General features: G+C 36.8%; 2 protein-coding genes, 1 long non-coding RNA gene and 1 pseudogene across 5 annotated transcripts; 3 read left to right on the top strand and 1 right to left on the bottom strand.

Moving 5' to 3' along the window:
- Positions 1 to 7777: 7777 nt before the first annotated feature.
- On the bottom strand, positions 7778 to 13306 carry LOC113326959 (annotated as a pseudogene).
- A 31398-nt stretch (positions 13307 to 44704) lies between these two features.
- On the top strand, positions 44705 to 45319 carry LOC113326224. The gene has a single exon (XM_026573989.1). It carries the CDS (start codon positions 44705 to 44707, stop codon positions 45317 to 45319), a length of 615 nt encoding a protein of 204 aa, XP_026429774.1.
- A 907-nt stretch (positions 45320 to 46226) lies between these two features.
- Positions 46227 to 48553, top strand: LOC113326096. Of its 3 annotated transcripts, none has more exons than XR_003348291.1 (5): positions 46227 to 46484; positions 46660 to 46725; positions 46903 to 47019; positions 47098 to 47924; positions 48195 to 48553. It is a non-coding gene; the product is annotated as an uncharacterized LOC113326096 (long non-coding RNA). The 3 variants fall into 3 exon arrangements; XR_003348292.1 differs by having other exon boundaries at positions 47851 to 47924; XR_003348290.1 differs by having other exon boundaries at positions 46903 to 47924.
- Positions 48554 to 49557: 1004 nt separating this feature from the next.
- On the top strand, positions 49558 to 52150 carry LOC113326225. Its single transcript, XM_026573990.1, has 5 exons — positions 49558 to 49881; positions 49972 to 50751; positions 50883 to 51275; positions 51429 to 51647; positions 51704 to 52150. The coding sequence occupies exons 1-5, from the start codon at positions 49558 to 49560 to the stop codon at positions 52148 to 52150; spliced, it is 2163 nt and encodes a 720-aa protein (XP_026429775.1).
- The last annotated feature ends 19939 nt before the right edge of the window (positions 52151 to 72089 follow it).

Below are 72089 nucleotides of genomic sequence, written 5' to 3' on the forward strand. Positions count from 1 at the left end.
AGTGAACTTCTTAAACTCTAAGGCATTATCTGACTGAAATATTTTGATTTTGTGGTCAGTTAGATTTTCAACCTGTTTGTGAAAAATAATGAAAGTTTTAAGAGCATCAGACCTTTGCACAAGTGGGAAAACCCAGGTAAAATGAGAATAGACATCCATTATCAATAGGAAATAACGAAAACCAGATCTTGACAAGTGAGAGAGACCCAAATGTCAGAAACAACCAAGCTTAAGGGCTTGTTATAAACAGTTGAACTAAGAGAAAAAGACAATTTCTTGCTCTTACTGATATGGCAAGAGTGACAAAAATCAAAGTTTTTATTAGCAATAGGAAGAGAAAATTGTTGGCATATTCTGGAGACTGTGCGCAACATGGGATGACCTAGTCTCTGGTGCCATAATGGTAAACTGGAAGCAACATGTGCCTGTGGTTTTATTGAAAAATTCAGCGAACTGACTCCATCTAGAACATACAGACCATTCCTTTGAAGTCCTCTCAGCAGTGGAAGCCCCGTGTGCTTGTCCTTCACAACAAAAAAGGAAGTGTGAAATTCAAAGAAGACTGCATTGTCCTTACAGAATTTAGATACTGACAATAAATTACACTTGATTTCAGGCACATGAAAAACATTATTCAAATAAAAATATCTTGAGTTTTTTTTGAAAGAACTGTTACCAACGTGAGAAATAGTCAATGAATTACCATTACCCACTTGCACTTGTTCAGTGCCATCATACTCATGAGGAATAGTCAGATTCCTCATGTTTGTTGTCAGATGATTAGTAGCTCCTGTGTCTGTAACCCATTGTGTGTCATGGTGGCCACCAGGTAAAGCAATGTAAGCAGCTGGTTGACGCTGCTGATTGGTATTAGGTTTCTCATAACGAAACCAACATTTGTATGCAAGATGATTTCTTTTCTTGCAGATTTGGCACTTTGGTCCTGTGCCGGCATCATTCTGTGGCTGCTGCTGGTTATTGCGCTGTGCATTATTGTTGTTGTTGTTCCTCTTGTATGACAAATTTGGATTGTGCTGATACTGAGATGTTGAACCTGCATATCTTCTTTGGTCCTGCCTATTGCCAGATGTGGCTGAGGTAGACACTGCAACATTGGCTATTGGTGACTGCAGCAAGGCTAGCTGTGATTCTAGCCTCATATCATAAGTTAAAAGATGGGAGTAAAAAATATCAATGTCCATACCCTCTATTGTAGTGAGAGAAGTGACAATCGGATCATAGCTTTGGTTTAAGCCATTGCAGATGGCTTGCTTCTTTTCATCACTAGATACTGTATAACCTGATTCTGCTAACTGAGCAAAGAGAGTTTTAGCTTCAGATAAATAAGATTTCAGAGTCTGATTACCTTTTGAGAGGTTGTGAAGCTTCTTCTTGAGATTCATTTGATGAACAAAGGTTTTGGGTGCATATTCTGATTCAAGCTTGTCCCATATTTCTTTAGCAGTGTCTAGTCTTGCTACCGTGCTCAAGACTTCAGGAGTCAAGGTTGAATTCAGCCATCCGACTATCAGTGAGTCTTGAGATTCATATGCAGCAAAACTAGGATTTATGGTTTCTCCATCTGGAAGTGTTTTTGCTGGTTTTGGTTTAGTTCCATCAATGAAACCAGTGAGATCATGACCCTTAAGAATAGGTTTAAATTGAGCCTTCCACAGCAGATGATTTGTTTCGGTGTGTTTCAAGGTAACCAGATGGTGAATTTGTACTTGTCTAAGGGAGGTTGTAGTGTCTGCCATTGTTGATGGTTCAGAACTGAATTGTTTTGTTTGTGTTTTTTTTTTTGTTTGATAAGCGGAAGGTGGCTTGGATCAAAAGCTGATACCAAGTTAGAACAAGGTTTTTGGTTAATATCTTCCACACCTGAACTGTGGAGACTCATTCATTATTTATACTTGAAGATGTTACAGAGATAGAGTTTAACAACCGATAAAATAGCTAACAAATAGTGGAACGAGTTATATGCATTCAACGAGCTTGGTAGCTAGTCTTGAGGAAGACTGAACTGAAATGAACCGATAGCTGACACTTAGGAAGACTGAGCCATTTACTTAACATCAGTGGTTCGAGTTTGAGTTTCTCGAAATTAGATCCTAGAAAGCTTGTAGTTGTTGAGTTGAGGGTGAAGGTGATGCTGCTGCTGTCGTTTGAGTTCTGGAAAAGCAGAATTCTGGTAAGCAGAGTTAGGATTTCTTTTTTGATTGAAATTTCTTTATGAAATTGTTTGTTTTGATCGATTATAGAGTGGGTTTCTTGTTAATTGATGTGTAGATGAATTTATGAAGTTTAATTTCGATTCCATAGAAAGATAGGGTTTCTGTTCTTCCCTAAATCAACCAGAAGTTAGGGTTCTTGTGAATTAGGGTGATTGAGTCGGTTTCTGCTGATGAAGAAGATGAATTAGATTGAGGTGGTTGAAGTTGGGATTTCAATTCAAGGTTTTGCAGAGAAGAATCAGAAGTTAGGATTTTTATTTTAGAAGATGGTTTTGTGTGGAATTGAGGTGTGAATCGAATTAAGGTTAGAGGATATGAAGATGGGTTGTTGCTGTTCCAATGGGGTTGATGATTGTGGGTTGAATTACAGAGAACTGATTTCAGGGAATGAAATGAGTTAGTGGTGATGTGATTGTTAGTGTTTTGAGATTAGTGGTGTGGTGAACTGAGATGGTGATGCTGGTTGTATTGATTAGGAGTTGTGGTGCTAACTGAAGGCTGAGATGGTACAGATGGATAATTAGAATTTTGCTTAGTTTCAGCTAATGTGATATTGATGTTGATAATAATGATACTAAGATTACAAATGTTAATCAAGGAAGAGCTGGTATGGGTTACAGCTAGATAATGAATGTTAGAAGCTGAATTGGTGGCAGATAAGAGTTGAGCCTAGTTGAATTGTTGGTGATATTACTGAGATGTTGTTGTTGTAACAGACATGAAGATATGAAGAAGTGATTGAAGCTGAAATTTCAGTGTTGCAGTTGAGATGGTGGAATTGAAATAAAGTTGGAGTTAAAATTTGTGTTGTTGTTGATCAGCTGTTGGTAAGCAAAAAGAAGAGGAAGTCAGTGCTGTTGATTATAGGAGATGCAATGGTGATTGAAAGGGAGGTTATAATTGTGGTGTTGTTGAACTGAATTGTAGGTAGTTTCAGTTATAGGATGGATGAATTGGTAGTGCTGTGGGGTTGAGTAGAGACAAGTCAGTTCTGAATATTGTTGTCATAGAACTTGTATAGAAGGATGTTGCAATGGTGGCAGAACTGGAAGTGCAAGAATGTAGAATTGAAGCTAAGTTTTTGCTACAGTTGGAGATGAAATGCATTGTGGTGATGGTGCAAATATGATGATATTTAGGGAACTGTGGTACTGAATAGAAAAAGATGAGTTGTAATGGACTGACAAGAGGTTATGGTAGAAGTTTGATGAATATGAAGAAAGTTATGTCTTAGAGAAGATTGTAATGGTTGGAGTTTGATTCAAGCCTGGGAAATAGGTTGATAGAAATTATATGTTGTTTTTGTGTTTTGATTATGCATTAAAATGTTTGGCTCTATTTTGTTCTTTGTTAGCTGAGCTAAATGTCTGACTTAGATCTTGTTCTGTCTGACTCGGTTTGTCTGACTTAGCCGACTCACTTGAATCAGTTTATATGGCTGAGTTGAACCATTGACACTGGACTTTGACTGATGTGGACTGTTAGTGGATCCTTTGACCGTCAGTGACCGTTAGTTTGACCCAGATGGACCGGGCCTTAAGTTAATGGGATGGTTTAGTGGACTTGGGCTTAGAGTTAGTTTTCCTATTTTGATGAATTAGACCCCTTGGTGTCTGAATTAGCTTTTGGTTCCTTATACAAAGTTGTAGATCTTCTTAAGACTAATCTAATGGATTATAGAACCAACCCAATTCATTTAGTAAACCTTATCTATGCTAAAGATAGAGAATGAAAAGGTGTAAAGTCATAAATGGGCTTAGAACCATAAGTTAGACTTGTATGGGCCTTTTATGAGCCTTTTAGCTAATTCTTACAGTGCTTTTGTGATTAACAGTTAGCCTTCATTAACAACGATCGATCTAAAGGATGAACCAGTGGATTGGGGATCTCAATATAGGAGTGGTTTGCCTTCAGAATCAGGTGGGAACTCTGTAACCTTCTTGTAATCATTAAGCATTCTTTCTATTGCGAGCATGATGAGTCTTTATTACTTTTGGCATGTTTGTGTGTTTTACTATCTATGTAAATGCTTATATGTGCCTTGATGTGCGTGTAATATGCATTGTATGATTTCCCCGCAAGGAGTGTCTGTGATTCCCCACGAATCTTTGCTAAGTTAAGTAGGGCGGCTTCTTCCCCGTTTTAATATTATTTAGTAGGACGGCTTCTTCCCCGTTTCAATATATTAGTATAGCGGACTCTTCCCCGTTTCGATAGTATATAAATAATATATAGTAGGGAAGATTCTTCCCCGTTTTAATAGTATCTAGTAGGGAGGCTTCTTCCCCGTTTCGTAATTATATATAATATTTTACTTTGGGGAAATCACTCTTGTGCATATTATACTTGTTTGTCTAACTTTCTGGTCTTGATGGTAATATTCCGAATCATGGTTTGTATGGGCACTCTGTATGGACGATGTTATTATTATTGATTAGGGTTGCTCTCGCGTCGTCATCTCCAATGAGTTTGGCGAGGTTAGAGTGACGCTTGCTTCATGATGCATAAATAGCTGAATGATTAATTTCTTCTTGTTTCTTTAGATTTATATTCTATTAGAACTATGAAGCATATTAGTGAATACTTGAAAGTTATTTGTTTCCATTAGGCACCCCTTTGGGATGATGTGCTCATTCGTTCCCGCTTCAGTTTTCAGTAATCAGAAGAAAAGGTGCGCTCGAAGATAATCATTTTATGGCTTAATGCTTTTATCGTATTAGAGATGTTGGCTTTTGTATATGTATATTTTGTTAATATGTAAAACAACACATTATTATATTCATATCACTCGAGAAATTTTCATTTATATAATACCAGAGTGTATGGGTTTGCCTTTGGGATTAGCTCATGTAACTATGATTATCAAAATCGGTAATCTTAATTTGATGCTTCGTTTGGCAATTAGGTTATAATCCTATTAGCTAAGCGGGTTTAGTATTTGGGGCGTCACACTCCACCACCCTCACCATGTTGCTTGACGATTGATTGACCCAGTTAAACCCGATGTCAGTTAGATTTATTGCAATATTTTTGACTACTTTTCCCATTTCAAAGGACACTCCTACGAATATCGTGAACCATAATCAAATATTGTAAACCATGAACATGTGGACTTTAATACTGCTATGGATTAATACCTAATGCTTCAACCAAATAGTAGCATAACCTTTCCCAATCAGCAACTGATCGAAAATATCTTTACTAAAAGAAACGCCCATATACGAAAAAATAATCCACCTTGAGATGCTTATGCAGAGAAGACCTGTTAAGGCATTATACGTTTATACCTGTGCGATATTGTCCCATGGATTTCCACGATAATCCATCTTTCTTGAGCTTCTTGAGACCACAAAAAAGAAAGAAAGAAAAAAACGAAGAGAGGACACTAAAGCGGACAACAAATTAATACTTGTGAATCGTAAGTCTCTCACATTGATCGGAAATAATGTTCTAAATTATATATATTCAAGATCTAAATGCGTGCCCGGTCTTTGAAGTGGTTGGCCAAGGATTAGTACCAATTCCATATTATTATTGTTATGAAAAAAGAGTCCATAAATTTGGTAAGTTGTCGGTTTCCATGAAAAAAGAGTCCAAATATGGTAGGTTAACGATTTACTACTTGAATTTGGACTTCTATGAGCGAATAGTACGTTGCCAAGTATCCTCACCAAAACGCTCGTTTCACAAAACTCAAAAAAAGACCTATTTCGGCCAATAGGAAACGAGGATTTCCTCACCGTTTAACGTGGGAGCTTTATTTGTCTAGGCCTTTAAGTCTTTAGATTTAATGGGTCCCCCATACAAGTGTTTTAAAAAATATACACTAATAAGACTTTAAAAACGGGTTTGAGTGGCATATCTTTACCAGTGATTTTCTCCAACCAATCCACTTAGTATCCATTTTGACCCACTCATTCAATCCAATGAGTGTGTATAAGTAGGCATTCTGACTTCATAGTAGCACCTAATTTGAGCAAATCCAGTGATACTCATTCATATTAAATGACGTCACTCACTCCTAATTTGAGCAAATCCAGCAAGCATTCTCACTCCATAGTAGCACCTTATTAAAGCAAGGGCTACGGAGCAAGGTTTCTCATTCAATATGAATGAGTTTCACTAGATTTGATCAAATTAGGTGATGCTATTGACATGCACTCATTCATCGGAAATCACTCAACATACTCATTCAAATGAATGAGTGGTCGATAATCTTCACTAAGAGGATGATCTTCTGCCTCCTGAGAAAAACTTGAGCTAGGAGACTAATCTTTTGCCTCCTGGAGAAAAACTTGTCCTAAGAGGCTGATATTCTGCCTCCTGGAGATAAAAAACAATATATATATATATATATATATATATATATATTAAAATAACTGAAAAATGAGTATTATATCATGAAAAAAGAGTCCTAACATGGTAGGTTAATGATTTGCTAATTGAATTTGGACTTCTATGAGCGAATACTACGTTGCCAAGTGTCCTCGCCAAAACGTTTGTTTCACAAAACTCAAAAAAGACCTATTTCGGCCAATAGGAAGCGAGGATTTCCTCACCGTTTAACGTGGGAGCTTTATTTTTCTAGGCCTTCAAGTCTTTAGATTTAATGGGTCCCCCGTACAAGTGTTTTAAAAAATATACACTAATAAGACTTTAAAAACGGGTTTGAGTGGCATATCTTTACCAGTGATTTTCTCCGACCAAGCCGCTTAGTATCCATTTTGACCCACTCATTCAATACAATGAGTGTGTATAAGTAGGCATTCTGACTTCATAGTAGCACCTAATTTGAGCAAATCCAGTGATACTCATTCATATTGAATGACAACACTCACTCCTAATTTGAGCAAATCCAGCAAGGATTCTCACTCCATAGTAGCACCTTATTAAAGCAAGGGCTACGGAGCAAGGGTTCTCATTCAATATGAATGAGTTTCACTAGATTTTATCAAATTAGGTGATGCTATTGACATGCACTCATTCATCGGAAATCACTCAACATACTCATTCAATTGAATGAGTGGTCGATAGTGTTCACTAAGAGGCTGATCTTCTGCCTCCTGAGAAAAACTTGACCTAGGAGAAAAACCTTTTGCCTCCTGGAGAAAAACTTGTCCTAAGAGGCTGATATTCTGCCTCCTGGAGATAAAAAAATAATATATATATTAAAATAACTAAAATCAGGATAGGGAGACACATAATCAGCCGCTTGAGTGACTTTTTCTACCTGAAGCGGCTGATGATCAATCTTTATCTTACATACCAAACTAAAGTACTTTTTATTTTAAGGAATTTTCTCTCCAAGCCGGCTAATCATGTGCCTCTTACTGTATATTTTCTATTTTAGCCTATCCCATGGTTGAAAACACACTCTTTCACTCAGTTTCTCACTCAATTTTGCAGTGAATGAGTGTTTTGAACCCTCATTCCATAGCCCTTGCTTTGCTCTAACAATTTGTATTTCAGCAACCTTTTTTTTCTTGTTTTGTTTTCTTTTTATTTGACAACCAAAGATTACAAGGGGCCAAAAAAAACGGCCAGCTAAAAGAAAAAGGGAACCAAATAGAAAAAAAAAAGAAGCTAATTACAAAATCTAAACTGAACCATTATTGAAACAAAACACCACTTCCCATATTGATTTCACTGTACCAGTACAATGACCTGCCCCTTGTATTGCAAAAGAGTAAGCAGCAAAATTGATCTGTCTGAAACAATGCTCAAACTGGATATTAATCATCTGTCCTTCAACTTAGTTCCATCAAGCAAGTAAGTCCTAATATTATAACCCATTCCACAGGTTTCTGCTCCTACCTCGCGTGCACTTTACAATAACAAATATATAAGGCAACAAAGACTGTTACATAGTCCTCATTCGGAGGACACAAATTTCATGCATATGGGAGGCTTTATCTTAGCCAAACCAAGAATTGATGCAGGTAGAATTCACAGCCCTTCTCCGCACATTAAACCAGAAGCAACCGCATATATCATTAAAGAAGCTTTCTTGCTGTCAAGTTTGTGCCACACAAACACAATAAGGCTCCCAATAGACATATCAATTGCAAAACTTGCACCAACAAGAAATGGGACTGCCATAGCCATAGGAAGTGGAACCCACTTCCCAATCTTCGATGGGGAAAGATCTCTGACCGAGTTAGCTAGAAAGGCAAATGCAAAGAACCCATAACAGAGCTGCAAACAATGGTTTGGCAATGCAGAGAAACCTTCCACCCCGAGAATTGCCATATTACGATATATTAAAGCATATGGAGCTTTATATTCCCCTTCAGGGTTGCCAATGTCAAAGGCTTTATAAAAAAGAAAGAATGCCAGAGGACCTATAACACAACCCATTGCAGTTCCAACAGCCTGGCTTACAACCATGGAACGAGGGGAAGTAAGTGTGAGGTGACCAGCTTTAAAATCGTGCATAAGATCGGCAGAGATATAAACGATTTGTTTAACAAGACCACAACCTATCATCCCTGCAACTATACCGCTGTCTTTCCCACCTATTGCTGCTAGCGCAAACAGACCCACTTTCCCATAGTTATATGCCATGTTCATGTCAGTGAGACCGGCACCATATGCATTAGAAAATCCTAAAAATGGAGCAAGGATGTAGGCAGCCAACACGCAATACCATTTCAGCTGAGGAAACATGAATGGGATCGCGATGATGGAAACAATGGAGAAGATGACGTATCCTACACAAGCAATCCATATAGGAATACTCTCTCTTACAAAGAGCTCATTACGCTGAAGATCTTCAATGGATTGAATTGATCCATCTGCAACCAAAGGGAAAAAATACAATATATGAGTTTATTTCTCCATGTTGCATATTTCCATGACTCAGAAAGTTATATACGTAAATGAAATCTAGAATAAACTGGCGCAAACCAATTGAAAAACTCTAAGAAGTAAGAACCTACTTGAACAGAAGACAAACATGAAGCGTCTGAATTAACACCAAGAGTGTTTGTATTGTGATGTCCAAATATCCATGTAGGTTTTATCTTTCAAGCATTTAACAATTATAGTTCCGTCAAATAAGTTTGCAGGGGCAGTAAGTTGTTCAAAGGTGAGTCTAAGGTAGGAGACATATGGTCTCTACTCTACTGTGTGTAGATGTGAGTGTGATGCACGAATTATATAGTATTACACTGGTCAGATTAATAACGGAAGGTTCAGAAGTATAAGCAGCGTACAGGTGGTTTTGAACACTAACACTAAATATTTATGGGTTTCTCTCTTACCTTCATTGGAGACTTTAATTGTGCTTTTGATACTTCTACTCGAAAGATACATTACTTTGAGAAAATTGTAAAGCCCATCACCAAGAATGAGCGCAATCGAAATAAAAACCTACACACAGATATATCGAGATTTAATAAATCGTATATACAAAAAGTAGCTGCCATTTTACGCAATCTCATGTCAAATATGTAAGTATAAAACATATATTTAAGTAATGAAACCTTGTAACCATTCAAACTCTTCATACTGCCTTCTGATATGGTTGCCGGATACCATTCTCCTTTTAGGCCGCGTATCAATGGCCACATCACTCCCCATGAGAGAACCGCTCCCAAAAGAGTAGACAAATTTACAAGATGTGAACAAATCATCCCTGCTCCAATATACGTCATGCTGAAATCGAAGAAAAAACTGCAAAAGCAAAAAAATCCACAAAAATATCAAACAAAAGTGAAAATATGATTTTAATAATGGGAGCAGATTAGAAGATGGAATACGCACGACTGCTTCCAAGCTTGCAACCCGAAAGTAGGAAACTGCATGAATCCACAATGGTCTCCACCAGTGTAGAACCATTGGAAGATACCCCACAGCAAACTAAAAGAGAAGAATTTCGCGAAACCTCGAACTTGCTCCCTAGAAAACCATAAAGACACTTTATAATCCACGCAAAAAATCAAGATTTGTATTCAATGAAGAGAGGTTAAGGAATCAGTAAATAGTACTTGGCCATCTTATCTGCTTTAGGTGTATGGAACCCATTAATGAGAACTGCAGTTGCAATGCCACTCGGATAAGCTAACTTGTAGTCTATTATCATGATCTTCAAAAACCAAAAAAAAAAAAGAAAAAAAAAAGGCAATTCGTCAATGAAAAGACGTATCATATAGATATGCCCAAATAGTTGTCAAGATTTTCACATCATAGATCAGAGATAACTACACTATACCAATCACTATTTACCAATTACGATTGAATATATAGGCTTTCTAGAACAAATGACTCTCTCGTTGATGCTCTATTTAATTTTCAATATGAAACAGAATTTCGCAAAATTAAGAGAAAGGAAAAAACACCCTCTATTATACGAGTAACAATTTGGAGACTAGGCATCTCCCCTTAATGTAAACATTGACAACATGAAGTCTAGAAGCGAAATCAAAAACACACCTACATCTAAAGCAATATACTATTAACATTCCTTTCTAAGAGGAATCAATGAAAAGAGACCAACGAAACCTGTAACAAAAAGAAAACCAGTCATCCATCCAATTCCTGGTTCCTTATGACTCCCTGGAGTGTTCCCTGGAGTATCAACCCCTGCTAGCTCATACGTTTTCTTATTCAATCCCAATAGAAAAGACCCAAATCCACCTGCAATTCACCAAAATATGTCAACACGCGGAATCGAGATGTCAAGAGAGAGAGAGAAGGGGAAGGGGACTTTACCTGCAATAGAAACACTGTAACAAGCAACAGCACAAGTTTGAATTACTGTATTCTCTTGCTTAGTAAAAGGAGCAGAATTGAAACCGAGTTTTCCGAGCATTTTAGTCCACCCCTTGATGAAAATGAAAGATAGAAGAGCAGCAGAAACATTAAGAGTGGAGTAAGTCCTGTTGTGAGATTGAGCTTCTGTACTATGATACTGTAAATTATACCAATAACGAGACTTGCAACTAATCCTCTGAATGTGAGTTGGCTCCTCCATGGCGGAATTTTCCTTTAAAAACTCCTCTTCTTGTGGCTTTCTGTCTGAATCTTCAAACTCTTCTTTTTCAGTTTGTTTCCTTTCTCTAATCTCCTCCATTACTAACAATGACTTCAAATTCAAAACTACTTGCTATCTTTCTTTGTCTTCAAAATGTACTTACTGAATCAATAAGCTCTGGTTAAACCTGTTTCCACATTTTTCTTTGGACTTCTCTCCTATTCTGGAATTCAATGTTGTAACTAGAACACCTAGGAAAACCAACATTTAAATAGAGAACAAATATATACATATACAACTTGCATCATAAACCAAGCAATAATGTGAGCTCTATTCTATAATAAGATTCTAATCACAAGTAGTATCCAGCTATGAATTATTATGACTAAAACCTTGACATTTACACAAACTTCTTAGGTTCTACCCAGAAGACGAGTTGAAGAGTACAAATTTAAGAGAGAAACAGAGGTATTTCTCTCCAATCCTTAATTAGATCTGACTTTTGACCATATTAAAATTAATATTTAAAGCAAGTGTGTACACTGGGTGGGGTCATCAGGTCATGTTCATACTATTTAAAAATCAACTTGGTCAGATAGAGTAACATGGAGCTAAACTCCATTGACAAAACAATTACTGGAAGTCCGGAACATGCCTTGAAAAATAAATTAAATTAAGCAACACAACTTGTAAACAATTTTAAGTCCAAGTTGAAGTAAACTAGCATGTTAGACACAACTGGTAAACTAAAATGATACCCATAAAATACGTCATGGAGGCTATTTTTTTTTTCCAATCATTTTATCCATCCCACGGTTAAACCAACAGTCAAGCTCAATTTCCTCTTTTGAAAACAATCTCTGATTTACTTTCATTTACAAATTTACAAAAGTCATCAGATGGTGATTGGCGTAAAGTCATTTTTGTTTAGATATAATTCTCTTCCTACTCTTACAATGTAAAGATGGAATCAACATTCAAGAATGAATGACAATGGTCCAAATTGATTGCAATATAATAGACTTACCACATCCAATGGTACACAGTATGCACAACAAACAAGATTCAACATCATACCTGCCACCCGATTTGCAATTCCCTCATGGGTGGCTTCATTCGTGTGAAGATCTTCAGTGTATTTAACTATCATGCATATCTTCTGATACTTCAAGAGATGCCAAAGCCAAAGCTCTACCAGGCAAAGGCGCAATAGAGGAAGTACCAAATCCTCTAAAAACTCCAGGTATACCATCACTTCCCGGCATTTTCCTCAATACTGCCATTCCATGGTTTTGACAGAGGCCAGATCCAGCGACTTGCAGTCTAGTCTTTACAAATTTCATCGTCTGGAGTAAGCCACATTGAGCAGTAAAGAAAACAGCTCCCATGAGATGAAACTTGGTGTTATCCAACCTTACATAGAGATACACCAAAAACTAGGATTAGTTCGAGCTTTATCTTACAAGCACACAATATTTTTGCTAATCTTATTACATCATACAATGCAGATTCTTGGGATTTTATCATGTACCAGCACATATTTCAGGCCCAGGTTAGATAGATGGAACAGCAGGTGGCACGTAATGTCCAATGTGTGTTGCAATAACGATTTAAACTAAACCAGATCTCAATTGTTCAATTATGCAGGAGATAATACTCTTCAAGCCCCTTGACAAGATTTGCTTCATGCACAAATGAGTTAATACTGAATTAATTGCAATATGTTAAAGACAAATCAATCCAGATTGTGATCACACTAGAAGAACATTTTCAACCGAAACAAAAAGACATCCAATCTTAGAAGAAGAATAATCTAAACCATAGACCCCAAAAACCAACCTATCCCCCCTTTCTCCGAACACCAATATCAAGGATCAAACTTAGTTCAATCTTCAATGCCGGTCCATTTCTACCCAGATTCAAATATTTTAACTAAACCTTAAACCCATAAATGAAAATGTAATAAACTCATCATCTTTCGGAGGAACTTCTTGAATATTGTAAATTAGAAATCTGAACAACATGAAACATACAATAATCAACATTAAGACCAACCCTTTGAGAAATTACATCTCTAGAGCAAAACCCATGTCTTAGAATTCAAAAATGACCATTAGAAAATTATCAAAAAGAAAAAAAAAATCAAGAGAGAAATATGAAATGCTTCACTGAATAAAAGCTCAGTTTACCTATTCCAGAAAATGTTTGTCTCGGATGAACCCAGATTTACAATTTGTGTTGTTTGTGGTCCCAACTCCATGTTTCCCCACCAGTTTGTGTTGTCGGAAGAGCTTCTGTTAATTGTCGTCTGAAGGTTAAAAATAAATCGTGGAATAAAAATAAATATTTTTTCAACTTTCAAGATCTTATAGTTTAGTCTTAGTATAGTTGACTGGACGCTCATGGGCCTAATGGTATATGGTTCAGAGCAAGTACTATGGTGATTGGTGACCGGGCTAAATTGGAAATTAAACAAATACTTCCGATTTTCAGGATTTGAGTTGAGTTGACAGTTTTCACGCATAAACAGCATATTAAATTATTAATTCATATTTATTATCCAAAAAAAAAGATATTAGTTCGATTTTCATTATCAATTTAAAATATACCCCTAAAGGAAAACTAAGAGGAATTTTAAATTTTGTAATAAGTTTGCTAAAAGAAAAAAGTGTGCGCTATAAATAGTTGTTATACGGGCGCATTTAGTATCATCATCTAAAAGGAAAAAAATCTAAAAATTGATGGTGGATCCAAATAGAATTACTTTACGGATACTTAATATTATTAATTTTTTTTTAATAAGTGATGAACACGCAAGTGTGACGCATTTTCATCCATAAATACGTTAGTTGGGACTCATTTTATCGCTAATAAACTTGTATGTAAGTGTTTTTGGGCAATAAACATATTTGGAAAATTCAGCTCGAAAGTTGATAAAGGCATCCGGGGGACACCTACTATTCGCGCTCCCATTTTGGATAAGGGGCACCTCAATTGCTAAGGGGCACCCACCTGCTATTCACACCCCAGGGCACCGCATCTGATAAAAGGCGCCCACGTTTTGGTTAGGGGCACTTCATTTTCAACATTTCAAAATGGACTTTTGGCGGGAAATCTCACAGGCTACTGGCAGAATTAGGGTTCATCTTTTGAACGTGATTTCATGAGATTCAATTGCTAATTTTTGTTGGATCGGCTCAATTCAGCTAGACAGAGATGTTATGGGAATTGGAATCAGTTAAAATTGGCTGGATAATTCATTCGGAGCAAGACAGGGAGTATGATATTCACGGGATTTTTCAACACAAATTTCTGCATGATTTGGTTGGATTTGTTACCTGTTTTGGATTGATACCACCCTGTTACGACTAAACAGGGATGGTAAGTCTTTTGTTTTCGAAAGAAAGGAAGAGAAAGGTACGTGGAAGAGCAAAACAGGGTGGATGTATATTCGGACTTTCCTCGTACTATCACGGGTTGGTTGAGATATTTTAGAAGATTTTGTGTGTTGCTGCATGTTTAGATGAGATTGGAGTGTGCCAACCAGATTCATTCGTGTGAAGAATACAAGAATGGAAATAAAATCTCGTAATCTGGCAGCGTAGTAAAGACAGAATATATGAAGTTATTACAGGGATTTTCTCGAGTAGTGGAGTATAAATAGAGTACTGAGAAGCATAGAAGGGGATATAGAGTGACTGGGGAGTAAATAGAGATCAACAGCGTGATAAATCACGAGTTGCAGAGAGAAGTTTTTGCTGCTGCAGAACTGAAGAACACGAAGAACATAAGACGCTTGTGGACAGTCGTTCATGCTACAGTGTGAACGACAAATACTTGAAGGTCGCGGAAGCTAGTGTCAGCGACAGTTGAGTTTTATCGTTCCGTAACAGTGTCCATTGTAACAAATATAAGTGTGACGAATCTCTGTTTTCATATATTTTCATCCTTCTAAGCACCTTTTGAGAAATGAAATCATACTTTGAGCGTGTTTCCAACGTGATGAGATAAACCCCAACACTTGGACGACGGGGGAAGACGAATTTCATACATGGGTAAAATTATTTAATTCTTTTGAAGACTTTTGCATTAATTAATTTTAATTGAAATATGATTTGAATAATTGGTTGTCATTTAATTTGATGAGGTATGCTTAGCTTAAATGTTTTGATACATCATGCTTAGGATTTACAACTAATCTTTTGAGAATCTACCTTGGAAAAATCCGAGTCCATTTTAATTTTATTTATTGAGCTTTAATTGTTGAGAATAAATAAATTGAACCCTATGTTATGAATTCGACAAAACCCTAGTCCCGGTAACTCTCTTCGTCATGTGACAATATTTTGTATATATTTTATTTATTTCTAGTATTTTCGTTATTTAAATCTGAAATCAATCTCATAAGTCCGAGTGAACGACAACCTATTTACCACTATCAAATCATATTTGCCAATACAACGAATATCCAACTGAACAATATGGACATTTCTCTTTCTATGACCATAGTGTGAATAGTGGTTGGGAACGCCAACCTTTTGAAGGTTATGGGTCAATACCATGGTGAGCCCAATTACTATCCACACGCTCATCGGTCATACGAGCAAGAAGATTATAATACTAGTTCTTCGTCTTTAGAGGATACAATGAATTTTTTTAAAAGTAGTCCTTTTTATGATCCATCTTTTCCTACTCCTTCTTTAGAAGAGTCCCTCGGGAATTTAGCTGAATCGACATATAAGTTAGCTGAGGTGAATAACGTAGTTATGGACGAAAGGATTACAAAAATGAATGAATCTACTTTAGAAGATATCCTCAATAGATTAACTCAAAACTTAGATCCAATACTAAGAAAGCTTTCTTTGGAAGAGACCCTTCAGAGGATAGTTGAGTCGACACGTAGACTTGAGTTAGAGATGAACGAAAGCATTTCTCGAAATAACTTGAATTGTCAATATAGTGTATCCAATAATACCCTTGAGAATGAAGATAATTATTCACACAATCAAGATAACCAGGTTAGAATTGGTAACACTACTTGTTTAGATGAGGTTCGATCATTTTCATGTTATTATAATGATGATTATGATGACGATGTAGTATCTATTTTTTGCGAAACCAATAATGGTTTAGAGGAACGGGTTTATTCTGAGTCTAGTGATTTAGAAACAATAGTCTTAGACAAAGAAAGTGAACTCGTAGAGATGAGTGAGGATGAACCTGACTTAGAAGAATCAATTGAGCATTTCCAGGAATCTGATGACCTAGAAATTAGGGAAGTTGTGACTAGTCTTTCTAGAGACACTGAAAACTCTATGTTTTGGGGTAATTATCATTTTCCATGTGCTTTAACTCTTAGAAAGGTCCCTCACTTGGGACTTCACATATGTGCCTCAACTATTTTACATGATTATCTTCATATACGTTTTCCTAAGCCTGGTAATGTCCATAAGGAAGTTCAGTTGTTAGAAACCCATCCTCTAGTTGATGTGGTTGACCCGGGCTATGATACCGAGATTGATTTTGTTTTCCCACCAAATATTTTTCTTCTAAATGTGGGAACGTATGAGTTTAAAGTGTGTCTGTTATTAAGTTCTGAGACTAAACCTAATTACTTTAGGAGATTAGGGTCGAAACATTTGTTTAAGGAAGACCACCACTCTCATTGTGGTCAGTTGTGTAAGTCAAATTTGATTGACTTTAAGGATCCGCAATTATTTAGGTTATTATTATGTGCTTCTAAGTTTTTACTTGAGTTTTTCCAGACTCTAATACCTGAATCGGATCTTAGCTACGAGGAAATGCAGTCAATGAAAATATTTTATCTAGACCCAGTTATAGAACCTGAACCTGAACCACAGCTAGATGTAGTTGTCTTAAACAGGAAACTAGACAAGGGTGTGCTTTATTTGTTAATTTTCTTGGCATATTGCAGATTCCTTTTACTTGTGATATATTTGGTTTTGGTGATCCGCAGTTATTTCGGCTATTACTTTATTGATTATGCGAGGTGACTAATCCTTTCCTAGTCTGGATGAAGACTTCAAACTTAGCACTTGATGGGAGGTAACCCATGTTTTTGGTACTATGGTAATATCCTTCCCCACTTCCTTTAAATAGTAACAATTTCTCCTTGTTCATGTTTTTAATTTCATCTTTAGAACATTGAGGACAATGTCAGATTTAAGTGTGGGGTAGTGGTTATTAACTTTTTATTTTTCTTTTTCAGGAATTTTCTTGCATATTATGACCAGCAAAAAGAAAAAAAAGAAAAAAAAAGTTGTTATGACCAGTTGTTGAGCGGGTCTATTCGTTTGTTTGCTTATCCTTTTATTATGACCAGCTGTGAAGCGGGTCTATTTTTATATATTTTCTTATCATGATCAGCTGTTGAGCGGTTCTAACAAAAAATTTGATTGTTAGGGTTATGACCAGCTGTGTAGTGGGTCTTTTCTTTTTTATTGCATGTTATGACCAGCTGTGTAGCGGGTTAGAAAAAAAAACAATTGATATGACTAGCTGTGTAGCAGGTCTCTCTCTCTCTCTCTTATTATATGACCAGCTGTGTAGCGGGTCAATTTTCTGTTTTGCTCTAGGATTAGCAAAATGTAAGTGTGGGGCAATTTGATGAGCACGCAAGTGTGACGCATTTTCGCCCATAAATACATTAGCTGAGACTCATTTGATCAATAATAAACTTGTTTGTAGGTGTTTTTGGACAATAAACATATTTGGAAAAATCAGCTCGAAAAGTTGATAAAGGCACCCTAGAGGGCACCTACTATTCACACCATTTTGGATAAGGGGCACCTCAATTTCTAAGGGACACCCACCTACTATTCACACCTAGGGCACCACATCTGCTAAAGGCGCCCACGTATTGGTTACGGGCACTTCATCTTCAGACTTTTGACGGGAAATCTCACAAGTGACTGGCAGAATTAGGGTTCACCTTTTGAACGTGATTTCATGAGATTCAATTGCTGATTTTTGTTGGGTCGTCTCAATTCAGCTAGACAGAGATGTTATGGGATTTGGAATCAGTTAAAATTGGTTGGGTAATTCATTCGGAGCAAGACAGGGGAATATGATATTCACGGGATTTTTCAACATGGATTTCTACATGATTTGGTTGGATTTGTTACCTGTTTTGGATTGATACCACCCTGTTACGACTAAACAGGGATGGTAAGTCTTTTGTTTTCGAAAAAAAAGAAGAGAAAGGTACGTGGAAGAGCAAAACAGGGTGTAGGTATATCCGTACTTTCCTCATACTATCACAGGTTGGTTGAGATATTTTAGAAGATTTTGTTTATTGCGTCATGTTTAGATGAGATTGGAGTGTGCCAACCAGATACATTCGTGTGACGAATACAAGAACAGAAATAAAATCTCGTAATCTGGCAGCGTAGTAAAGACAGAATATATGAAGTTATTACAGGGATTTTCTCGAGCAGTGGAGTATAAATAGAGTACCGAGAAGCATAGAAGGGGATAAGGAGTGATTGGGGAGTAAACAGAGATCAACAGCGTGAGAAATCACGAGTTGCAGAGAGAAGTTTCTGCTGCTGCAGAACTGAAGAACACGAAGAACATAAGACGCCTGTGGACAGTCGTTCATGCTACAGTGTGAACGAAAAATACTTGAAGGTCGCAGAAGCTACAGTGTCAGCAACAATTGAGTTTTATCGTTCCCATTATAACAAATATAAGTGCGACGAATCTCTATTTTCATATATTTTCATCCTTGTGAGCACCTTTTGGGCAATGAAATCATACTTTGAGCGTGTTTCCAACATGATGAGATAAACCCCAACACTGGGACGACGGAGGAAGACGAATTTCATACATGGGTAAAATTATTTAATTCTTTTTAAGACTTTTGCATTAATTTTAATTGAAATATGATTTGAATTAATTGGTTGTCATTTAATTTTATGAGGTATGCTTAGCTTAAATGTTTTGATACATCATGCTTAGGATTTACAACTAATCTTTTGAGAATCTACCTTGGCAAAATCAGAGTCCATTTTAATTTTAGTTATTGGGCTTTAATTGTTGAGAATAAATTTAAATAAATTGAACCCTACGTTATGAATTCGACGAAACCCTAGTCCCAGTAACTCTCTTCGTCCTGTGACAATATTTTGTATATATTTTATTTATTTCTAGTATTTTCGTTATTTAAATCCGAAATCAATCTCACAAGTCCGAGTGAACGACAACCTATTTACCACTATCTAAAATTTGATCAATAAGCTCGGATACTTAACATTAAAAATTCAAAAATATGTTGATACAACTAAAAAAGCAGTGATGGGTACAGTAAAAAACAAGAAGCAAACTTACATTTGATGACATGAAGTTATTGTGAATGGTGGTGATCGACTAGTTCATTGTTGCCAAAACATAACTTTTTTCATTTAAATTTGAATTTGAGAAGAAAGTGGAGTCACCCTATCCTCTGTTGGGGTCTCTTTAGAACTTGTTATGAGAGAGCCTTTAGTAATTTCTGAGATGCGTTTATAACTTTTCTTGGGTAACTTTTACACTTTTTTGGGGTGCTTTTAATAATTTTCTATGGGGGTTATTTCTCCAAAAATACTTACAAATACACAAAATAGCAAAATAAGTACGAAAATAGATACTAACTGTAGTTACATAAAATCAATGAGAGGCTAAAGTGAGATTTTAGGGTTTCTGAAAGTGAGTTACGGGAAGTTGAGCACTAATGGTCTTCGCTTAAACCACGCACAATGACCGTTGAAAGGTTTCTTCAATCGCATGAGAGGGTAGGGCTGGTCTTAGGGAGGGAAGCATATGTAGAGATAGAACAGAGAATTCTGGTGTTTGAAGAATAATTGGTCTGAGAATTTTATGAGAAAGGTCTTTGTTAGGTTGGAGAAATAGAGGACCTATTTATAGATGAATTCTCTAATTGTAGGTCGGTGAAGATAGGGATTGCTTTCCATGCAGATCACTTCTCCCGTCTCTTCAGATTTAGTTAGAGATAAACTAGACTGGGTTTATCACATTATCCCACCATCTTTACTCTCTTCTACAGTGAGAAATATGACGGGAATTTCTTACACGTGTCATAGACTTCCAAACGAAAACCCTAATTGTTACCCCCAATTTGTGTGAAGCTGAGTCATCCTTTGTGATGATATGTTAAGAGAGAAATATTCTTGTTAGAGCATAGCTCGGTTTAACCCACCAAGCGTTGGTATGTCAAGTTTGGTTATCATATTTTAGTGAATTAAAACTCATGTGAAGAGTTGCTTGATTATGTACTAGAGTCAACTTCGTATAGGTTAGCTTGAAAGTATTAGGATATGAGACATTACAAGTATTGTCAAATCTTGAAGATGTGAAGAAGCAAGGATCTACAATGATAGCAATCATCCTTCCACTTGATATTTGTGATATTTGACTTGAACTATTTCATTCCATAACGTATCTTTCAAGTCGTGCATATTGAAAACATAATTACGAAGCTTATTTGAACTCTAGATAGACATAGTATTAAGCAATACAATACGAGGTTTATTGCTCAACCATTGAACTTTGTATATAAGACATCACCATAATCATTTGAATGCTATTGTGATTATGTATGGGTATGAGGTGAGGATTTCATCCTAGGGAACAATGTTTACATGTGTTCTAAGGAAGTAAGTTCATAAACTTGTTTGTGGACCGTAAAGGAAATTTCCAGGTGTTATTGTTTTTTGTATCCATTGTATATTTTATGAACAACCGATATGTGTGATTGAGTATAACCGCTCACAACTTGTTTGTGTTCTTGGTAGAACTATTCACAAAAGCCTGACTTATGTATTGGTATGACTTTTATTAGTGAAACCGATCTTAAGTAATCACCTGAGATGGTATGATCGGGTTTGTGTTTTGTCTGAACAAATATGGGAAAGGGGAACCGATCCTAGTAAGAGGTGCACTGCATCACAAAGGGGAACCGATCCTTGTATGGGATGTAGCAAAGTTTATAGCAGAAAGAGGAACCGATACTATGGACATGTGCAACACATTTTTAGGTAAAGGGGAACCGATACTATGGACATGTGCAACACATATGATTTAGATACCATATATATGTGGGGAACCGATCCTAGTACCTAGTCAACCGAACTTTGGAAATCTAGTGTGACTATGCACAGTACTCACATGGAGGTAGAACCGAAACTTGTTTTGGTAGAACCGATAAACCCATGATTGTGATTGAATGTTGGTTTGATCAATCACATAGTTCTTGAAAGTCAGATGAACCAATTCTAAACTTGTTTGGAAGTGTGGCAAATCGGTTTCAAGGTTGTAAGTGTGAAAGAGAACTTACAAAGTAAGGATGTCGACAAACTTTGAACACATGCTGTGAATATTTATTTCTTTAATTGTTCAAATATATTCCTTAACAGATAAGGGAAGAGAATCCAATGATCGAAACATAAGTAAGTTAAGAATCATTTAATTAAGGTTATTAATTTCATTTTGTAAGAAAATTCCATAATTAGTAATGTGCATTTACTAATTAGATTTTCCGAGATATTTCGATCATTATTTTTGGACATAGCATTTCCAGGAATTATGAAAACCGAATTTGTACTTTAATGAATATCTTGAGAATATTCGGAGAGGAGAGTAACTTAATTAGGCGAAATCTCTTACGGCCGCTCAGTTTAAAGTCTTCTTTGGGATTGAGAAGCTCTAGCATGTATCGTTGGTGGGAAACTAGATAATTGGGATTTATATTTTATTTTCGATTGATTTGATTGACTAACGGTGGTTGAAATCTGATTGCACCTAGTTTGTTTATTCTTGAGAATATTCTCTTCTGATATAAGATTCACTCAAACTAGTTCAGAGTTTCGATAGGGATATTTAGAATGTTGTGAGTTCTAAAGAAGATCTTGTGATAATCCATTGTTAACAGACTCCGTTCTGTGCGTGTTTGATCACAAGAAATTCAAGTGATTGTGTGCAGGTTTTTATTGAAGATTTAAGAAGATTTGAAGACAAAGAAGATATTGAAGATCTGACTTGGTTTTTATAATCTTTGATGTGCACAATACTTGTTTTGGTAAAAGAGGATCCAATTAATAATCGGTTTATCCTTGAGGTAGATTGTATTGATTAATTGAGTAGATCGGCATCAACACAATTCTTTGGATTAAGAGTGTTGTTGGCTTAATCTTAAACGATTACTTCGGTAATTGAACATAAGATAGATCTAAGGATCTGACGAGGGAGTTTATGTTAAGATAAACGGAAGAGCCTTTGTTTGACTCATATCACTTGGTTGAAGAGAGTTGATACCAAACAGATTTGTTGTTCCTTTACTGTTTCGAATATGAAACAAAGTAATTGTTCCAAGTACGTGACTTATATATAAGTTGGAGGCGTGGGAATACATACGGAACTAGGTGAACTGTAGGTTTAGTTGCTTGGTCTCAACTATACGAAGTTAGGTGTAATTTTGTGTAACGGCTTAATCCTGAGAGTATTCAATTCTGGACAAGGACCCGAGGTTTTTATGCATTTGCAGCTTCCTCGTTAACAAAATCTTGTTGTGTCATTTACTTTTATTTTCCGCATTATAATTGTTTTATTATAGTTAAAGGAAATTACACAAACGTTAATTACTATTTACTTGATAAGTGAATCATATTGTGTTTGGTTAAGTCCGAACCTTTTTATCAAGTAACATACTTCGTTGTTGTATTGTCTCGATCTCGTATCCATAGACGATCACACGAAGTGTGAACCGATTAGTTGTATTGTCTCGACTTAATCCATAGACAATCACTTTCGGAGAAAGGACTTATAGGTAGGAAAATTTTTAGCTTGAGGTATATTTGGGTACCCTCGCCTTTTTAATTCTCTTTATCCGAGTTGGACAAGATAGAGAGATGTTCTCTGATTTGTGAGAATGACTAGGATGAGTAACATGAAAAGATATGGAATTCCTCAGAGATCGTTTGCAAAGTGTGAGATGAGTAGAGGTTGATATCCCTCTCTCCATGTCTGTTCACATATGTCACGTGGAGACCGTATTATTGATTGTGGGTCCTTTTGGATAGATTTATAGAGTTCATGCCCAATTTACTAGTCGTGAGTGTGTATTTCACGCTGATAAATAGGAGTGAGTCCTAGGTCACGCTTGTGCCTTAGTCTTATGTCTTTATAAGAATACTCTTAAGATGAGATAACTCAGTTTGGATGATGCCATCTGAGGTTTGGACGACACGACTGAGGCTGTGTGATACTTGGCTGACGTAAATGAGGATGTTTGAGACTCGGGTGACGCGACTGAGGTTTTCTAAGATTTTGCAGACACGACTCATGCCGTCTAAGATTTGGCTGAAACGATTTAGAGAAAAAAAATGGGGTTTGTTCATCCACAAAGATAATGGGTTTAGTTTTATTCCTAATCTAGCAGCAGAACAGATATTCTGGAACAATGTGCATGGTAACGTATTATGAAATTCAATTTAGTTATTTTGTTTTGTTAGCTTAACTTTTAATTTTGACTGCAGAGTCATGATGGTTTGTTTAATCTATGTATTGTTGTGCTAGTCGCGTCAAGGGAAGGCTAATTTATTTAATGAAGGTTTGTATATTCTTCTCATTATGCTACGTTGTTAAGTTAAGCTCTCTATTTTTCTCATTTTTAAATTCAACTCTCTATTGGCATATAACATTTTAGTTGTTTGAGTTTTCTGATGCTTATTATTGCAGTGCGTCTTTCTAATTGGATCTGGATTTTGGTTCAGCTCTATATCACTCAGAAACTTGCCACTTTTATGTGCTGGTATATGTTTATTCTCTTAAAAGAATTCCATGGATTCGTTGTATAGAACATGGAAATGAAATCTTGAGTCTGATGTAACAATATTTGTGCAATATCCTGCCATGAAATAATTTTGATTTGTGTTTCTTTCTATCTCAGTCACATCCTATCTTTATTTGCGGTTGCAGCTTCTAGTAGAGGCTTGTGTAGGAAATGATTACCTTTTCCATGCATAACCATTGGTTGTTGAAATTAGGTTTCCTATGTTTTTTAGTTGATTTTTTAGTTGTTGTTGATGTTGTTAACCACAACAAATTAAGGTTTGATGTTTTCTTCCTTATGAGATGACCACAAAATTCTTTATTTTTACTCTAAATATTTTATTCCTTGTTTGTGTATGGCACCGACTTGCCTTGAAATACAGGGACGCTTCAACAAGGACCATATGTTTACTTTCTACTACAAACCAAGGTATGTGGTTACATAGTTTTGAAAGAAATTTAGGAGTTTAATTGCCACACGAGCGTTGGGTTGTTATCATGTATTTAATTCTCTTCATTGCCTTGTATTCCATGGGTTTTTTCCTTCCAGCATGCACATTTACACTTCTATGAATACTTTCTAATGTAAGCTATTGTTGTTTGCATGAAGTAATTAGGTGTGGAAGTGTTCGCGCGAAGTTGTATCTGCGATTAATTAGGTATACAATTTTCTAAGGTACGAAATATGTTCATGATCTTTGTACTACACAGAATTTGTATTCCTTTAGGACATATGAACAAACTTATAATGATATATGTGAGAATGAACTGAATTAGAAAGTTTCCACGTATTCCCTTAGAATTGTTTGGGACTTAAAGAATTTGTTTTCTTTTTTTATATGAGTCGAATGAGTAATATGAATTGAATGAATATTTATATGAATTGATTGAAGACACTATTGTTGAATGTGATGATGAACAGATTGAAAAGTATATGCAGGATATTTGGATTTCCGACTTATTTCCGATAAAAAATTCGTAAAGACTTTCATTTGTTACTACGTGTCATATCATAATGGCTTCTCCCCGCTACAAACGCCTTTACAACCCAAAATTCGTAACTGGTACATTGTTTTTACGAAAAATTTGTAATACGCACTTTTGAAACATGTTAAAGCCATCACAACCCCGATTCATAATGGTTTAGTTCTGTTTCTAATCCAGAAATTTGGTGTAATGCGAAATTAGATGGGACATTTTTGGGAGAGAAATGAAAGCTTGCACCCCTATTAATGTCTCTGTGAGACTTCGGCTCACTTGGCTTTGACAAGCGTATCTGGCAGAGATGTGCTAGGAGTCAATTGTGCTCGTATTGTGGGGGCCGACTTGACCAGTGTATCTGAAAAGGGTGTTCTAGGAGTATGTTGAAATGGCTCAGAGGCAGAATGACCAACATATCTCGCGATGATGTCCTAGAAGTTATTCGGAAGCCAAGCCTTAATAAGTCGAGTTAGAGCCTATATTAGACATGACCAGTGTATCTCGCAATGATATACTAGGAATCAGTCGTTAATCTCAAATAGGATGAGTTGTGCTTAAGGAGACATGTATGTCTCCGCTCTGGGTCATAAGTCCACTACGGACATTTTAAAACAAGCTTGATGAATTAAAGCTTCATCTCATTCGACGCTTATTTGAGAAGGCGTCATGCAAAAAGTGTGGGTATTACATTATTACCCCTTTAAAGCATTACGCACTTTTGAAACATGTTAAAACCTTCACAACCCCGATTTGTAATGGTTTATAGTTTTGTTTCTAATCTAGAAATTTGGTGTAGTGCAAAATTATCTGAGATATTTTCGGGAAAGAAACCAAAGTTTGCACGCATATTAATATCTCTGCGAGACTTCGTCTCACTTTTCTTTGACCAGAGTATCTGGTAGAGATGTGCTAGGAGTCAATTGTGTTCGTATTGTGGGGCCAACCTGACCAATGTATCTCAAAAGGATGTTATAGGAGTATGTTAAAAGGGCTTAGAGGCAAAATGACCAACATATCTCGCGATGATGTCCTAGAAGTTATTCGGAAGCCTTAGTAAGTCGAGTTAGAGCCTAGATTATACATGACCAGTGTATCTCGCGATGATGTACTAGGAATCAGTCCTTGATCTCAAATAGGATGATTTGTGCTTACAAGAGACATGTATGTCTCCCCTATGGATCATAAGTCCACAAAGACATTTTTACGCATCTAAAGAGCCTACATAACCAGCAGTATCTCGTCGAGGATATATACTAGGAATCATGGCATCACAACCAGCTGCTTCTCGCGAAGAGATGCTGGAGGTGTGGCTCTGGTTCATAAGTCTGTCGGGGACGCTTTACACTTTATAGAAACTATGAGACCGACAGTATCTCTTCGAGGATGTGAGACAGAAATCGTGGTATCACGATCAGTGGTGTCTCGCGGGGACCTATACTAGAAATCGTGGCTATGGGTACCTTGAGGGCCAAGGGTTTAATCTCTCCCGTCACAGTTGAGATTTTTCCTATAGTCTTGAAATAACACTTTTTCCCTTTATCCAAATTTGACCATCTACACTACAAAATTAGACAATTTAGATCAAATTAGACAATATACATTAAATTGGACACAAAAATGTGTCTATCAAACGCTAAAGCCAAGCAAAGCCTAGTACAAGTAGGCAAAATGGTATTTCGAAAAGTAATCACAAGAGTGTGCATTATTGGGTCCATTTAATTCGCAAGTATGCGTTCTCTAGCTCCGGTCATGCAAAATATCGCGTCGTTCACTTTTCCTTTGTTTTGCAACATTCTGATGCATTTTTGGTTTATCAAAGCAATAACGGTTATGCCTACACATCATGAAGATCTCTCGAGTAATCATCATAATGATGCTTTCACATAATATGATCTTTACCGGCCAAGCTTTATATATTAAGGATATCTCTTATTAATACACCTTCAACCAACAACCATTCCATATAAATATGTTTTATGCATATTTCTGCAACTAGAAAAAGGGGAGAGGATGTACATGTGTCAAGTTCACGTGCTTTTACACCACTAGTTTCGTAAATTGTACTATAGTTGTGCATAACTAGTTCTATCCCCATGCCCAACTTGATCAGTACTGCATGGTACAATATATTAATATTCCTTGGCTAGCCACCCAATGACGTGATGAACCATTATGGTGTAATATCGCAGTTGGTCTTCTTCCCACTGGCGTGATACACTGTTGCGAGGAAACTTATATTTTAGGCCAACATGGATTGAACGCGCAACACAAGATTGATGACTTAAAGCTTCACCTCGTTCAATGACGCTTATTTGAGCAGGCGTTATGCAAAAAGTGTGGGTATTACATTATTACCCCTTTAAAGGATTTTGTATTCAAAATTCAAAACAAAAACTATCGTGGATAGACTTCTTCGATTTGGATTTCCTAAGCATATGTCACATATAACAATGCTTAAAAATCGCAAATGGTTTCATCAATATGTTGTGGACAAAAAATAAGATCTTCTGAGAATTTGTACAATATCGCATATCTAGGAATTCTAAGAGAGTCAAAAACACTAACGAGAACATCGGTTTATTTCCTTAAGCATTAATCCCATACCATATACTAAGGATTAGAATAAGAATATCTCAACACAGGACCCTAAGTGAACATCCTAATATCGCATACTGAAAAATACTCAAATTTCAAAGTTTTTTAAAGAGTCAACGATCATGACAAGAAATTCCTAGCTCATTAATGTAAGAACCAAACTCTAATGCTAGAGCAATCGGTTGCTAGCATACTTCTTTAGTTTTCCACTCATAAGTGAGATCTAACCGTCCAGACAACGTACACCGTTACAGATAACAGGTGGGTATGATTAGTACACATTGTATACCTATAATTCCAAACATCCTTCAAGGTAACCAACTATCTGGTAGATCAACATTTAGGGCATGAAAAACTCACAACACTCGATTAAAGCTAACATGATTCGCGTAATACTTAGATTACTCTTCCAACCTTATTATTTTACTTTAAGGAACATTTTATAGTCTCACTATAAACTACTCATTAACGAGTCTATAATGCAAAGTCCCTAGTGTTATCTCGGAACTTGCTCTGATACAGCCTATGACAAACCGAAAAATTTCTCTCCCGTGTTAAGATGTGCAAGCCGAAACTTCTCGATCCCCCACTTGTAAAGAATAGACCGGGCCGTAAAGATTAAAGATCACCAAGAAAATTCAAGTTGATTTTCCTTTGCAAGCATGATTCCTTAAAGGTAACTTCCACACCTTTCCACTTGTCATTGTTCTACGAATAGTGTGATATCATAAAAGCTAATGTTGATGTATCTTGCATGCATCACGGACTTCCAAGTACTGTCCAGGAATAAGAAAATACCTTGGACTTGCACATAGGTCATTGCGAGCCTAATTCCAACTTTCTTACTTCTCTTTGGCACTGAGATGAAAGCATGCATTGATCTTGCACGTGCCAAGGGCGCATCGTTCAGGCTCATGCCATCATTGGATTTCATCATCCTTGTGATGAAAGTGTGTTATAAAATCTCCCCTAACTTGCACATCGGTTTAGCTTTTTTTTCTGGCCAGGCCTAACTGGTGTATGCCTATGTACAATGGCTTGATAGGCACTTAGAACATCCAAATAACGTACTGCAATTACCTTATTAAGTATGCCAACAGTTATATTTTGCATCGCATTACCAATCCAGATACTACAGGTTACCCTAGTGTTGCAATCATTTTGTAATTAGATAATTTGTATGACAAATTGGTAGACTACTAATGTTGCAACTCAGTACAACTGCCTGTGTAGCCTCCTCCGTGGCTTGAAGGAATCATACTCGTCAAGACTAGAAACTAAATCCAACCCGTGTTGTAATACCGAAACCAAGAAAAGCCTAGTCCGTATAGGCCAAAGGGTCTTTCGAAGAATTTGCACAAGACTGTGCATTATCGGGGACATTTACACCGCAAGTATGCGCTCTCTAGCTCGAGACATGCAAAATATTGCATTGTTCACATTTCCTTCATTTTGTACTATTGTGATGCATTCTTGGTTTAGAAAATCAACAATGATGATGTTATCTAAAGTAATCTTCATAATGATGCTTCCGCATCATATAAGTTTTACACGTCAAAATGATGATTTCGCGTCATTTATACAGGCTTTACTGGAAAAGATATATAGATTAAGGATGTACCTCCATTTAATTGACAATTAGTAAACTGTAATTATTTTTGCAACCTCATATACTTTTGAGTTGGAGGATCAGAGAGTATGGAAATATGGTGACAGTTTTATTGTTGCGAGGTGTTATAAGTCTCATGAGAATAAGGGTTTAATCTCATTTCCACAGAAAAATATATGGAATACTAAAATACCTCAGAAAGTGATATTTTATGTTTGGACTCCGTGTTAGTGCTTACCTTAAGGATTTTTTTTTTCTTTTGGTATAAGGGTGTCTACTTTGCAAGAAGAGTTCAGAGTCTAATGTACACATATTCCTCCATTGTGAGATTACAACCTCTATATATAATCATTCTTTGAAAGGAATAATCACAGTGGGTGTTTCAGGTCTCAGTGAGACAGTGTGAAAGTAAAATAATCCCACATCGCTAGAATCCGCATAATGGACTTAAAATATAATTCATATGGAAGGGCCACTCAATTCATCGCCAATTGGTTTTGACTTGGATGCCCAAAAAACTTTAATATGGTATCTGAGCCAGAAAACACTTAATCTATTTAAATTCAAATCAGAAAGTTTTGCTTAAGATTAGCACCATGACTGCTGTAGCTAATGTAGCGATCATAACAACTAACTCTAGTGGAGGATATATATCGTCACATGATCAACTAGGTCTTGATAATACTCTTACTGATACCCAATGGGAAACCATTGTACAAACGGTTGAAACTTCGAATAATATGATTCGAAGGAGAAGCTTTCTGATAAGTGGATACTTGATACAGGGCTTCAAGACATATGACAAGAAGTAAAGAATTTTTATTTAAGACCCATCGCATAGGTTTTTCTTCTGTAATGCTTTCTAACAACACATTCTCTCTTTCTCCATGCGAAGGCACTATGGTGTTTGGAAACAATAGGGAATTATATCGTGTTTTATTCATTCCTGATCTCCACTGCAACTTGATTTCATTAGCATGTTTAATTAAATATTTGAGATGAATTAATTTGTCACTTTGGCTGATAAATTATGTGAGATACAGGATGATAAGCGCATAATTCATATGATTTTAGTATCCATTCCATACTTGTTTAAGCTATTATTCTTGCATATTTTCGTATTATTATTCTTGTTTTCTCTTACTTTCCTATAATAGGTGAATCATCCACAAAGGAGCTATAAAATGTTGAAAAGAGATAGGAAGAAAAGTATTCCAAGTATCCAAGCGCCAAAGTCCAAGAGAAGTGGAAGAAAAGCGACGAAAAGGACAAAAAAAGCTCAAAATCAAGAGAAGGGCCAAAGACCGATCTTAACTCATTCAAATTAAGGATTTATCATCACCATATTTAATTTAATCGAAATATAAAAAGAATTCAAAAATAATGAGGTCATTCCGATTTCGGATGAAGAAGTTGTGGCCAAAACAGTTTTGATTGAATACCGAAGACAGTGAAGTCCACCGGGTTCGCAGACTTAATTCCGAAAATTTCTGCTGCATTTTGAAGTTTGCGGACTGAGTTCGCACACTTAGCAAAGGGGAAACGTGTATTCACACCTTCGAAGACCTAAGGGAACGTTTGGGAACGCTATTTCGTTATTTTGAGTCGGATTCTTGAACCAAACCCAATACGTGAAGGACAAGCAATGTAAACCTATAAAAAGGTATTAGGTTATGTGGAAGAATATCATATCATTAGGTCATGAAATTGTTAGGGTTTGGAGAGAAGAAACATCACACGGAGCGATAATCAATCGTAACGTTATCTCTTTACTTTTCTCATATGTATTTCATGGATGTTTCTACATCCATGAGTAGATAAACACCTATTGATTGAGGATGAATTCTAAGTTGTAAACAAGATTTGAGTATTATATTAATCTACTTTTAAGTTTTCATATGATTATCGTTTCTTTATACTAATTAACATTTATGGTTGATTGATAGATTGTCTAGGTGGCCAACTGGATTGATTTTTTGATTCAGTCTATTGCTAATATTGAGTTAGGAGATAAGTAATCGTCGAATAACTTATACACAAGTAGAGAACACAAAATCTTGCAGAGGGATTATGTGGAGCGACTGTGTGTATAAACAACACTAAAATGTGGACCTTGATCTAAGAGTCTAACTAATAGGATCAACCTATAGATTTATAAAAGATAAAGCATTCGATTGGATTACACCTTGAGTGATCTACTACTTGGTGGTTCGTTGAATAGAATCTGGTAGGCGAGAACTTCCGTATCCAGTGATATAAGGGATTTAGGGGATAGAACTGAGCTAGTTGATATTCCACGGTTGGTGATAATCTATGATTAACGACGAGTAAGCAATTATAATAACTCATTGACGGTTTATATATGAAGAAGGATTCTTGGATCATATCTCTCTCCATTGATTACAATACAATTTTATTTGCTTTGATTATTTATTTTGTTCACAATCTAAAACAAAACCCTCCTTGTGACATTTTGACAACTAAAACTCACTGCTCTTCGTGGGAACGATCCTTACTTCCATTATATTACCAGTTAATTGTGTGGAAATAAGATTATTAATTTGATTGCACTTACAACACGCATCACAAGACCACACTACGGGGGCGATGATTGATGTGGGTGAGAAACGATACATAGTCCATATATTCCACTGTGGATCGCTCATTATGGAAAATCGGTGGGTATTTGCTGGAGAATATTATTGTTTATGGCATAGATGTTTAGGTCATGCGTCTAATAAGATTGTTTCTTTGCTTCCAAGTATGAATAAAGTTGATTGTCAGAAATTTCTTAATGAACCATGTGATATTTGCATTAAATCTAAACAAACTCAGACTACTTTTCCTGTTAGACAGAATAAAGCTGATGACTTCTTCGATTTAGTTTATTGTGATGCATGGGGTGATTATCGTACTCCATCTTCTTGTGGTGCATATTATTTTCTTACCACTGTCGATGATTATTTTCGTTGTATTTGGGTTTATTTGATGGCACATAAAACTAAGGTGGGTTTATTTGGGTTTACAAGATTGTTTCTTTGCTTCCAAGTATGAACAAAGTTGGTTGTCAGAAATTTTCAGAATTTTTGTGCTATGACTAAGACACAATTTGATAGACAGGTTAAGAAGGTGAGAAGTGATAATGTTACAAAATTTCTTCTATTAATTCATTTCTTTAATGAACAGTATATAGAATTTCAAACTTCACGTGTGGATACACCACAACAAAATGGGAGAGTTGAACACGAACATCGTCATATATTTGTCGTGTCACGTACTTTACGATTTCAAGCCAATTTACCTATTTGGTTTTTGGGTGTATGTATCTTAACTGATACTTAACTTATTAATCACATGTCTGCTCCCTTTATCAATGGGAGAACTCCATATGAGTTATTGCTGGAAGCCTTCTATTTATACTCATATTCGGGTATTTGGTTGTTTGTGCTATACAAGTATTTTTCCTCGTGATCGTAATAAGTTTAATCGACGAAGTCGAAGATTTATCTTTATTAGTTATCCTCATGGAAAAACCGGTTGGAGGTTATGCAACTTAAGATATTTCGGGACATGGTCTCTTGGATCCTACTAATGGATATCGTCAGTCTGGATTGAACGAAATGGTGGATGATATTACAGGACAGTCAAACACAAGTATTTTGTTGTCTACCACGAAAAATGATGCTTGTATTGAGCTTCCAGATGTCTGGAGGAGTGGAAATTCATCTTTTTCAGAAAGTGTTACAGTCACAGACGGGTCAGCAGCTTCCTATGATAACGTTCCACAAATTATATCAGGTGATTCAAAGTTTCCTAACAATGCTCTATCACCTGAAAACCCATCGTCATAAGTATTACCTCTTACTACGGATGAGGTACACAGACAGGATAATTCAGTTGTGAATGATGATTCAGATGTTCGACATAGTTCTCGTTCGAGGGTTCCAAATACTTGGTTACGTGATTATGTGTGTAACATTGTTAAAGTTATAGTCCCTGGTTCATCCACTCCTCACCCGTCACGGTCTTCAGGTACGCCATATACTATTATTAATTATGTCTCTTGTGCTAATTTTTCTGCTAATCATATATACTCGGTTTTTTGCAGCCATTACCACTCTTACGGAACCTACCAGTTATGCTGAAGCTGTGCATCATCCATGTTGGCGGTTGTACGCAAGGTGTAGGAAGAATTACTGGCCAATGTAGGAAAATGTCATCTTACACCCATGACCGAATGACTGGTCACTCGTACGTAGGTCCACGTGTTAGGCCAAATGACTGTCCTTACACGTGAGGGGGCTTGTGAAATTACAACAGTCTCACATCGCTAGAGTCCGCATAATGGACTTAAAATATAATATGGAGGAGCCACTCCACTCGTCGCCAATTGATTTTGAGTTGGATGCCCATAAGCCCGTAAAACTTTTACAGACAGGCTTTACGGAATGAAACAGGAAAAAAGATAATAATCTTTCTACTATAAGGAAAATTTAGGATTTAATACCATTTGCCATATAGTGGACAATTTGGGTGGAAAACAATTGTTTGCCATATAGTGGACAATTTGGGTGGAAAACAATTGTTGGAATTTTAATGGAAAATACGATGAACCCCAGCTAATCATCAAAAAGCTGAAGATTCATATGTTTAACTTTTGTGTGGGTACATATGTTTTTGATGGTTATTCTCTCAACTAGGTGATTCACAATTGGGGTTGGGTTTAGGACATTTGTATTTTTCTTTTGTTTCTTACAGTTAAATTTTTTTTCCACAACAAGTTTTTTTATTCTTTGTGTCTCTGCTATTTTTGAGCACATTTTATGATTGCAGCTTCTAACCTTCTTGGCGCCCCGGCTACTAAGTGGTCGGGTCACATACATTTTGTTGTGTCCCCTATTTATTTTCTGATACCTATTTAACTAAAAAACCTCCCCCTTTATATCCCGTAATTGCTCAATTTTTTGAGAAAAAGTAGGAAGTTAGAAAAACAAAAAGGATGAACAACTAGGTAATAAAACATTTTTTCAAATTTTTTCGAACTTTGTCAGACTTGTCATCATTTAAAAAAGGCCACATACTTAAAGTATGTGGCCCGACCACATCATAACCGCACCGCCTCCTTGGTGGGATAACTGTAATTTTTTTAATACATTTCTACAACCGGAAAAAGGGGAGAGGGGATTGAAATGTACAAAGTTCACATGCTTTCGCAACGAGTTTTGGAAATTTTACCATAATGATGCATAACCAGTTCTAGTTAATGTCAACTTGAGTATTACACCATAATGGTGAATATTGCTCTTGGCCAGCGTCCCACTAATATGATGACCATTTTGGTGTAATTTCTATTCTGGTATAACATGCCCTAAATGCCGAAAACAAGCTTAAATAAAGATTCTGTTGGGAAAATTGGCACCCCGAGCGCAGGGGAAATCAGGATCACAAAGAGCAATTGGTGATTTGAACCAAACATGGGAGAAATAATAAGAGAGACAGAAGATAAACAAGAACACAACCACACAACACAAGATATACGTGGTTCACCTTTACAGGCTGCATCCACGGTCAACAATACCAGAAAAACTTCCATTAATCAAAGAAAATTACATGCTATTTCCGCAACCCAAGAAAAGACCAAAGAGTTAACAATACATACCCGAGAAAACCATTGAAGAAACCATAGAAATCAATTCTCTAACCATTCCTCAAACCAGCCTCATATCTTCTCTTCTACGCCGTCTTCAAAGCTGCTACTACCAGAGGAGAAACATGGAAACACTAGAAACTAGGTTTAGAGCAAAGCCCTAAACCTAAACACACTAGAACAACAAAATCCTCTCTCTACAAGTTTTTCTCTCACACCGATATCGACCTTCACGGTAGCACACAATCCTCCCTACCAAAGAGACCAAAAACCTAAGCACAAGATTTTTCAGTCTTCTAGGTTGGATTGTTTTCCACACCTCTAATTCTAATCCCTTATATATAGAAACTAACTTGGCCCTTAAGAAGCCCTAACTTTGGGAATAAGTTTTCTTAACTTGACTCTTATGATTTCCTAAACTTTAGGAACAAGTTTATGCAAGTTAGAGTTTAACCAAAACTCCAACTCTTAACCACCGACTACACCCCACAATTCTCCACCTCGTATCATGCTTTCAAGCATGAGACGATCACAGAAAATTATCTCCATCTTCAACCAGAGTTATTCGCCATCTCTATATACCAATAGAATTACTTTTGAAGTTTATACGCGAACTTCCATCTCCATAGAACCATCTCTTCGACCAAAACACCATAAAGTTGATAAAAGTCTTCAAACCATCTTCTTCATGAAGAACACTTATGAAACTAGCCACGTTTCACAAACACAATGAAAATCTTCAATCGCCATCAACGAATCCTTACACAGACTCCACTATTGATCACCAAAAGAACCATCTAGAAAGGAAATCCTTACACAGACTCCACCATATGATGGTTTGTTCTAGATACACGGTAATCATGACATGTGCTGGAGTATGCTATTGAAGCTAATTTTTCCTTTCTGGGTTAGAGTTCAATATGTTGTTAGGTTAAATCACACCAACCCATCCTTGCTCTGATACCAATTGTTGGGAAAATTGGCACCCCGAACGCAGCGGAAATCAAGATCACAAAGGGTAATTGGTGATTTGAACCAAACATGGGAGAAATAATAAGAGAGATAGAAGATAAACAAGCACACAACCACACAACAAAAGATATACGTGGTTCACCTTTACATGCTACATCCACGGTCAACAATACCAGAAAAACTTCCATTAATCAAAGAACATTACATGCTCTTTCCGCAACCCAAGAAAAGACCAAAGAGTTAACAAGACATACCCGAGAAAACCATTGAACAAACCATAGAAATCAATTCTCTAACCATTCCTCATACCAGCCTCATGTCTTCTCTTCTACGTCGTCTTCAAAGCTGCTACTACCAGAGGAGAAACATGGAAACACTAGAAACTAGGTTTAGAGCAAAGCCCTAAACCCTAAACACACTAGAACACCAAAATCCTCTCTCTACAAGTTTTTCTCTCACACCGATATCGACCTTCACGGTAGCACACAATCCTCCCTACCAAAGAGACCAAAAACCTAAGCACAAGATTTTACCACTCTTCTATATTGGATTGTTTTCCACACCTCTAATTCTAATCCTTTATATAGAGAAACTAACTTGGCCCTTAAAAAACCCTAACTTTGGAAACAAGTTTTCCTAACTTGGCTCTTAATATTTCCTAAACTTTAGGAACAAGTTTATGCAAGTTAGAGTTTAACCAAAACTCCAACTCTTAACCACCGACTACACCCCACAGATTCATCCCATTTAATGATGTATCTTTAAAAATGCATTTACCGAAGGTACTATTCAACAAGACAAAGTGCAAGCATATACTTGGAGAAGAAATATATATATGGAAGAGTCAAGAGATACTAGTTTGCATTATGTAATAATGATGACGACGACGACCAGAGCTAGGATTATTTTTTTTGTCAATTAGATTCATAGTCCTGAGTCTTTTGGCTGCAAATAAAAAAGCAGTGGGTCTTCAGCTCGGTTTACTTCATGTTGGTGGGTACTTTGTAGGTTCTTTGAGCTCTTCCTCATTTTGCTTCTTTGGTTTAATTACTTCCTTCTTGTTCCGATTCCAAAACCCGAGGCGCACCTGTTCGGGGAAGGGGCATTGAAGATCACAGTAAGTGGGAATTTGAATTTCCAACCACGCACTACTGAGGCAGACAACCGAATATATTATAGGCAGTTGGATTTGCTTCGTCTCTAATCGCCCAATACGTATTGAGATAACTTTTAGTACAACTGATCATACCTTTATTCGAATTTCACGTCTACAAATACTTTATTATCACCATCATAGATGTTGATAAGCATATTCTATTTTTTTGTTGATGCAACATACAGCATCCATATAAATAAAAATCTCCGAGGAAGCACAAAACTACAGCAAAAATAAAAGATAAAGCATCCTACGACCACAATGCCGTAGGAAGTCACTAGGAACCTGAACAAAGAATCAAAGCTGAAGCACAACAGATGCCCACATATTTGTTGGAATCCATTACATGTGATACACTTTTTCCTGATCACAAAGAATAAAAGATAACCCACTTATAGTAACAATATACTCCTGACATCTTTATCATCTTGTAACCGGCATCAACTACAACGCACGTTGATTCTTCTACATTCATGAGTCATGCAATATGCACACAAGGTCTTAATCACCGTTGGATTTTGTTTGCTTAGTTTTTTTGTTACTATCAGAAAACCATATCATACATCAAGAGAAATCTAATTTGCACAAGTTTAATTGATCATCTGCTAGGAGAGTGGACTGGATCGAAGGTGGATTTTGCAATCCACGACTGATGCATATATAAGGATAGATCTAGCTGCCTTAGCCAGAGTACGCAGATGACAATAGTATTACTAAAGTACTAATAATTAATTGTAGCCAAAATTGGAGAGAAGTGCTTAAATTACCTTTTGGGTGGGATAAAATTGGTGGGTTGAGAGTTTCACGGCATTGCTGGAACAGACCAGATGCTGTTAGAAACCTATAAGAGGACCGATCAGATATTAATGAAGCATGTCTTCCTTTATTCTTACAACTGGGATTGGCATGGCTTTCAAAGAGGTGAAAACAGGTAAGCTTTGCAGTTGCAGCTCGACTAAGTTGCCTGGATTTTATGAGAAAAAAGTGTCGCCTCCCTTTGAAGCATTCACTGAAAGCCTTCTGCGTGTTCAGAAAAGAAGTAAGCGTACGAGAGTCCTGGTTCATTAGAGAGGTAAGGTTCTCAAATAACTTAGCGTATCCAGAAGTTTTTAATTGCTATGACATGTCAAGCATTGATTTAGTATGGTGGATTTTTTTCTTAGCGACTAAATTCACAATCAAATCTATCCAAATTTCTCTTTATTAAGGTTTGTTTTCAACATATTGCCAAATTATCATAAAACTAAATCCCAGTGCTGCAAATGCGTTAAGGTTTGTTTAATTAGTCTCCTCTGAGAAACAAAATTTAATTTCATTATGTACCTAAGTAGGTAGCAAATGTGTCACTGCTGAAAATGTGGCATGCAGCATATTCATCATCAGCAATGTCATAAAACTCAAGATGTCTAATATTATGTTACAGTCAAGGAACTTTTTACAAATACATGTAGGTATAGAACTAGTGCACGGTGAACAAACGATCAATGCCAAGGTTTTTCACATCTATGACATGCATATATATTTTACTGCCTTCAATTTAGCCTAAAAATAGACCAAAATGAAAAAAATGATAGTAACTCTTTTTCAAAAATGGAGGGAGTATAATATTTGTTAGACGAATCAGTTGATCCAGTAGGCATAACTAACGTTTTTTGATGAAACTTGATAAGTGGGTTCAAAGACACCAAGGGTAAGAAAACGAAAGTTCACCACAAATCATCTCGATATATTCTCACTAAAGCTCCACTTTTTAATTCATATGGATCTCTTCGGACCTATTCAACAATCCATTGTTGCTGGTAAGAAGTATTCTTTAGTTATGGTAGATGATTATACCAGATTCACTTGGGTTGCATTTTTATCTCATAAGAATGGAACTCTTGGTGAATTCAAGATTATTGTTAAAAGAATCCAGAACGAACAAGGTCGCAAACTAAAGAAACTTAGAAGCGATCGTGGAACTGAGTTCAAAGACACCAAGGTATTTGAATTCTGTTACGATATGGGGATCATTCAACAATACTCTCCACCTATTACTCCTCAATCTAATGGAGTTGCGGAAAGAAAGAATAATAATATTCAGGAAATGGCTAGGGTAATGCTCCATAACAAAAACTTACCTTTAAGATTTTGAGGAGAAGTTGTTTTTACAGCATGCTATTTGATCAACCGTGTGTATTTACGGTCTAAAATCCTTAACACTCCTTATGAGTTGTGGTACGGAAGGAAACCCAACCTTCACTATCTCAGGGTGTTTGGAAGTAAGTGCTATATTCTGAAAGACCGAGAACAGAAAGGGAAATTCGACACCAAAAGTGATGAAAGTATCTTTCTTGGCTATGCTTCTGATAGTCATGGTTTTCGAGTGTTTAATCTCAGAACACAAGTCATGCTGGAATCTGCTAATGTTATTATTGACGACATTAATAAATTTCGTCATGATAATCCTCTTGCTGAATTACCTTCAACTAAGACAATTGATAAAGTCAAATAAATTCCAGAATCAGTTGAAGTTATTCCAACTGTTACTGATCCTGACATTTCTAGTGACGAGGAGAAGAGCACTGATCAAGGAATTCCTGACGAACAACAACGTGGCCCTCCACGACGTCTCTGGGTACAAAGGAATCATGATCCCAACAGTACTATTGAAGCAAGAGATTCTACAGCCAAAACAAGAGGACAACTTCAAAATATTTGCAATTTTGGTTGTTATCTTTCGAAAGTAGAACCAACATTGATGAAGCTCTGAACGATCCATTTTGGGTGAATGCAATGCATGAAGATTTAAATCAATTCAAAAGACAAGATGTATGGGAACTCGTACCTTGTCCCTCCAATATCAATATTGTTGGTACCAAATGGATATTCAAGAATAAGTTTGATGAATTTGGCACAATTATCAGAAACAAAGCTAGACTTGTCGCTCAAGGATATTCACAGATTGAAGGGATTGACTTTGACGAGACCTTCGCTTCTGTGGCACGCCTTGATTCCATTTGTCTTTTGTTAGCTCATGCTTGTTTTCTTAAGGTTAAGCTGTTTCAAATGGATATAAAATCCGCGTTCCTGAACGGGATTTTAAAGGAGGAAATCTATGTTGCTCAACCTAAGGGGTTTGAAAACCCTTATTTCCCAGATCATGTGCTAAAACTCAAAAAGGCATTGTATGGGTTGAAACAAGCACCTATAGCCTGGTTTGAAAAACTTAGCACTTCTCTCATTAGAAAAGGTTTTTCAAGAGGTGGAGCTGATAAAACCTTGTTCACCAAATGGAGTGGGAAAGATGTGGTTATTTCTCAAATCTATGTTGATGATATCATCTATGGATCAACTTCTGAAAAATCTGCAAAATATTTTCAAGTCTCTCTTGCTAAGGAATTTTAAATGAGCAATGTTGGTGAATTAAAATTCTTCTTAGGATTACAAATTTCAACAACATAAGGATGGAATTTACCTATCCCAAGAGAAGTATGCTAGAGATCTTGTGACAAGGTTCGGCCTGGATAAGTCTTCTCCAAAGTTGACACCTATCCCCACTACTGGAAAACTACATAAAGATGAGAAAGGAGCAAAAGTAGATCAAAAGTTGTATCGATCTATTATTGGTAGCCTCTTGTATCTTACAGCTACTAGACCTGATATTTCCTTCAGTGTTGGTTGTTGTGCCAGGTTTCAGGAAAATCCAAAGGAATCTCATCTTGCAGCTGCAAAGAGGATCATTAGATATATTAATCACGCTGCTGGGTATGGGTTATCTTACACTTTTGATACTAACACTGATTTATCTGCTTATTCAGATGCTGATTGGGCAGGATGTGCAGAAGATAGAAAAATTACATCAGGGGGTTTCTACTATGTAGGACTGAATCTTGTAGCTTGGCATAGCAAAAAGAAAAATTCTCAATCCCTGTCTACATGTGAGGCAGAATATATTGCTGCTGGATCATGCTGTACTCAACTCCTATGGATGAAACAAATGCTAGCTGATTATGGAGTTGATACTGGAATAATGAAGATTTTTTGTGATAAATCTAGTGCGATTTGAATCACTGAGAATCCCGTTGAGAACTCAAGAACAAAGCACATTGACATAAGGTACCATTTTATCCGTGATCTCTATGAAAATAGTATCATAAATATGGAATTTGTGCCTTCGGAACAACAATTGGCTGATATTCTTAACAAACCATTAGACACTGCTACATTTCAACACTTGCAGCAGTTTATTGGTGTTGTTTTGGTTCATTAAACGTTTCCATAACTCTTGCCCCTATGCTTATCTCTATCTTTTGGGAAATTGAGTTTAAAACTCCAGTAGTTTACTCCAGTTCAGTTTCTGTAGAGTTGTTTTTGTCGTGTTAGTGTCATTTTTCTTTTCAAAATCCTTCTTTTCTTTTGAAATTAAGGTCGCACGTTGTTGTTCCCTTGGGAATGGAATCAAATGGGGGAGAGTTCTTTTGAACTTGTGCTTAATGGTCATATCTTGAGGGGTGTACGGCTGTGGAATTTTAGAGGGGTTATCTTGTATCTTTAAACTCCTTGATGAATGCTATTATCTTCGGCTATATGATTGCATCTAAATAAGATGATGTGTATTCTTTCTGTTTAGTCATGAAATATCTCTTACAGAAATTTTATTATGATCCCGTTCTTGTACCTTTGCCAATTTTATTGACAAAAAGGGGGAGAATTAATATGTAATTCACACTACAAATACATATGGTTTTCGGATCATTGTGTAAGGGGGAGTGGTTTCCATGTGAGATGGAGTATTGACTAAGGGGGAGTGATACATATCACCATAGTATTATTAATGTTGTGATACAATTGAACTTTGACCCTGTATAACAATGATCGAGAATTATGTTTTCTCATTGTTATAGCTACGGATCTTCAACAACGGTGATGCTAAACTTACAACCTTTGGGATCATTGGACTACTTGGAAGTGACGAAGATTTCGAGGAATGTTGAACATTAGACATGTGGAATAGGAGCTACTAAAGTTTCATTATCTTCTTTGTATTCCATATGTATTGATAGTTTTGTCACTAAAATTGACAAATGGGGAGATTGTTAGAGAATTGCTCGGTCGAACTCGCATGCGTTGCTATATCAAGCATGTTTGTCAATGTTAGTGATCAAAACTATAAGTGTTGATTTCTAGTCTACCATAGCTAAGTCTTGGACTAGGATAGTAAGTGTAGTTGAGCTCAAGGACTTCATGGAAATTCATCATACAAGTAGAAGAACTACTCAAGGAACCGGTGGAACTTCTCGACAAAAAGGTATGTGAATACTTGAACTTATCTATCACTCAAAAGTCTATCTATTCTATCTCCTACTTCTTGAGACAAAAAGTCGTATGCTATATATAAACTTAGATTATACACATTTGGTATTTCGAGTCGAGTATACCTCTCCTATATATATCTCGAAATATGTGTTGGTAAGCTTTTCGCTTCGACCAAGTTTATCTTTACCTAGTGACGAAAGTCATGATATGTTTCAATCACTTTGAAAATTGATTTGACGAGAAATGGTGTAACAACTGTATAACATTCTCTAAGAATGTTTCAATAATTGGAATGAGGGTTTAGATTACATAACCAATGATGGACATAAGTATTGTTGTGGAAACACATATGTGCATAAGTCATATTCCTTGAACCAAACTTTTCGAACTTTCTTGATCAAGAGAAACCGGAAGAATGGCTTGTTTCCAAGTCCGCGAACTGCGGAACTTATCATCCCGAGAAATTCTCCTGGAGTTGACAAAATAGTTGCGGGAGTACCAGTCCGCGAACCCAGTCCGCGAACCGGCGGAATGTCCTTTGCCGAGATTTTCTGTTGGAGTTTGTAAACTCTGCCCGGTAATTTAAGTCCGCGAACCTAGTGTGCGAACTTAAAAAGGTTATATATCTGAAGATGATTTCTGAACTTAAACTTATAATTACTAAGGAATGCAATATGCAAAACGTGGCTATAAAGTTCATGAACCGATTCAAGTGAATCAAATCATCTTTACTTCAATTGTGTCTTGTGTAGTACATAAGATTTCCTTGCAATTGAACAACACTCTAACTAGTTCATTAGGGTCATTTGAACTAGTTATGGTGAAGAAGAAAATGGTTGATATGAAATGCTCATATGGTGAAGAAGAACATGGTTAACTATTTTTGAACCAACAATGTACACGTTTGGGTACGGTTAACAAACCTAGAAGCATACATTTCATTTGTGTATAACAAGCTAAGTTTTCGATCTAACGGTTGAGAAATATTAGCGTGAATCTAAATCAGGTTTTCATCTAACGTTGGATATTGATTGCTTTGTTACTAAGGCAAAACCCTGATTTGAAAGACTATATAAGGGGACATCTAGCAACTCTCCAATACTAATCCCCATACCTTACGTGTGATACTAGTTTGCGTGCTAGAGTCGGTTCTCCTTTAACCTTTGGTTTTCTTCTTCTAAAACCAGGTTAAACGACTTAAAGACTTCATTGGGATTGTGAAGCCATACCGGTACTACTTTTATCGTAGTTGTGTGATCTGAACTTGCATCTTCTATCGTACGAGTACAATCATATTTGGATTGAGATTTATATCTCCGATTAAGATTGTTGTGAGGTGATTGATTAATATAGGATGTTCTTCGAGAATATAAGACCGAATTATCAATTGGTTCCTGTCACCTTGATTATTATCAAAAGACGGAACAAAAACTTTAGGATTTTTCTTTGGGAGACACATTGATCCTTTGATAGACTTGTCTGTGTGAGACAGATTTGTTTATTATCAAAGCCTGCGATTTTTGGTCGTAACAACTCTTAGTTGTGGGGGAGATCAACTAAGGGAATCAAGTGCGTAGTATCCTGTTGGGATCATAGGCGTAGGGAATACAACTGTACCTTGGATCAGTGGGAGACTGATTGGGGTTCAACTATAGTCCAGTCCGAAGTTAGCTTGGAATAGGCTAGTGTCTGTGGAGGCTTAATACAGTCTGTATTCAATCTGGACTAGGTCCCGGGGGTTTTCTGCATTTGCGGTTTCCTCGTTAACAAAATTCTGGTGTCTGTGTTATTTCTATTTCCGCATTATATTTGTTTATATAATTAAAATAATACAGGTTCTGTTTTTGATTCAATCAATTGGAAATCCGACCTTTGGTTGTTGATTGACCCTTGGATATTGGTCTTTGGTACCATCCAAGTTATTCCTTGTGTTTGATCAAAGACTCGATGATTTCTATTATCTTGAGTAAATCAAAACAAGAGAGAGATATTAACTCCTTGAGATACTTTTACCTAGATTGAGTTTGACTATCTAGTTGATTCTCTAGAAAGTGTTTCGGAGTTGGTCCATATAGATTGCTAAGCGAAATATTGGGTGGTGTTGTTAGACCCCCGCTTTTTCAAAAATAAGCAAGGATTTGATCCCCCTCGGCCTTTTCCAGCGGAGACACGTGATAAACGTGATAAGAGCAAATACTGCAACTTCCACAAAGACCATGGTCACAAGACTGAGAATTGCCGCTCTTTACAGATCGAGGTCCAGCGAATGATAGACGCTGGAAAACTACATGAGTACGTTTAAAAGGATTTTGGGAAAGGTCCTGGACAGTTTGGCACATCACATGTGATTAACGTTCATGTGGTTAATGTCAGTCACGCCAGGATTCATTCAATGACCAGTCGAGCATCGGAAGATGAGACCAGGAGAAGGCTTAGGCAGTTAAAAGAATGGTACTTGACAAATCACATCGATTTTGTCAGTGGCAATGGAGCAGAAATTCGGGAGCTTGGATGCACAAAGATCGAGTTCTCTGAAGCAGACATGATAGGTGTATATGCTCCCCACAATGATGCTATCGTTATAACTTCTTGGATTAGCATGATTCATGTACACCAGATTCTAGTAGATACAGGAAGCTCAGTGAGTGTGTTGTTTTCAGGAGCCTATTCCTCTATAAATCTCCCACACGACTTGATCAAAGAGGATGAAAATCCAATTATCGGTTTCAGTGGCGAAGTTACAAAGGCAATTGGAAAAGTGAAGATACCTATAACAGTGGCTGACAAGTCCGTTTTAGACACTTTCTTGTTGCTTGATTGTATAGCTCCCTACAATGCGATCGTAGGACGAGACTGGATGCATGAGATCGGTGCATTCACATCTTCATATCATCAGTGTCTGAAGTTTGTTACCCCTGAAGGAGTCGTGAAAGTTAAGAGAGACCAGATGACCGCCCACAAGTGTCACGAAAATGCTATGGCGAGGGAAAACAGACGGATCCCGTAAGTGGTTATATGTTATACAGTTAGGTTTCATTGAAAAATTTGGATTTGCTAAATTACACTACTAATTTGTCGTTCTTTTTAGTTTCTGTTTGCCCCCACTTCCTCAAAGTTCCACCCCTATCAGATAAAAATAACAACCATTGAATCATGTTAATGGTATGGCGCCAAATTAGATCTAAAAAATTATCGAAACTGAAAAATACACGTAGAAATTAAAGTCTTATCGAAACTGAAAAATGCACGGAGAAACTAAAGTCTTCGTATTTTCCTCCTTGGTGCTTAGAGCATATCCTATGGGTAGTCCCCAAATGAAGACTATCTCTTTCATATGAAAGAGGACTCGTTCATATGAACGAGTGAAGCCACTATGGGCAAAAATGAAAGGGAACACTAAACGGGAGACTTTCTCCCGTTAAAGAAAAAAAAACTAAAAAACTCCTAAAACGGGGGACCTTCCCCGTCAAAAAAAACAAACTAAAAGAACTTCTAAAACGGGGGGACTTTCCCCCGTAAAAAAAAAACTAAAAAAACTTCTAAAACAGGGGAAAGTCCCCCGTCAAAAAAAAAAAACTAAAAAAAGTTCTAAAATTGTCCCCCGTCTAGTTCAAAAAGTTCCAAATTTTTTTGACGGGAACTAGTGTTTCACTACCAATCACTCGTTCAAGTGGTTAGTTGAATGAGTGCATGAACGTGTTTGGGAGAAAAATGGGGTAAAAACTACCCATAAGAGTCTCAAATCCGCTAAAATTGGTAGTGCACTCTTTCATTTAAAAGGGTGATACTGCCCATAGGATTTGCTCTTATCTTATCAAAGTAAAACTTCCTCCTTAACTTTTCCCATTCAGTTCTTCTGATTTTATTTTCTTAGATTGAGCCTTTAAACTCAATCATCACCCAAAAGAAAAAAAAAAAACTGGAAAGGAATCCAAATCCAAATCTACCTAGAGAACGAGAGTGGAATCTCTTCCTCTTTCAACAGTAAGGTTTCTCTGTACATCTCCATCTTCTATTTTGAATAGACAGATTTAATTTGGAATGGCGAAAGTAATGGCGGCCGATTCATGGCAATGAATATCCAATAGAGAATTCAGTCATCAAAAGAAGAAGAGAATCGTCATCAAAAAGTGAAATAACCAAGTTTGGAGGACAGATTGAGACGCGAATGAGTAAAAATTCTTGTGATTTTGACATAATAATATCTTGATTTTTTTTTTTTTTTTATGAAATACTGATTCAGTTTTAGCATTTTTACTGTTATAGAAAAAACTCAGATTGTGTAAAACTTTGTTTCCTCTATGAATTTGTACTTCTTGTTTAGTGATCCGAATTTTGGGTTTTCAGGATTTAGCGTTTATAAGAAGAAGAAAAAACCCTAAATCCTCACAAACAACGAATTTCAGCTACACAGTAGGTTATCGAAAATTTCCTAGCATGTTTGCATCATATTTATATATGAATTGATCATGGATTGAATACTGCAACCTATTCTCTGAACTTAATGATGTTTAACTCTTATTTTTTTTATTGGGGGGATGTTTTAAATGTCATTCGAGTTGAAAATTTCTTTGTTGGTGCTGGTTGAAGGAGTTCTGAATGCTCAAGAAGAAAGTGGGAGAAACAATGCGATAATTGTGTCTAGAATTCATAAGAGTTATTGATGGTACGAAGATTGTTTCCCTCAGAGAATATGAAAAAATCAAGGTAATATCAGTTGTTAAGTTCGTACTAATACTGCGTTGTAGGCACAATAACTAGGTGTATTTGTTATTTGCATTGTAGGTATTGATATCGGACAGTTACAAGCATGAAAATTTCATTTGTATATTTTGTTTACTGTTGCCGACAACGATGATATCCATATTGCTTTTCAAATTATTAATAGTGCTAAGGTAAGAGAGATACATTTAAGATTTGTAATAATGTTCTTTTGTTTTGGAGATTTTGTTGAACTCTGTTATGATGTTTTAAATTATGACTTAAGAGGTGCCGATCTCTTTGACGGTGTTGCTGCAAAAATAATCATCGCCTTGCAAAATTGAAGGCGAGCGTTTAATGCTTCTTTCTTTATGTCCTGTTGAAGTTTCGCAATGATATCTGATGGCAGAAACACTATGTAAATTGAATATCATTTGATATTAACACTAGCATAGTTAACACAAACATAGTTTCAAGGTATACATTCTCTTCTTTCTTAGATATTTAAGTGTGTACTATCTTGTTACAATGTTTGATGTGTATGCATGAAGGAGTAAGTTCTCTAGTGAATCTTCTTGTGATTTTTTAGTGTACAAGTGTACTACTTCAATTATTTTAAAATGATGGTCCAGTATTTGTGGTAGAATTTTAGTAATAGCTACTGATGTGCATGAATTTGTACTTTCTGATTTTTCATAGGTTGACTTGCTTTATTCTACTGATCGTGCAATTGTTGGTAGATGAATAGACATTAAATGCATTAATGTTGCGATCAGCTAGGACTTGCTTTATTCTACTGATCGCCCACATCATTTTCTCCATTCATGACTTTTACAGTATGGTAGCCCGGAAACTTTTAGACCTGCAGTTTAAGAAGACTAGTGTGACACAAGTCAGTGTATAATAAACAGGTAAGATTTCCATTTCTTTCTCCAACTTGTATTAACTAGGATTCAACCATTAGTTAAGACTAAGATAAAACTAGAAGTGCTCTATGATCGAACCTTATCAGTCACAATTTGTCTTTAATATACCCTACCATTTCTTTTATGATCTTCGTGGGCCATAATATGTTTTTTTTTTTGAAGCATGGCCATAATATGGTGATCTAATCTTTCTTGTGGTTTATGCTTGAACCGTTGTTGGATGCACACTTACATGTTTTGTTTAACTGTGGACAGTACTTAGTGATTGGATCCGTCTTGAGGAATTTAAAGAACAAAGCAGATGCGCCTGCACCACAAAATGATGAAAATTATGGAATCCTCATAGACGAAATCATCAATAGCAATATAGAACAATGTGTTAGAGATGGAACACTTGAGATATTTTTCCGATGGGATGATTAAATGGCCACAACAATACGTATCTCCGCACTTGGAAATTGATCAAGTTTTTTTTCTTTTTTTCTTTTTCTTGTTTGTTGTTTTGAACATGAATTGAATATGTAGCTTTTGTTGTTGAACTTGCGGTGTCTGGGTTGTCAAGTTGTTAACTGAATTTAAGTTCATTTTAATAAAATCGGCTGATTTATGAGAAATTATTTATCTTGGCTAGTCTCGAGTATTAATATAAAAAATAGTTAAGTGAAAGAGAAAAATAAGAAAGGAATAACATTCAGATTGAATCAGCTGAATTTTATTAGACTGAAACTGACTCGGCTGAATTAAATTGGGATGAATCTTGAAACTTAAATTTTGACAAACAGAGTCAGTAGTTAATTTTCTTCATATGAAATTTGTCGTTGATTTTGAACATATACAGTCCGTCATTTAAGAAATAGTACACCAAAATATGACATACTTTTGGACAGTCCAAATGCGTCCTATATCCCAATTTTCAACAGTTTTTGTCTGTCCTAAAATCCACGTTTTGGACTATATAAGAAGTCAGAAGTTAGCGGGAACCAAATTATTCGAGTCGAGCAGAAATAGCAATTACAGAATCCTCTCTCTCTAGAATCATATATGGGAGAGGACGCAGCTGAACCCCCAACAGGTGAGAAACCGATCGAGGTCCAGATTGGAGATGAGAAGCGCAAAACAACGTTCGTAGGGGCAGATATTCTTGCGCACGAACGTGATGGTTTGATTATATTTCTAAAGGAAAACTCCGACCTTTTCGCATGGAGTTTTGCTGAGATGCCTGGTTTAGATCCAAATGTAGCCTGCCACAGGATAAATATCGATGATCAGGAGTATGGTGCAAAGAAAAAAAGATGGAGTTATTGCATATGTTGAAAAGATGTTGGAAGTAGGCTTTATTCGACCAGTGCAGTATCCTTGCTGGCTGTCTAATATCGTACCTATTCCAAAGAAGAATGGTAAAGTTCATGTCTGTATCGATTTTACTGATTTGAATAAAGCATGTCTGAGTGACCCATACCCATTATCGCGGATAAGAGATTTGGTGGATGCAACATCAGGGTACGGAAGACTGTCATTTATGGACGATTTTTCGGGGTATAACCAAATACCTTTGTTCGAGGAAGATCAAGAGAATAATGCGTTTGTGAATGACAGAGGAGTTTAATGCTATACTGTAATGCCGTTCGGGCTAAAGAACACATGGGAGACCTACCAGCATTTGGTAGACCATATATTCAAGGATCTGATCGGGAAGACGATAGAAGTATATATCAACAATATGGTAGTGAAATCTGAGCAAAAGGAATCACATTTTCTTGATCTGCAGAAGATGTTTGATATATTGAGGAAATATCGAATGAAGCTCAATCCAGAAAAATGTTCGTTCAGGCTATCCTCGGGAAAGATCCTTGGATACTTGATGACGCACAAAGGAATCGAGGCGAATCCGGAGCAAATTAGAGCCATCAGAGAAATGCCATCCCCAAGAACGAAGAAGGATGTCCAGAATCTAGCGGGATGATTAACATCTTTAAATTGTTTCATTTCATGCTCGTCGGATCGATTCAAACCATGCTTTGATGTTTTGAAGAAAGCAGTGAATTTTGGTTGGACGGATGAGTGCGAAAAGGCTTTTGATGAGACTAAACAGTATTTGTCAACTCCCCCAGTTTTGGTGAGTCCAAAAACTGGACAACATATCGGAGTTTATCTGGATGCAACGGAGAGCGTTGTAAGTGCAGTGTTGTTTGTTATGCATCCGCATGAAAAGCCTGTTTACTTCGTCAGTAAATCTTTGACGGCGGCGGAAACACGGTATAATAAAATTGAGAAGATAGCACTTGCACTGTTGCAAGCATCTCGTCGCCTCAAACATTATTTCCAAGGGAGACAGATCGTGGTCTACTCAGAATACCCGTTGAAGAGAATTCTGGAACGTGCCGATGATTCCATCCGACTATCTATATGGTCAAATTTTCTATGGGCGTATGAAATCAAGTACGAAACTAGAACTGCAGAGAAGGGACACACGCTGGCTGCACTGCTAGAAGATTCCCTTGTGGACGACATAGAAACGGTTGCCAGAGGAGAAGAAGAGTTATTCAAACCCATAGAGTTATCCACTGATCATGATGGGGGCGAGTCCGCAATGGAGGTCGATACACCTGAACCATTACGGACCGTATTTACTGATGGGTTATCAAATGTTGGTGGAGATGGAGTTGGATGTATCATCCTTACTCCCGAAGGTTCGAGGATCGAGAAAGAAACCAGATTGGGTTTTCAAGCATCAAACAATAAAGCTGAATATGAAGCAGAAATTATCGGTTTAAAGGCTTTCAAACAGTTAGATGCGAAGAACGTGAAGCTGGTAACTGATTCCATGCTAGTAGTTAACCAGTTTTTGGGGACCTACAGAGCCAAGGAAGATAGAATGACCCTATATGTGGATCATATGAGAGAGAGTTGGCAAATGAGTTCGACCAATTATCTATTGGGCAGCGACCGCGGTTGGAAAACAGGCATGCAGATGCTTTAGCATATCTTTCTTCCGCAGTCGAAACTGATACCACCCATTTCGTCGTAGTGTATTTCCAAGAGTTACCTAGCATCTCCGATAACCACTTTGTTCTGGATCTCGAACACGCTAGTGGGGGCGAGAGGGAAGCTACATCAGCACAGAGAGATACCGAGAACACCGACAACAATATGGATGTTGACAGTATAGTGATAGATGATTCAGGCAATCCTGCTCAAAGCGCTTCAGACTGGCGTCAACCTTCTATCTGGTATTTGACAACCAGTGAACTCCCAAAAGATGAGAAACTTTCTTCAAAAGTGAAAAAAAATGCATGGAGTTATTCAATGATCGAGGGACTGTTATACCGCAAACTTGTAACTTTGGAGCCATTTTTGTGATACGTATCAGCCGAAGAAGGACAACATATATTGGTAGAGGCTCATGAAGGAATATGTGGCAGTCATTCTAGAGGGGGCAGTCTCGCGTACAAGATACTTACCCATGGGTATTTCTGGACATACATGCAGAAATATGCTAAAGAATACGCGCAGAAATGTGTGCCATGCCAAGAGCAAGCTCCAATTCCAAAAAGGCCCGCCAATAAATTACATCCAGTTTTTAGTCCCTGGCCGTTCGATAAATGGGGACTAGACATCGTCGGACCACTTCCCAAAGCTCTTGGAGGAGTGAAATTTGCACTATCCGCAACAGATTATTTCACCAAATGGGTCGAAGCAGTGGCATTGGTACATGTTACCAGACATTATGTGAAAAGGTTCATATGGGAGAACATCGTCTGCAGATTTGGAATCCCAAGCGAGTTAGTATCAGAAAATCGGAAGCATTTCGATTCTGGGGTGATCAAAGAATTCTGCAAGAACCTGAATATTCGCCACAATTTCTCATCTCCTTATTATGCTTAGAGCAACGGGCAGGCGGAAGCAACCAATCGTGTTATTATGGACAACCTCAAGAAAGGCTGGAGAAAGTGAAGGGAAAATGTACAGAAGAATTTCCTAGAGTCTTATGTTCCAACCGAACGACCCAAAAAATATCCACTGGATTTTTCCCATTCACTCTGGCTTATGGGACAGAGGCAGTCATACCCACTGAGGTACATCTCAAGACTACCAAAACTCGTGCTGTCAAATCTGGGGAAAACGACAACATACTGTCTTTGGATAAAGAGTTGCTAGAACACCAAACAACAGTTGGTATGATACCATCAGGCAGTCAAGATGATCTATGATCATAAAGTTAGAGAACGGTCATTCAAACCAGGGGAATATTTCTTGAAGAAAACCCGAGCAGCCACAATGGTACCAAACTGTGGGAAGCTCGGAGGAAACTGGGAAGGTCCATACATAGTGTAAAGACCAGCGTCACGTGGCTCCTACTACCTAAGGAACCTCGATGGAACTCAAGATTCAAAACCATGGAAGCCATAGAATTCGTTCCACTTGAAGAAGTTTTATCATTAAAGAGTAATTTCAAATCCTGCTGTGTTGCACTCTTTTTCCTTTATGTTGGTTTTATCCCATTTGGTTTTCCACACAAAGGTTTTAACGAGGCAGCCATTGTCGATCAGTAGGTATTTATCTTGTTATTTCTATTCAGAAATTTAATTCAACATTATTTTGGTATTCCAGACTTTATCAAAATTATTTGTGTTTAATTATAAGCTGTTGCGGACGTTCGAATCCGCAGTCTGTCCTAAATGGCAAAACAGTACAGTTCAAATCTACTATGAGCAACATCTCTGACACCTTGCAGATAGGGTGAATGCACGGTTCGAGCATTTTTTCCGTTTTCCAATTGAATCCCCATCATATGGGACATCAACAAATGTGGCGAAAGTTTTCACCTGTCCAGGCATGTGAAGATGTACACACCTCAGCTCTGCGCGCATCTTGAATAGTAGGATTGCCCCCCTGCGCGGATTCAAGATAGCAGAAAAACTCAACTTTTTATCCCAGCAGGGAAGTACAGCCTTGCGTGTGCATTGAGCAGCATGACACCACAACATACTTGAGGAGAGTTATGTGTTACCTCAATCATTTGGGACGAGATATATGACACTCCAGCGCAATCATTACATTCCTGGGGGCGAGTTATATAACACTCCGAACAACGCGCTCGGGGGCGAGTTATGCAACACTCTAGGAAAATGCAAACTCAGTAGAATTGAGAAACCGAACTTCTTAACCCATAACAGATTATGGGTTAAGAGGGGACGATGTTTGTACCCTAATATTTTACCCCAAAAATGGGCTACATTAGGCCTAAAAAGCTCCTCATGTTATCCAAGTGCAGGCAAATTGGGCCAAAAAACACTCCATGTGCAAGCCCATGTGCAACAAGCCAAAAATGGCTAACTAGGCCACACTAAGCACAAATACAACAAAGCCCATGTACAAAGGCCCAAATCAGGTTTAGGGGTGCCACATCCTCACTAGCACGCCAGCAATGCCACACAACCAGAACATACCAACCAGAAATCGACACGTCATCGGCAAAAGCACGGTCAGTAACTGATTATGCAATGACGTCAGTAGATGCTGATACCGAAGAATATTCCGCTACAGTTACTAAAACCGTGAGCAAATATAAGGAATATTTCGTTACCGTTAACGATGTTAGAATATACCAAGAATATTCCGTTACCGTTAACAGACGCCGTTAGTGTTTTCCGTTATGACGTCATTATCGTCAGCAGCAACAGACAACCGGCGCCGGTCACCTTTCCCGACAACGGTACAACAGTGGGTTGACGGTGGTTCTTGCCGGCGACACTTCCCGGCGGCTATCCTGTTCGGCGACCTTCTTTCGTCAGGCAGCCTCCCTCCGATCGGCGGGTCTCTGTGTTTCACGGTACACCATACTTCCATAGTCCCTGGATGCTTCCACCCCATTGGATTATACTGCAGAATATTTACGCCCACCGGGTTGGGTTGAGTCGGCTCGCTGAGTCAAACCGAGCTGAACCATTGGCTCACTGATTTTTCCGCACCATACTGTTGGCCTAGAGGATATATCCGCCCCATTGTGGGCTTAAGCAAATTATTCTTTTGGGCTTGTCATTTTACACTAATTCTTGGGCTTGCAGGAGGCATGCAAGGGCCAGTTATTGCAGGAGGCATGCAAGGGCCAGTTATTGGAGGAGGCATGCACTGCCAGTTATGGCAATTGAAGCCTACCACGAAATAAGAGGAAAAAACGGAAATTTGCACCATATAAATACAGGGTTTCACAACCCCAAAAGGTATCCAATCTTCCCCACTAAAATTATCTTTGAAAAACCTAAGCTAACTTAAGAATCAGAGGGTTTTTTGCAGGTACCCCCTACACTGTTCAATTGGAGAAAAAAGCTGCAGATCGATATTCAACAAATTACATCAAATTCGTGTTCGAGGTAGAAGAATTTTTTACCATCCAAACAAGTTACTAACGAAAGAGAGGAACTAACGAATTTGGAAAACGTAATGAAAATTCTAGGGTATGAATTTGATGGAATCATGGAAGAGAGATAGGAGTTGAGTTTGAATCATCAATGATGAAAATTTTGTATTAGGTTTCTGAGTTTCTCTCAGGATAAAAAAGCTTATATATAAAACTAAAACTTTCAATATTATCCTTAATAATTTTATTAAATTCCATTACTACCCTACAATGCGGGTGAATCCGTGGATTTGCAAAACCAACCGCAATCAAACCGCTAAACCTTGCGGATTTGAGAACTCAGCCGAGTCCGACCCATAGATTCTTGCGGATTGGTTTTCACCCATAATTTTACGGACGATTGCAAGTGAAATCCGCGATTTCGGTTTTTCTGCACACCCGTAATTAAAGGGTCTTGAAAATGACCTAAACAAAAGAACTGAAACTGCCAATATTTTTTCTTTGTAGCCACTCACCCCTATTTTTTGAAATTACAGTTCAAAGAAACGGAAAATTAAAGTTCCCGTTTGTGAATCATACAATCCAATGGTTTGCAATCTCAATAGTCTATTCTCAAATAGTACTGATGATTACTTGAAGTTTAATTATTCGCCAGTGGGTCCGCTTTGCGTTGAAAAATCCATTTTGGTGGGGGATTGATTTGACAGAGATAATGAAGGCGCATTTGCTTTAATAATAACGACCAAGTAAAGCTGCACGCAAGTACCGGGAACATATATCATATAAAACTAGTCATAAAAACCCAAGGTGACCAAACTTGTGGTACAAAAACCCCGTTCAAATGTTGGGACCCATTAAAATTCCATTTTAAACAAAATTGATACAAAAACCCCAAATTTTTCAAAATTGGTACAAAAACCTCAAATTTCGAAATTGGTTTCATCAAATTCTTTGGGATTCTTGTGTTACTTTTGTTTTTTTGGGGTTTTTGTGTTACTTTTGTTTTGATGGGTTTTTTGTGGATGGATAGTGACACCTTTAGGGTTATAACTAGCGGACTGTATATCATATATGCTTTAATAAAGAATGCGTGAGAGTTTCACATTGGAATGGTCTTTGCTGCATACTTCAGTTTGCATTTATTCCGTGAGAATTTCAGAGTAAAATTTCCGATAGTTCTTTGTTATTCCTTGGGCTTTCATATTGCTGCGCCTTTTCTAGGAGTTTAAAAATATCAAGGAGCATCCCGTTTTATCATGAGATAGTTCTTTATTATTCCTATAATGCATCCGTTGAGGTTCCAGTAAATCCAGTTTTGGGACATACAAAAAACTCTTGTCCTACAAATTAATAACCAACCATATAATAGGAATAGTGAAAACGGGGTAGGTACGTTACTTAGTTATTGTTGATTCGTTTATAATTTACATAAATATCTTTTTACAAAATTAAAAAACTAAACTAAATTTTTACATAGAAGAACTTGAAGAACGATAAAAAAGAAGTTGATTGCTAAATCCTGATTGACCCAAGTGAAGACGGAGAGTGAGAACCAAATCATGATGGCTTGCAACTCCATCTCATTTTTACATATTTTTCACTATTTGTCTCTTTTTTTTTCTTGATAAAATAAATTAGGTCTGAATAGATGAAAAATAGGTTTGTATTCTCACTGCAAAGTTACCTCTGCTGGAAATCAAAAAATCATAGATTCGGTTGACAAGTTAATTATTAGCCGAACCTCTGTGTATTCTTTGTATACGAAAAACATTTAAGGTATGGCTGATAACTTGTCACCCGAATATGGGTATACTTTAAAAAAACTTAGGTTCGACTGACACGTTATTATCGAACTATTCCTCTAGTCAGTCGATTTAGCTAGGTTATAACAATTCAATTTTTCAACCAGCATTAATCGTAAGTCCAGGATTCATTCTAGATGCATTACGAGCTAAAGATTCACCTTCCTCACGTTTTTCATTTGAATCACAATAATCTAAAGGAAAAAACCCAATACCCACTGTACCATCTATATTAATCTTGGTTCGATCAGCTTCAAGAGAAATCCGTTCCTGAATTCGATCCGTGCATGAGTTGTTAAAGTGCTTCCTGCCATATGGAGAGTGACGTGGATACATAGCTGGCCCGAGCTAAAGAAGCTTCCACTAATCTATTGAAGTTCTTCTCTTTCGATAAAAAAAAAAACAACTAATCTTTGAATTGTTTTAAGGGAATTTTAATAAAATGCCACACTTCCAACTTCCGGTTTAAGAAAGTGTCACCGTTGTTTTGAAAATTAATAAAATGCCACAACTGTTATATATTCCGTCAGGGCCCACCAAACCGGTCTATATGTGTTGAACAAGTCAATAAAATATGTCATCATTACCTATTTACCCTTCAAAATCCTTAAAGACTTGTGAATCGTTAATTAGGAGAAAAGCGGAACAAAGAAATTGAGAGAGGAGAAAAGCAGCAGTTGTAGCTGTTATTGCCGAGAACTAGATCGAGAAAAAGACAGAGAAATTGAGAGATGAGAATCGAGCAGAAATTGAAGATGGATTTGAGAATTAGATCTGTTGAGATTGTGAAGGTTCAAATTTAGGATCTGTTATGAAACTGGAGGTGTTCTTGGTGATTCAGATGAACATTTGGAGTTGTTTTTGTCGATCTCTAGAAATGGAAGATGAGGAAGAATTGATGGGGTATGGTGATGAAATTGAACTGAGTTACAGGCGTGGATGATTGAGAATGAATTGAACATTGTGTTTGATTTGAGAATTTTAGGGTTTGTCAAAATCAGGTTTAATTCATAGAATTCAGGTTGTTTTAAGAATTGGGTTTAGCTTGATTTTCATTTTTTTTCAGTTCGTATGTTAAATTTTGTACTAGTTAATTAGGGTCTCTAATTAATTGAGCAATCTCTGTCGATGGAGCACAATTTCTGTTTCTCAAAGCAGCGTCGATACAGCCGATGCTGTTATATTTCAGCGATAGGTGGTGTTGGTGGTTGTCCTGATAGTGCAAGAACGGAACAATATCTGGGTGCTGTTGATTATTACATTAAGAAGACGCATGAGAATATGGAGGAGTTTTGTCTCAACATACCTGCAATTGAAGAAACTAAAATATAAAGGAGATGTTTGTATCCTTTTTGTCTCGATTATATGAAAATGGGATTGATTGAAATGGTATGGGTGTTGTTATTGGATTTAGGAAGCAGATGGAATTCGAAAACTGTATTGGTGGTGGATTAGATTCCGGTGAATGAAGTGGGGGTCCAATGTGAACTTGTGCAGTCAAGCTCGTGAGCTAATGGAGCTACAGAGGTGCTGATCGAGAGAAGTCGTCTCAGTAGTCCAAAACAGTGGAGGAAGATGCCAACCCAGTTACCCAAGGTAATTGTCAATCTTAAAGGAGATTGACAACTGCAGTTCTGCCATGAATTTGTGAATCGTGGTGGAGTTCCGAGATGGGAGTTCCAATATGGTTTCGTCTACAACAACAATTGGGGTTCTGAGATGGAGACGTGCTTATGGATTCAGGAAATGGAAATGGTATGCTGCCATATTTTGCAAGAAGACAAGAAAGCTATGCATCTCTATTGTCTGAGATTAATCTTTTCGGGAAATTGGGTTCTCAAGTTGGCTGTAGTTGACCTGAATTGTTTACCGTGGAAATATATCAGCTCCATGGAACTGGTGTTGGCAGTCGGTGATTGATTTGAGTTGAAGGTACTGTTGGGTTAGAGCAGTCGAGTAAAAGCAACACAGAATTGTTGTTGTGATTGAATCTATGGTGGTGACTGGACTTAATATGGTCTGTAATTGGGTATTGCCTAAGATGGTTCGGTAGGAGGTGATGTTGGCAAGTCAAGCAGTGGAGATGGACTCACGATTTAACTAGGTAATGACTCGTTATGATGACTTTATTTAACTCAGCTAAAGTGAGGCGATTCGAGGGCATAGATGTCTTTTACTAAGCTGGATAACTGCTAACTATACACTAACGGATTCTAGAAAAAAACTGGATGTAAAAGGTCAAATGTGTGGCACTAAATAAATTCTGAAAAAAACGGTGACACTTTCTTAAACATGAAATTGAAAGTGTGGTACTTTATTAAAATCCCCTTGTTTTAATTCATTCAGTGAGCGAGTTAGGGCCGGTTTGCCGGTTGTACCCACGTCCCAAAACGAACATAATTTCAGTAATATATGTTGTTATTATGCATAACCCTTGTATGTTTCACTGCTAAAAACAGGTTCCCATGTTTGTTTGGCTAAAACGAATCGTGGTGCACGACAAAATTACGTAGAAATACTAGGTACATATGAATAAAAATATGTACGAAAAGATTCTCATCAGTTCCCATCATGTTTCTTTTTAATAATTAGACTAACCATCGGTTAAATATCTCTACAAAAGTTTCCTATATATATCATAGTTTTCATTTTGTTAAGGCCATCAAAGTTTTTATACTCTCTTTTCTTTCGATTCATTACTATTTTCTTTCAATTTCTATCCACAACTTTCTTCTCAACTATGTCGTCCTGGCATGAAAATCCTCAGTTGTTCATATGCAATGCCAGCCATAGAGCCTCGGATGGTTTCAACGTATACAGGTGTTGTAAAGAACCTAGTGGCCCTATTCATGTATCAGATTTAAAACGTATCTCTTCTGGAGTCAAGAAAGAAAGCGTCTTTGATGCTTTACTAGCTTATCTCATTGATTTTTATGTTCGTTCTGGTTCAAAAATATGGAGGATTGTGAACAGTCAAGGTTTAGCCATCCTCTGGGACCAATCTAGCGGCCGCGAAATCATGTGTTCCTGGTCACTGAACCTCTAGACTCGCCTTATTATAATCTACCAGGTATCACTCCTCCAATTGATGCTGAAAAAGAAGCTCTTAAGAAAAGAGTTTCTGATTTAGAATCAAGAAATTCAGCTCTCGAAACTGAAGTTCAAATGCTGAACGAAGATAACAATAATGAGATACGAGAATTAGAGAAAGAAGTTTCTGAATTGACAGAAAAACTCAAAGAGTGCTGTGGATCAGCTGATGAGGAATCATGGAAGATTGACAATAGCATTGTTCCTGGTAACTTGGTTTCTTTTGAGGATCTTGATGCTTTAAATATTCCCAGGAAGGCGTTTCTGAAAATCATCAAAGCACCAGGTGCACTGAAATTTGGCGAAGATAATATGACGAATGTTCGGGGGAGCCGTTTTTATGGAGGAATATATCTAGCTGCTGTGAACATTGAAGAGTTGATCCCTGACAAAGATGAAGCAAGATTTGATCCAGATATCTGGGGTGTGTACGAGGATGATGCAGGGACATCTTATGCAGCCCGGAAATTGGTTAAGCCGGAGATGTAGAAGGCATGCTAATCTGTCTTCTGATGATGAACGAATCAAAGCCACCATCTTGGTCCAAGTTATGGCTTATTTACGTGGGCTTGTATTTTCTTTTCCGTTGGATTTGTGTTCGATTGTGTTTATGTTTTTTGGTTGGGATTGGCAAGAGATTGTATTAGCTCTTTCGTCCCATCAATAATTATGTGTGTTCTTTTGTCGTGGGTGGGAGGGCAGGCCGCGCTAGCTGACTGATTCCTCTCGTCTAGTACTGGAGTTTGTTTGATTAAGAATAAATAAATCACTATTGTATTGTATTGATTTAATTATATAGTTGTTGCTAAACATTCGTCTTGTGTCATCAGATTATTTGCGCCACCAATTAACTAAACTCGACCCTTGTCTTATTATATCTGTTGGTAGGTTTTGATTTATGATCAGATAGATGTGTCAAGCCTAAAAGTAAACTCCCCCACAATGATGAAGCCTAGGCTCATTCGTCGTATAACCCATGATACAAACTATAAGTACAGTGACTCGGCAGTGGTGTGATGTCTACGCAATGCCAAATAGTTGCGTGCTGCTGGCTATGTAGTGTGACGTACAGTTTGTCAGGAGCCCTAGGAGCCTGGGACTGGTGTACAGTACAATGAACGGTTCTTTAGAGACCAGTCCAATTTTGGGGACCATTCGAGATTTTGGGAGTAAGGCTTCTCTAGAATATAAATCATGCATTTGTAAACCATAACTCATTTCAAAATAAGTGGTTTTTCAAACAAAACATATCTTTAATTTATAAAGGGTTATTTAGTTTTTGATACTTATATTTTGTACAACATTAGTGTTTGGTCTAACATTTATCCAACTTAGGGTTTGGTATATGAAAATAACGTTGACCTATGTTGACTATGTTAAATATTGACTTCCATTAAGAAATTGAATTTGATATTTTCCTTCAATCACTCCTCTATATTTGTATTTGTTTAGTAATTTTTATTTAAGAAAATATCAAATTCAATTTCTTAACGGAAGTTAATATTTAACACAGTTAACATAGGTCAACGTTATTTTCAAGTACCAAATCCTAAGTTGGACAAATGTTAGACCAAACACTAATATTGGACAAAATGTAAGTATCAAAAGCCAAATAACCCATTTTAAAATATTGCTAACTAAACCCATTTAAATAACAAACGCGTAAATGGGGATACGAAAATTAATTCGGGGATATGAATTAATATCCCTATCCAATAGTTTCAGTTAAGTGATGTAATTTTGAAATAGTGGTAAAAGTGGTTCGATTCTCAGACTTGTGAAGGATATTAATTAGACTTAAATTCTAATATTAAAATAGAAAACTCACTAAAAATTATAGCAAACTCAATCAAAGATGATATCAATACTAAAAGAAACACTGAGGCTAAGATTCCACTATTTTCCAAGTTCAAAGTGATTAAACCAATACTTATATTTATGCAATTTTCTCGTTTAATTTGATTCTAAAATATTGCAACAAGTAGATTTTCAAAAGTAATAATTGTAAATACCAAGTATGAAGTATCAAAAGTCTTAAAACTAAGCATACTCCATCAAGATAGATCACAATCACTCAAATAAAAATCATATTCAATAATAGTTCAAGGCAAATAATCATATAATTATTGCAAATAAAAAGATAAAATAGAATATATACCACTTTTTGTTGGAAAAATAGCTTCCTCTATCGCCTCAGCAATGGGGTTTAGCTCCTCATATTAATCATGATCTCAAAATATGTGTTTGTTGCTCAAAAGATGATTAAAAGAGTGAAAAGTAATAACACAGACTGTTCGCAACAGTGTATTGATGTTGCAAAACAGCTGTTACAATGGAACTGTTACAGAAAAATTGTTGCTTTGTCGCTGATTTTAAGACCCTAGAATACGATTGCCCTGCACAACTTAATGTTCTTCAGCAGTTAAACAACGACACTGTTCTGCGACTGTTTCTCGTGCGTCAATGTTCTTCGCGTTCTTCCTCTTCAGCAGCAGCAACAGCAGCAGAAACAGAGTTTGGTAAAGCTCTGATTTCTTCTTTTCTGGCTCTCCTTAGGTTCTAAAACTCTCGACACCTCTTCTATATGACCCAAGACATCTATTTATATAAAAAATACCGTTTAAATCTCTCCCAAATATTCCAAAATCTCTTTCCTTCTCTTCACGGCCAAGTTGCGGCAATTTCTTGTTTTAGAATTTCTACGCGTTTCTGATCTTTCCTTTTTATTCTAAACTCTTCCTTAGATAGATACAAATCTTTGGGAAGGTTTACAACATTTTAATCTCTCTAAAATTCCTTAAAACAGGTCACACACGTGACTTTCCATATTTTCTATTGTGAGAAAAATCCGTCGATTGAGCCCAGTATAATCGATTTAAACACCCATATCAGATTCCTAGACCCATAAGGAGTCTATCCTATGAAAATCAGAGGTTTAATCGACCTCAAACTCCTCCAAATCACGATTGCCAAAACTGTTCTTCACTGCACCTATTTTCCCGCCAAAACTTGGTTTTTGAAATATTGAAGATGGTTGTCCCTTATCCAGAGTAGGGGTGCGATTAGCAACTGCCTGGAAATGGGATGCCCCTTAGTAATTAGGTTACCCCTTATCCAAAGTGAGAGTCCGAATAGCAAGTGTCCTCCCATGAACGCAAGAAACACTTTTCGAGCCAATTTCGCCGCAAAATCTTATTTTTCCAAAAACACCTACAAAGACATAAAAAGCCAAAATAAATACAAAATCGAGCACTAACAATATATACAATTGAGATTATATCAGACACAAAACTGTGTCTATCAAATACCCCCAAACCTATTATTTGCTAGTCCTCGAGCAAAAATAAAATAGAAATAAAATCCTAACTCACTGTCGCAGGCATCGTCGATTGCATTTAGCGTATGCAATAAGCCTTTAAACCCGTAGGTGTCCCTAGTGGCGGAGTGTTGTCTAAGGAGGGCTTACCATAGGTATACCCACAAAACCTTTATACTCCAGACCCTAGATATCTACACAGAACCTTGGAAGGCACTAAAGAATCTCCTTGGTTGGCATACTTATTGACTACAGGAGGAAGTACCCTGATGCGAAATTCCAATTGTTGTACACGAGTTTGCACTCAAGCATACTAAAATTCATATGAAGTGACACGAGTTTGTACACTGAAAAATCATCCATAAAGACCTCTAAGAACCGTTCTACCATATCAGAAAATATGCTCATCATACAACGATGAAAAGTTGCAGGGGCATTACATAGCCCGAAAGGCATGCGTCTATACGCAAAGTTACCAAAGGGACAGGTAAAAGTGGTTTTATCGTAGTCTTCTGGGGCAATAACGATCTGATTATAACCAGAGTAGCCATCTAAGAAGCAATAGTGACTATGTCCAGCTAATCGCTCTAGCATTTGGTCGATAAAAGGAAGGGGAAAGTGATCCTTCCTTGTGACCTTGTTCAATTTCCTATAGTAAATACACACACACCATCCCGTGGTCACTCGGGTTGGGATTAATTTATTATTATCATTCTGGACTACAGTGATACCTGATTTCTTGGGGACAACGTGAACAGGGCTGACCCACTTACTGTCTGAAATTGGGTAAATAATACCCGCATCTAACAACTTAAGCAACTCTTTTCGAACTACCTCTTTCATGTTAGGGTTCACTCGACGTTGCATCTCCCTAGAAGGTTTGGAGTCTTCCTCTAAATGAATCTGATGCATACACACAGTAGGACTTATACCCTTAATGTCTTCTATAGTCCACCCTAAAGCTTCCTTATTGTCTTGAAGTACATTTACTAGCCTACTTTCCTGATCACTATCCAAATTGGAAGCTACAATCACAGGAAAAGTCTCATATGGGCCTAAAAACACATACTTTCGAGTATCGGGTAGTGGTTTAAGGTCCAACTTTGGGGGCTCTTCTAAAGAAGGAATTAGGGTAGTCTCAGAAACTGGTAACGGTTCGAACCTAGCTTTCCATCTATCAGTGTCTAACACAGGGGTAGAATCTAATAGAGCATTCACCTGTTCAATAGTGCTATCGTCGTCAAAATCTAAACCAAAATGGGATAGACAACTTTCTAATGGGTCTTCAGACAAGATGTTTGGTAATGGCTCCTGAACTAAGGCTTCTATCATGTCCACCTCCTCAATACATGTGTCATCTAGCTCATCAGGTTTCTTACTGATATTAAAAATGTTTATCTCCATAGTCATATTATCAAAAGATAAACTCATCACACTATTTCGACAGTTAATGATCGCATTAGACGTAGCTAAAAATGGGCGACCTAAAATCACAGGTATCTGGTTCTCTGGGTCAGGGACAGGTTGGGTATCTAGGACCACGAAATCCACTGGATAAATAAACTTGTCGGCCTCAATAAGAACATCCTCGATAACACCTCGAGGGATTTTAACAGACCTATCAGCTAACTGCAGTGTCATCTGACTAGGTTTCGTTTCACCAAGTCCTAGATGTAAGTATACATGGAATGGCAGTAAGTTCACACTGGCTCCTAAGTTAAGTAAAGATTTTTCTACCCGGAAGTTACCTATTGTGCAAGCAATGGTAGGAGAACCTGGGTCTTTGTACTTTGGAGTTGTGGTGTTCTGAATGATTGAACCTACGTGACTAGCTAAAAAGGCTTTCTTATGGACGCTAAGTTTTCGCTTTCGCGTACACATATCCTTAAGGAACTTGGCATAAGCAGGAATTTGCCTAATTCCATCTTATAAGGGAAGGTTTATGGTAACTTGCTTAAAAACCTCCACTATGTCATTAAAGTTCGATTCCTTCTTTGTTGGTGCTAATAGCTGAGAAAATGGGGCTCTAGGCCTAAAATCAGACCTTTCAGGAACCGAATTCACATCATCAGAAACTTTATCAGTGTCTTCAGCTACTGGTTCTGAGAGGTAAGATCCTGAGGGGTCAACTACAGTATGTTCACTATCGGGCATGGTTACCTTATTGTCTACAACTCTACCACTTCTAAGGGTTCTAACAGCATTCAATTGATTCGATGGTTTTGCACCTAATTCATGAACTCTTTTAGGGTTGGGTTGTGTTTGACTAGGAAACTTACCTTTTTCTCTCAAAGAATCACTTATTAGACCAACCTGGGTTTTTAACTCGGAAATAGCCTGACTATTTTCTTGTCCTATCCTGTTACTAGTTTGTAGACTCTGTTCTACGGATAACTGGAATTTTGCAGTTTGCTGAGTTAACAAGGCGAGAGATTCCTCTAAACTTAGGATTTTCTTATCTGACTGATTCTGAAACTGAGCTAGTCCTGAAGGATTCTTAGTATAGCCAAAACCTGGGGGAGCATTAGAATTACTAAACTGACCTTGACTTTGGCCCTTAGACCATGAAAGTTTCGGATGGTTTCTCCAACCAGGATTATAGGTTTCTGAATATGGGTCAATCTTTTGACGGTTATCAAATCTAGTGTTATTATAAAGAGCATTGGCCTTCTCTTCAATATTCTGGCCTTCCCAAAAAGGCTCCACTCTACCACTAGTCTGGCCCACTTCTAAGGCTTCTAACCTTTTTTCTATAGCAGCAATTTTGGCATCTGATTCATAGCCTCTTTCTACCCTATTAACGTTTCCTCTACTTAAAAGAATTGTTTTCTGGGGTGCCCTACTATTTTCCCATTGATGGGTTTTTTCGGCGATTTCATTAAAAAATTCCATCGCCGCATCAACAGTTTGGTTTTCAAATCCACCAGTGCACAGAGACTCAACCATGGCCGTTGCAAAACAGCTGTTACAATGGAACTGTTACAGAAAAACTGTTGCTTTGTCGCTGATTTTAAGACCCTAGAATGCGACTGCCCTACACAACTTAATGTTCTTCAGCTGTTAAACAACGACACTGTTCTGCGACTGTTTCCCGTGCGTCAATGTTCTTCGCGTTCTTCATCTTCAGCAGCAGCAGCAGCAGAAACAGAGTTTGGTAAAGCTCTGATGTCTTCTTCTCTGGCTCTCCTTAGGTTCCCAAACTCTCGACACCTCTTCTATATGACCCAAGACATATATTTATATCAAAAATACCGATTAAATCTCTCCCAAATCTTCCAAAATCTCTTTCCTTCTCTTCACGGCCAAGTTGCGGCAATTTCTTGTTTTAGAATTTCTACACGTTTCTGAGCTTTCCTTTTTATTCTAAACTCTTCCTTAGATATATACAAATCTTTGGGAAGGTTTACAGCACTTTAATCTCTCTAAAATTCCCTAAAACAGGTCACACACGTGACTTTCCGTATTTTCTGTTGTGAGAAAAATCCGTCGATTGAGCCTAGTCTAATCGATTTAAACACCCATATCAGATTCCTAGACCCATAAGGAGTCTATCCTATGAAAATCAGAGGTTTAATCGACCTCAAACTCCTCCAAATCACGATTGCCAAAACTGTTCTTCGCTGCACCTATTTTCCCGCCAAAACCTGGTTTTTGAAATGTTGAAGATGGATGCCCCTTATCCATAGTAGGGGTGCGATTAGCAACTGTCTGGAAATGGGATGCCCCTTAGTAATTAGTTTACCCCTTATCCAAAGTGAGAGTCCGAATAGCAAGAGTCCTCCCATGAACGCAAAAAACACTTTTCGAGCCAATTTCGCCGCAAAATCTTATTTTTCCAAAAACACCTACAAAGACATAAAAAGACAAAATAAATACAAAATCGATCACTAACAATATATACAATTGAGAATATATCAGACACAAAAATGTGTCTATCATTAAGGGGTTGTATTTTAGGGGAAAAAATACTAAAATACCCTTTAAAATAAATAAAATCTAAATCAAACCTAAATATTCCCCACCCCTTTCAAATTTTCTTCTCCCTCGCTGCCGGCTCCTCATTTTGAAAACGATTTATTTTACATCGCCAGTTTTGTATTGGTGGTGAAGATCATGCCGGAAGTGATGAATATCATGCCGGGAGTGATGCAGACCATTCCGGAAGTGATGAAGACCATGTTGAAAAATGGTGCCGGCGTACTCGATAAATAACTTACAATGCCGGCACTGTAAGCTGGAAGTACCCATTTTCAGTACATTTTGTAACATTTGTCGGCATTGATTTTGTCTGCATTATGTTGAGAGTACTGACCAAATTCCTATTAACTCAAAAAAATTCCTTATACTCTCCGCCTAGTGAAGTGACTATGATTTATATTAATCATTATCAAACTAATCTATCAACTTAGGTAATTTTAATTGACCTCTAAACATGATTAATGAGAGGTAGATTAGGAATTAAGTAAACTACATGGAGAGCGGATAACACTGATTTACTATTTAACTCCCTATTTTGTCTTATTATTAATTATATCCCCAATTACTTTATATATCCCCATAATAAGATGTTATTTTCTAACTTTTATAATTAAGCTTATATAAGATACTTAACGTAATATTAGAAGAACAATTCTCAATCAATTTCAATATAATCATGATTGAGGAAGAAAAATATATCTTTAGAGATATTTTCTTTTATACATTATGTTTATGTATTTCTAGGACAATGGTCTAAGGAAAAGAATCAAAACCTTAGTAACTTCAGTTTCGAAATAATTAATATATGTGCCCCGATCAATTCTGATGTAATCATGATTAAAAAAAAAATCATTTTAAAAAAAAGTAAAGTTAGGTCTATTTTTGTTTTGGGGAATAATATTAGTTAAGGTTTGTAATTTACCAATTTACGAGAATACTAAGAACAATTACAATTAATTTGAAGTATAATTAAAAAAAATTAGGGTTGTTTAAGGTGATAGACAAGACAAGAGAGAAAAACATGAGAGAAGACAAAATATGAAAAGGAAAGAACAAGAATCATGTGTCTTTTCTCGTTAACATTTACTCTTTAAATACACGAGATTAAAAGAATGTAGGATTACATGTGTTGATTGACATATAGAAAGTGTTCCATGTGCCTATCATAAGATGGATGTGCTTATTCATAGTGACACATGGGTTTGTCAACCATAGCACCAATAACATTGCTACCCCGGAGGACCACCGTCATAAACCTTCTTTGTCAAAAACTTGTCATAAAAGTCCGATGAGGCAAAAACTGATCGAAGGAAAAAAGACGATATTTGAGATTATAGAATGGCATCGATTCTCAAGAGTTTTTTATTTTATAGAACTGTGTCATGAAAAATAATTGGCACAAAAACCTGAATACTTGGAAGGAGAAAAATAACTTTAACCGAAAAGTTATATTTCTGGTGCTATCGTTGTCTATTTAAAAAACTTTCCGAGCAATAAAACCGTGTGGGAAAAAGTAACCTCAGTGAAGGAAAAGAGTCCAATACACTTGTGTCAACATCGCATTGTTGGAGGCTCCTCCCCTGATGTCGACATCTCCCCATTGTTTGCATTTATGGTGTTATTGTTGTCTCATTAAAAACCTTACCGAGTAACAAAACTCTCAGGAAAAAAGTAACCCCGACGAAGGGAAAAAAAACGCTCCTTTGCAAAACAATTTTACTTATGGTTATAACAGGGGCCAATCGTTTACTAACCAACTTTCTTTATGGTTTAAAATTGTAGAAAAATGATAATAAGGCTCACAAAATAGTCAACTGTAAACAAGTCCATTAAAAAAAAAGGTAAACTACGAGCTCATTTATCATTTACATGCGCATAATTATTAAGATTTAATTTGCAATCCCTTTGTATGTTTTATTAGCAAAACATTTGTAGGGAAAATATTAAAAGAAAAATTGATAAATGATTTACAACAAAACATGGCTTTAGTGACAAAATTTTATGTGACCAACAACATTTTGCGTGCAAAGGTACCCTTTCGTGAGTAGTTATTTTTTGGTTACCACAAATATTTTTTAGACGATAAACCGTAAACTTAGTCTTTAAAGTTGTCGCTAAAATAAGAGAGAGAGAAAAATTATTCCCGCCAAGTTTTTTGTGACCCAATACAAGAATTTTGTCCCAAAATGTATTTTACACCGACAAAATCAATCTGTCACCGAAATGAGTGCTTGTCAAGTAAGGATATCGCCGTCAAAACTATCAGTATCCCTACAAATTCTAGTTACCATTTGATTGTTTTCTAACGACCAATAAAGAATTGGTCTCCATAGTTTCTATCGCCGACAACGTGTAGATTTTGTCCTTATATTTATTTAAGACGAAAAAATTGATTCTTTTTCTTAATGGATACGAAGCAAATCTGCAATTTCGCCGTCAAAATTTTGATAGCGGCAAAACAAGTTGTAGTCAGCAAATCGATATACGACAGACTACTAGTAGATTTCAATGGTTCACTGAAAGGAGGGAGAAAGAGATAATATTAAATGAAAATAAGAAAAATTGATGCAAGTTTCAATCAACTTCCAGCTCTGGTTCTAAAGCTAGACAACCGGAAGTGTTTGCACTATGATCACGGTGACGTTGGTGCTGATCATTTTCCACCAAATACCTGGAGAGAACATGATCATGGAGATATGTTAAGCAAAATTAGAAGTCTATGGGTATATTTTTGTAGGCAATACAAATAGACTGAGAAATAAATGTAGTTACTTACTCCATCCAAGATTTGGCCTGGGCCTAATCATCCTTAACTGGCCTTGTTTACAGGAATTGACGAATTACTTTTGGCTCTTGCAGATCAGCTTGAGGATTTGAATTATTTTCAGAGCCTTATTCTTGGACCTTTTGCTTCTTCATAAATGTTTATAACCTCGCAATTCCGAGTCCATGCTTCTTCTTTTTTGTATCAGAATAGTTCAAACATTAAACTATCAATCTTCACCAAAATAGAGGATGTCATTCCTAGCGCTACGACCACAATAAGTATTAAAAACTAAAGTACTCACTACCATATGCATACAAAAATTATATGAGTTTCAAAATAAAAGTTTGGTCTTTCAGCAAATATAAATAACTCATGTCTATCATTTGGTAAAAGAAGACAACATGTCATTTTCATGTTAAGAGTCAAATATGTGTTAAAGAAACAAATAAGCCATCACTTTCACAGTTGAAAATAAACTAGTAAAAATTAGATGAATTATTTTCTTTTAACTTTTGGTGTAACTAAAATAAATAGTTCATGAATGTGACAACAAAGAGTAGGGATATTATCATGCCATGTGATAGATGAGACAAATATATATCATTCTCAACAAGAGTAACTAAAAATATGATAATTGAAGAAACGGTGGAGATATACCTTCTTTTTTCAGAAAAATCCTACTTTATTTTAAAGATGTAGCTGACATTTTTTTTTTTTGTGAAGGATTAATGCTCAATTGGAAATAAAGAACAAGGTGCAGATAACATGTTTAATGTGATAGACAAAACAAGAGACAAAAACATACGAGAATATAAAATATTAAAGAATAAAGAAGGTGAATCATGTGGCTTTTCTCATTTACATTTACTCTTTAATTACATGAGATGAAGAGAATGTAGGAGTATAAGTTTTGATTGATATAGAGGAAGTGATCCATGTGTCTATCATAAGATGGAAGTTCCCGTGCTTAGCGACACATCAGGGTCGTCAACCATCTCACCAATAACATACCTCCAACAAGAGTTTATTTTGATTTTAAGTAAGAAGGAGATGAAAGTGGAAGTTAGTGAAAAATTAAGTCTGGCTTGGTTCTTCATTTTAACTTAAGCTTTTGTTATGGTTAATAAATGTGTGCGCCATATTTAAAAAAAGCTGATTGATTCCCGAATTAATGCCGATTTCATTGACCCAAGAGTAATCTAATAACGGTCGGTGTATTGAAAAATGAAGTTTAAATTAAAGTTTAAACCTCAAACTACCAAAAAGTCCATGTAGTAAAGAAATTTCCCTCCACTTCGATGATGTTTTCGTAAATGCATTTTGAAGTTACCTTTGGTAAGATTGTGAAGTTGTTTTCGTAGATACATATGATGTTCTTTGGTTTTTGGAGAAAAGGTTCTTTCTAAAGTTCCCCAGACATCTTTTGATGTGTGCAGACCTACAATTTCGCCAACCATACCTTTTGTTGGTGAAGATAGCAACCATCCTAACTGGATTTAGTCTTGCTCTGCAACTTTTAGGAATTCAAGGTATGAAGGTGAAAAGATTCAGAATTGCCTGCCTCCTCAAATGGTTATGTTAGTTTCTTGTGACGGAACTTAGAAAGGTAATCCAGGAAATGCCGGGTATGGATTCCTTTGCAGGAATTTTACAGGGACTTTTATATATGCAGAACCAGAAGGTATTGGCACTGCAACAAACTTTATAGCTGAAATTATAGCCATTGATCATAGAGTTGAATGGGTTATTCATAATAATATCCTAAATCTCCTAGTTCAATCTGATTCTTAATTTGTTATAAAGATTTGAGGTTTTCATCAGTTGCCGTGGTTTGTTCAAGCCAGATGGAGTATCATTTATAAGAAGCTTTACTTAATTCAGTTTAGTCATGGCTATCGCGAGATTAAGTAAGAGACGGTGAAACTTCGTGGTAAATAGGTTGATTCTAACGAATCATCGACGTGATTTCCAGAAACCGGAGAAGAAAAAGAAAATCGAAGACCTTGCAACAACTAAAAAATGTTGCTAAATCTGGCACAAGTAAGGGCAATAAACAGGTATTGACAAACTTTTAGTTGACAAGTAGCTTAATAACTTCCATTGTCAGATCAAAAAATTGTAATAGATGAAGTTATCTCTGATTTTTGATGTGATAATTGTTGCTTTCATTTAGTAAAAATTGTGATAGTTGTCATTATCATCCCATGGTTTTGTGATAGATGTATTTATCACTGGATTATGATGTGTTAAATGGTTTCATTTAGTAAAGTAGGGATAATTGACATTGTCACCGCATGGGTTAGTGATAATTTCCAACCAATTGATAAATGTTTTTTCTTAGCGGTACACAGGCTCCACGGAGCATAGAAAGTATGTGTTCGACATAAGCTCAATGAATTTTTTGTTTTACAGTACCTAGATTGGATACATGCTCTATGGACTTATGAAAATATCATGGTGTAAATCATTACATTATCGTAAAAACATTTTTACATTTTTACAATTTTAAATAGTAATGAATTGATTTACGGAGCATCATCATGGATATCCTAGTGATTTGGAGGATTTCGGTATTTTGGCTGCATCCTTCAACTAGTTGTGTTTTCAGATAAGTGAATGTCTGCCTTGTCTTATGCTGCTAACACACCAAGGTATTGCTCCTACGATTTTAGTTGACGGTATTTGTGATAATTTAATTTTTCCATTGGGTAATAGGTGATAGCAGATTTGATTTTTCACCTGCCACCATTTTTTGTGTTGTGGTTAAAGCCACAAAACCTTAAGAAATTTGGTGTATTCTTTAGGAAGCTTGGTTTTCATTTAAAGCTTTCTTAGC

Source organism: Papaver somniferum, unplaced genomic scaffold (assembly GCF_003573695.1).
Source record: "Papaver somniferum cultivar HN1 unplaced genomic scaffold, ASM357369v1 unplaced-scaffold_10, whole genome shotgun sequence".
Taxonomy (NCBI): Eukaryota; Viridiplantae; Streptophyta; class Magnoliopsida; order Ranunculales; family Papaveraceae; genus Papaver; species Papaver somniferum.

Coding starts and splice junctions, on each gene's coding strand:
- LOC113326224 (XM_026573989.1), top strand. CDS start 44,705: ATGACCAGTCGAGCATCGGAAGATGAGACCAGGAGAAGGCTTAGGCAG.
- LOC113326225 (XM_026573990.1), top strand. CDS start 49,558: ATGCCGTTCGGGCTAAAGAACACATGGGAGACCTACCAGCATTTGGTA. Junction 51,276..51,428: donor GACTGTTATACCGCAAACTT/GTAACTTTGGAG, acceptor ACATACATGCAG/AAATATGCTAAAGAATACGC. Junction 51,648..51,703: donor GGGTCGAAGCAGTGGCATTG/GTACATGTTACC, acceptor CATCGTCTGCAG/ATTTGGAATCCCAAGCGAGT.